General features: G+C 34.1%; 2 protein-coding genes and 1 long non-coding RNA gene across 3 annotated transcripts; 2 read left to right on the forward strand and 1 right to left on the reverse strand.

The window, feature by feature from the left end:
* Positions 1,665-4,691, forward strand: LOC18601706 (receptor-like protein kinase FERONIA). The gene has a single exon (XM_018119571.1). The coding sequence runs from the start codon at positions 1,898-1,900 to the stop codon at positions 4,562-4,564; it is 2,667 nt and encodes an 888-aa protein (XP_017975060.1). The 5' UTR covers positions 1,665-1,897; the 3' UTR covers positions 4,565-4,691.
* On the forward strand, positions 8,944-11,455 carry LOC18601707 (receptor-like protein kinase FERONIA). The gene is made up of 2 exons (XM_018119572.1): positions 8,944-9,160; positions 9,535-11,455. The coding sequence occupies exons 1-2, from the start codon at positions 8,986-8,988 to the stop codon at positions 11,418-11,420; spliced, it is 2,061 nt and encodes a 686-aa protein (XP_017975061.1). The 5' UTR covers positions 8,944-8,985; the 3' UTR covers positions 11,421-11,455.
* Positions 34,223-36,582, reverse strand: LOC108661669. The gene is made up of 2 exons (XR_001927444.1): positions 36,302-36,582; positions 34,223-34,914 (listed from the first exon to the last, which is right to left on the reverse strand). It is a non-coding gene; the product is annotated as an uncharacterized LOC108661669 (long non-coding RNA).

The raw sequence follows: 72,089 nt of genomic DNA on the forward strand, positions 1-72,089 counted from the left end.
GTTCTTTTCATCTTGGGATGTTCTGGAGAGTTTGGCTTGGTGGTCAGATATGGAGATAGTTAAGAGGTATTCCTCTTAACCTTTTTCTGAAATATAAGTATTTCACCCTCCTACCCTCTTCTCTTGTACCTATTCTCGTACAACTTCTTCTCTTGTATCTATTATTGTACATATCTTTTATATTACTTTTTACTTGAGAACAAGTCTTATTACATTTAATTACAGTAACGGTTACTCACAGAAATGTTTTTCATAATAATATCATTCATTAGGTGTATTAAAGCCTATTCTTGAGTAACCGTCACTTTTAACACTATATATAAAGCCTCACAATTCATTTAGAGGGGCTCTTCTCTCTCCCTCTCAGCTAACACATTCTTAGCTTGAGAGCTTCTCTCTCTAATTCTCTTATATTCCCTAATTCTCTTATTGTTCTCTTTCACCTACCACGACACTTAGTGCTACAGGAACTGCTCCAATTTGCCTCTCTACCGCCTTTGACGCATCTTTTTACTTATTTGCAACGCTTCCTCTCCCTATCACAAGAACCCCATTTACAAAATTATACTCATATAATATTTTACGCATTTTATCTGTTATTTTTTATTTCTTTATATCTTTTAGATGAAAAGTCATTGTGTTTAATTTCACCATTTGTAATACTATATTATTTGTTTATAAATGTTTTTGCTTGACTTAATATTCATGAAGTATATTAATTAAGTATACATTGAATGTAATTTTAATTTGTTGCAAAAATAGATAGATTCATGACTTCTATTTAATAAGACTAATTATGCTCATGAACTTGTTTTTGTTAAACAAATATATAGTATAATGGTAATTCATACTTTGGTAATTAGATAATATTTGTATTATCACGATACAAAATATATGTATTAAGTTCAATATTTTGAAAAAAAATGAAAAATACCTCGATAAATTAATTTTTTATTAATTAATATATAAATAAATAAATTATTAATTTATCGATTAAATAATATCTCGATTAATTAATAAATTTTCATAATTACAAAGATATTAATTTATAAAAGTTTTACCGTTTATGTAATGCATACTATTCAATTTATAAAATCTTTCTAAAATCTTTATTTCTTGCAGCAGTTTTGATTGGCATCTTAAAGGAAAAACCAAACAAACAAACAAATTGTCATTCTTCAAAAGAATAACAATCGTGCATGTTGATTCATCTTTGAATAAACTCGATCATTTTAATCAGCAAAATTGATCCGAGTGCTCATTGAAGAACGACCTTGGTAGGGTCCGGGAGGCAAATTACAACTTGCAAATGCAAAGACATTTCAAACCTTTGGACGACTTAGAAGTCATGACAAAGACAGTTAATTATTGAGACATTTTCTCCGTATCACTCTCTGCCATTAACTCTTACCAGTCTCTCGATCATACCCCACTTTCCCACAGAACAAACTTGGGTTAGCCTTTGCCCGTTACCTGTACGCATATGATCTGTCAAATTTCACCGTGATTTTCTCCAGTTTATTTTTCTTTAATTATTTGTTGAAGAAATAAATGTGTAATAATGATTGATGTCTTCAGAAACCAAATTATACGTCTTAGAAGTTGACGACTTAAGCCGGTGGTCCAGTAATTATATAGATTTGATCATTCAAAGTCTTTTTTTTGTTTCTTCTATATGACAGTCACTACAATTTCGATTTCTGAAATCCAGCATTTCGTGAAAGGAAAGTGAAATTTGGAACGGAGATAAGCACGAAATTTCCCAAAAATTTATTTGTTCTTGTCTTTTCTTTGCCACCTGTCTCAATCGTTTTCCTCATCTCTCTCGACTAATAATTGTTTAGAGCAAGCTTCTTCATCTTCTATTTTAATTCCTTTTCTGATATTAATTTTTCTCATGCCCGCCATGAAAAACATGAAAAAAGTGTATGTTTCTTTGCAAAAACTTTCAATCCCAGCCCCTTTCTACTTTATGCTCTTGCTCCAAAACCTGAACATCTCAGCCGCATACACTCCTCCTGATAACATAGCACTCGACTGTGGTTCCGTCAGCAACAACAATGATTCCACTCCGCGGTTGTGGCTTGGAGATGATAAATATTTAGATCAGCCCAAAAATACTGAAGCAGTTATGTCAAATGTTTCAGGTACAAAAACAGACCCCATACCTTATAACACTGCACGCCTCTCTCACTCTCATTTTAGCTACACGTTTAACGTGACACCAGGACAAAAATTCGTTCGCCTTCACTTTTATCCCACTTCTTACGGAGAATTCAACCGCTCAACTGCTTTTTTCGATGTCCATATCGGCCGTTATACCCTCCTAAGCAACTTTAGCGCTGCCCTCACAGCTGATGATTGTAAATCGGAAACCTTTTCTAAAGAATTTTGCGTAAATGTTGAAGATTCTGAGCGAAAGCTGACCATATTGTTCACTGCAAGTCGCAGTATGCCTGATTCATATGCTTTCATCAACGGAATTGAAATTGTGTCCATGCCGGACAATCTTTATTACTCTGCGGACAATGACACGGGGTTTAAGTTTGTTAACCAGGAGAATCCTTACCGCATCGAAAAGAACATGGCTCTTGAGATGGTATACAGAATAAATGTGGGCGGTAGCTTCGTTTCACCTGCAGGAGATACAGGCATGTATAGGAGCTGGTCTGACGACAATAAATACTTGACTGATGCGAGACCTAGTGCTCTTCCCGTTAATCTTAGCAGAGAGCTCAATTTCAGCATGATACCCAATTACACCGCACCAGTCCCAATTTATACAACTGCCAGGACGATGGGAACCAACAAGACAATGAATGAGAACTATAGACTCACTTGGCAATTTCAAGTTGATTCTGGATTCACTTACCTTGTTAGGCTACATTTTTGTGAGTTCCAGAATGAGATAGTAGCCGCGGCAAACAGAGTTTTTCAGATCTACATAAACAATCTGGTGGCTGAATCTCAAGCAGATGTCGTTAGTTGGGCTGAAGGAACCGGGATTCCTGTAATTCACGATTATGCTGTTATGATTGGCAGTGGAGGAAAAGCAGGAAACCAGAAGAGAACAAATCTATCAATTTCACTACATCCCGCCCCAGCTTGGATGACCAACTATTCTGATGCTATATTGAATGGGCTTGAAATATTCAAATTGAGCAATGATGGAAATCTAACCGGACCCAACCCTGACCCAGTTCCAGTTCCAGCCGGTACACCGGGCGGTTTTAAGCCAACAAGAAGGAAAAATAGTGTTCATAAAATAATATTTTCCATAGTTGGTGGTATAGCATTATGCTTCGTTTCTCTTTCTCTTCTATGTTTCTTACGGAAAATGAGAGTCAAGAATTCTGGTTCAACTGACGGGTCGACCTGGTGGAGTCAATTTTCTTCTAAAACCAAGTCCTCAAGATCATCTCTACCATCCGATCTTTGTCGATACTTCTCACTTGCTGAGATCAAAGCAGCTACCAACGACTTTGACAATGTTTTTGTTATTGGTGTTGGAGGGTTTGGTAACGTTTACAAGGGATTCATAGATGGTGGTGCCAAACAAGTGGCAATCAAACGATTGAATCCTGAATCTGAACAAGGTGCCCTTGAGTTCAAGACCGAGATCGAGATGCTTTCCCAACTACGCCATCTCCATTTGGTCTCTTTGATTGGTTATTGCAACGACGCCCGTGAGATGATCCTGGTCTATAATTTCATGGCCCGTGGCAGCCTCCGTGATCATCTCTACAAGACTGATAATCCCCCTCTTCCATGGAAACAAAGGCTGGAGATTTGTATTGGTGCGGCACGTGGGTTGCAATACCTTCACACTGGAGCAAAGCACACAATAATTCATCGTGATGTTAAGACAACAAATATTTTGTTGGATGAGAAGTGGGTGGCCAAGGTTTCAGATTTTGGGTTATCGAAATTAGGCCCTACAAACGTGTCCAAGGCACACGTTACCACGGTTGTAAAGGGTAGCCTTGGGTACTTGGATCCAGAATACTATCGTCGTCAACAATTGACGGAAAAATCGGATGTGTATTCATTTGGTGTAGTGTTGTGTGAAGTATTGTGTGCTAGACCACCAATTAACCGAACGGCAGATAAGGAACAAGCTAGCTTAGCAACATGGGCTCAAGAATGCTACCGCAACGGAACCCTTGATCAGTTCATTGATCCATTTTTAAGGGGTAAGATAGCTTCTCCGTGTTTCAAGAAATTTACTGAGGTGGCGATGAGTTGCTTAGTTGACGAGGGAACCGAGCGGCCATCAATGAGCGATGTTGTGTGGAGCCTTGAGTTTGCTCTACAGTTGCAGCGTAATGCGGAAGGGGAGATAAATTGTGGCAATAATCAAATTGAAGTAGATGTGGAAGACGAGACCCATCTTTTAACAGATGCTAGCGGTGAAGTGTTTAGCAGCATTGGTGAACACGTTCTGATGTCCCGCACCACGTTTAGTATAACAAGTGATGAACAAAGTATTACCAACAAGGATTTCGACGAAGTACTCAGGTCTCGGGCAGTTTTCTCTGAGATTAGGAATCCACAAGGCCGATGATCTCAAGGGTTTAATTTGCTTTCTATGTTTTGTTGGGTCTATGTTGACTGTATTATTTTATCCAAATTTTCTGGGTCTGTTTTTGACACTATTATTTTATCCAAATTTTCTGTTTTTCTTTTATTTCTATTCGGCTTCACATAGAAATTACTAAGATTAAAAATCCTTATTCCTTAGCGGCTATTCAAGGGGAGATATCATCTAGCAACCTACTGGCAATGCATTAAGCATGAGATATTATATAGCAATATATTATGTTAAAATTTGTGGAAGCAGAAAAGAAAAATAAAACCTTAAATAATCATTTTGAACCTGTTAGGAAAAAGACATAATGAATTTCGTCTAAGTTTAAACATTTAAACATTTATAAAAGAATTTGAAAAGTTTTGACATATAGTATATTAATAAAAAAAATATATGACTTAACGTTTACATTCAATAAAAAGAAATTAAAATAACATAAAAATAAATAATTAATAGCAAACTAACATATAACTTTAAAATCTACACAAGGAGACTTGAACCTAAGACCTAAAAGTTTTAAGGCATTCAACTAACCGTTTAATGCCGCATTGACATTGAACAATAATTGATTTATGAAAGATTATAAAACATAATCATTAATGCTTTTTCTTTTCCCTAACTCTTTTTAATTACATTAGGTTTAAATTGACTTTAAGTTGTTTATAGAATCTTATTTCATTTAATAAATTTTAATGAGTAATATATTGATTTCTATATAAAAGATACCTTCTAGACCAAAACTTTATTAAAATTTTAGTGTTTTTCATGAAAATATAATTCTTAAATATTGATTGAATCAGGATCGTAATCATGATCCACAAACTTGATTATCAGGCAACTTATAAATATGTTTTGATAAAAATATTTTTTTAATACTTGTTGCTATGATTGTTATATATCATTAAAACTCAACCAAAAGGGAAAATATACATGATGGATGCATAAACCTAAAAGAAGAAAAATACACTTTTAAAAAATAAATTAAATTCTCCTCTTGCCGAACAAATTGTGTAGCATGAAACTAAAGAAATTAAATTTTGTTTAATTTTTAATGTAATAATTATCTACTCAAAATTAATGTTGTACATAAAAAATTATTTATTATTATTATTTTAATATAATAATTATGATGTTTATATGTTAAATCGTCCATGTGTAACATATGTGTAGCAAAAACTAGAGAAGTAAAAAATCTGTATTAATTTGTTGCATCCATACAATACAACATTTTTGACTTTTTAGTGCATAATTTTAGCTGCATATGTTTTAATGCAACTAAATTCATCACATAGCACTTAATACATTTTCATTTAATTACACTAATTAAGCTCTAATCTCATAAAATAGATTAAAAAAAATTTGTAAGTAAGACAGGATACAAGCCCACAAAATAAAGGAAACCATGATCCATGAAATAGTCTAAGAAAATATCCCTTATCTTTTACATTCAATTCTATTTTCTTGGAAAATCACTCAAAAGATTATCTCTCTCTCAAGCTCAGATAGATTATCTTCTCTTACTCTAATTCTCACCAAATTTTTTTCAGATTTTTTTGACTCTCAAATTTTATTTTAAAAAAAAGTAAATTATCTTTTTTTTTTCTTTTTCTCAATTCATCAATACTATTTTTCTCTCTTAGTGCATTTTTCTTGTTTGGCTACTAAGAACATTCTTGATTGGCATGGTTCTAAAGAAATCTTTAGAAATTTTCTCAACTCTTTTAATGTTATGTTTTTTTTTTGTTAGCCACTAGGGTGGGTTGTATGGTTTTTAAATTTTTTTAAAATCAAATACACGATTAAATATTTTGGTTGATTATAAATTTGACATTCGAATTATAATGAAATTATCCACTTGTTATTTAAAATTTAAAATTTTTTTAAATTTACTTCTTTTAGGCAGTTTACACTTTTTGATTAACATTGTAACTCAAATGAATGAAGTGACCAAATATAGCTAATAAAAATTCCCTACATGTATAAAAATGTCACCTTATTTTTATTTGTAATTTTTTTTGAAATTTTTTATTTTTAAAATTAAAAATTAAAAAAAAATAAAAAATAAAAAAAAGAGCCCAAAATGAGAGAGAGCGAAAAGCGGGGAGAATGGAAAGGAGGAGAATGGGGGAGAAGGGAGGGGAAGGGCCCGCCGTCGCCGATCTGTAAGTGTGTAGATCGACATTAATTTATGATCTGCCTAGTCTGAGGTAGATCGTTGTCACCTACGTCAATGTCAACCAAATTGACAACAACCGCCCTCCCTTATCTCTCGTTCCCCTTTCCCTCCTTCCCTCTCTCTTTCCTCGACACCCCACTTTATTTAATCTTTTTGTTTAATTTTTTATTTATTTCATTTTTCCAAATTCTATTTAAATTTTTAATTTCAAAATTAAAATTTAAGAAAGACAGGTTTTTTATTTTTTATGTTTTGCTCATTTTTCAATTCTTTATATTTTAATTTCAAAAATAATATTTTTATAAATAAAAAGTAAAATAACGTGGCAGTCTTATTGAATTAATGCGTGTGCATTTTTATTGACTTTTTTTGCCATGTCACCAATGGTTATCAAAGATGCTTTTGAGCAACGAATACAGATCTAATTTTACTATATTTAAATACGAACTGTGAAATTAATCTTAATTGTTATGTGTCAATTTCAATTTATGTACAGCTAAACCAAGGGGATCATGTATTAAAGGTCTTTTGCTTGTTTCTTTCTAAAATCTTTATATCTTGCAACAATTTTGATTTGGCATCATAAAGGAAAAACCAAATAAGAAAAAACAATTTATCATGCTTCAAAACAATAAAACAATCGTGCATGTTGATTCATCTCTCAATAAATTAACTCGACCATTTTAATTTTGCTAAAAATATGTTGAATTCAGCAAAATTGGTCCCAAGTGCTCATTGAAGAACGACCTCGGTAAGCTCCGAGAGGCAAACTACAACTTGCAAATGGAAAGACATTTCAAACGTTTGTACGGCTTAGAAGTCATGACAAAGACTATCTGCCATTAATTATTGAACCATTTTCTTCATATCATTATCTGCCATTGGCTCCTACTGGTCTCTCCATGATCATATCCCACTTTTCCACACAACAAACGCGGGTTAGCCTTTTTCCTTCTACCTGTATGCATATAATCAGTCAAATTCTACCGTCATTTTCTCTAGTTTATAATTCCTTTAATTATTTGTTGAAGAAATAAATATCTGATAATGATAAATGTCTTCAGAAACCAAGTTATACGTCTTAGCAGTTGACGACTCAAGTCACTGGTCCAGTAATTATATAGGTTTGATTATTCAAAGTCTTCTTTTTGTTTCTTCTATATGACAGTCACTACAAGTTCGATTTCTGAAATCCAGCATTTCAAGAAGAGAAAGTGAAAGTTGGAAGGGAAATAAGCATGAAATTTCCCGAAAATTTCTTTGTTCTTGACGTTTCTTTGCCACCTGTCTCAATCGTTTTCCTCATCTCTCTCGACTGATAATTGCTTGGAGCAAGCTTCTTCATCTTCAATTTTATTTCCTTTTCTGATATTATTTTTTTCTCATGCTCTCCATGAAGAACACCAAAAAAGGGTATGTTTCCTCGCAAAAACTTTCTATCCCAGCTCCGTTCTACTTCATGCTTTTACTCCAGAACCTGAATATCTAAGCCGCATACACTCCTCCCGATAACATAGCACTCGATTGGCTCAAACAGTAACTACAATGATTCCACTCCGCGGCTGTGGCTTGGAGATGCTAAATATTTAGATCAGCCCAAAAATACGGAACTAGTTGTGTCAAGTGCTTCAAGTACACAAATAGACATACCTTATAAAACTGCACGCCTCACTCTCTCTCTCTCTCTCAATTTGGCTACACGTTTAGCGTGACACCAGGACAAAAATTTGTTCGCCTTCACTTTTATCCCACTTCATACTGAGAATTCAACCGCTCAACCGCCTTTTTCGATGTCCATATCGGCCGTTATACCCTCCTAAGCAACTTTAGCGCTGCCCTCACAGCTGATGATTTTAAATTAAAAGCCTTTTCTAAAGAATTATGCATAAATGTTGATGTCTCATTGAACTTTATCTTTAACTTTTCTTAGTGTATTAAGTTTTCGATTTCTGAAATCCAGCATTCGACGAAGAGAAAGTGAAAGTTGGAAGGGAGATCAGAATGAAATTTCCCAGAAATTTCTTGGTTCTTGACTTCTCTTTGCCACCTGTCTCAATCGTTTTCTTCATCTCTCTCGACTGATAATTGTTTAGAGCAAGCTTCTTCATCTTCAATTTTAATTCCTTTTCTGATATTAATTTTTCTCAGGCCCGCCATGAAGAACACCAGAAAAGGGTATGTTTCTTTGCAAAAACTTTCAATCCCAGCCCCTTTCTACTTCATGCTCCTACTCCAGAACCTGAACATCTCAGTCGCATACACTCCTCCTGATAACATAGCACTCGACTGTGGTTCCACCAACAACAACACTGATATCACTGGGCGGTTATGGCTTGGAGATACTAAATATTTAGATCAGCCCAATAACATTGAATCAGTTGTGTTAAGTGTTTCAGGTACGGATACAGACCTCATACGTTATAACACTGTACGCCTCTCACGCTCTCGTTTTAGCTACACGTTTAACGTGACACCAGGACAAAAATTCGTTCGCCTTCACTTTTATCCCACTTCATACAAGAATTTAACCGTTCAACTGCTTTTTTCGATGTCCATATCGACCGTTATACCCTCCTAAGCAACTTTAGCGCTGCCCTTACAGCTGATAATCTTAAATTAAAAGCCTTTTCTAAAGAATTTTGCATAAATGTTGAAGATAATCAAAAGCTGAAGATATCGTTCACTTCGAATCACAGTATGCCTGATTCATATGCTTTCATCAACGGAATTGAAATTGTGTCCATGCCCGACAATCTTTATTATTCTGCAGACAATGACACGGGGTTTTTGTTTGTTAACGAGTTGACTTTTACCCGCATCGAAAAGAACATGGCTCTTGAGATGTTATACCGAACAAATGTGGGCGGTAAATTCCTTTCACCTTCAGAAGATACAGGCATGTGTAGGAGTTGGTCTACAGACGATGATTACTTGACTGATGCTAGACCTAGTGCTCTTCCTTTTAATACTATCATAAAGCTCAATTTCAGCAAGATACGCTATTACATGGCACCAGTCCCAATTTATGTATGTGGCAGGTCGATGGGGAACGACAAGACTATGAATGGGAACTATAGACTCACTTGGCAATTTCAAGTTGATCCTGGATTCACTTATTTAGTCAGGCTACACTTTTGTGAGTTCCAGAGTGAGATAACAGCCGTGGGAGACAGAGTACTTCAGATCTATATACACGATCTGGTGGCTGAAAATGAAGCAGATGTTGTTAGTTGGGCTGGAGGATCAAGGATTCCTGTGTATCGCGATTATGCTGTTATGATTGCCGAAGCAGGAAACCAAAAGAAAACAAATCTATCGATTGCGCTACATCCTGGTCCAGTTCAGGATACTTTGTATTCTGATGCTATATTGAATGGGCTTGAAATCTTCAAATTGAGCAATGATGGAAATCTCACAGGATCTAATCCTGACCCAGATCTGAACCTGCAGATGAGTCCGCCAAGCGGTGCATCACCGAGTCAATTAGTGAAGCCCAAGAACGACAAGGCAACAATAATTACCGCCGTCGGTGGTGTAGTAGCTGGGCTTTTTACAATTTCTCTTTTATGTTTCATGATTTCACGGTTTGGCTCTGTTCATTGCAATTCATGGTGTGCACTGTCTTTTTGTTCCAAGACCGAGCCTACGTCTACGTATGGCCCTGTTCTACCATCTAATATGTGTCGTCACTTCTCACTAGGCGAGATCAAAACAGCTACCAATAACTTTGAAAATACTTCCGTTATTGGTGCAGGAGGGTTCGGTAATGTATACAAAGCGTTCATTGATGGTGGGTCAAAAGCAGTCGCAATCAAACGGCTGAATCCAGGGTCTCAGAAGGGGGCACATGAGTTCAGGACTGAAATTGAGATGCTCTCCCAGCTCCGACACCATAATCTAGTTTCTCTAATTGGTTATTGCGAGGACAATAACGAGATGATCCTCGTGTATGACTACATGGTTCATGGGGCCCTGCGAGACCATCTCTACAAGACCAACAAACCTCCGTTAGATTGGGAACAGAGGCTCAGGATATGCATTGGGGCTGCACATGGGCTCCATTATCTCCACAGGGGTCCCAACCACACCATCATTCACCGAGATGTTATACTGTTGGGTGAGAAATGGGTAGCCAAAGTATCTGATTTTGGGTTGTCTAAGATGAATAACCTATCCAAGACCCATATCAGCACTGTCGTCAAAGGGGGTTTTGGCTATTTAGACCCTGAATACTATCGACTGCTGCGGCTAACTGAGAAATCTGATGTGTACTCTTTTGGTGTGGTGTTGTGTGAAGTATTATGCGCCAGAGCACCACTGGATCCAACGGTGGATCATATGCAAATAAGTTTAGTCGAGTGGGCACAACATTGCTATAACAATGGAACCCTTGATCAGATAATTGATCCCTATTTACAGGGTAAGATCAACCCTGCAAGTCTGAAAAAATTTGACGAAGTAGCTATAAATTGCTTGGCTTCCGAGGGGATTAAACGGCCGGTAATGAGTGAAGTGGTGTGCGGACTTGAGCTTGCATTGCAGCTGCAGGAGAGTGAGATGAATGCAAAGGCTGAGAATCATTTAAATGATTCAACAGTCATTGATTATCATGTCTTGTTTACTAGTGGTAGCGGATCAATGAACACTGGTGGCTAGGATCGATGCTTTAATTGTGTGCCATATAATAAATCTTTCCAACTTTTCATGAACAAGAAACTGTTTTATATAGTATAAATGTTAGTTTAGCTACAAGTATTTTTTATTTTATTTTTTTGATAAGCAAAGAATTTATATATCTAATGGGGGTTACCATAAAGCATAACGCACCATCCAAAAAAGTACATAAGTAATCTGTAGTCTATACCACACCTTTCCTATGAAGAAAAAACAAACTTTATCAAGCCTGCCAATCTGTACACAAAATAATTTTTTTTGCTAAGCCATGAACTATTTCATTGATTCAATAATTCAATGGGGTTACATAAGTTTGTAGCCATATATAGGAAACACAGAGTTTGACCCATATAAACCATCCACCCTATACAACCATTGCATAAACCCTCGCTTACAAAATGAAAGCTCACCCTGTGCAGTTCCAATCTATACCAGAAACATTTCACCGAAAAGATTTACTTAGCCAAAAAGAATTCTTAAATCATCAACAGGTAATTCACTAAGAAAAAGTATATCCCAACAAAACCACACAAATCATTAACCATGCCTCAGACTTTGATCTGCAACCCAAAAAATGGCAGTAGCCTGTAAATCCACCCAACAACTATTTTACCAGCATCCATTGCATAAATGACAACCTCATCAACCATAAAAAAGCAACAAGTCCGTGTTGTGAAACCAACCATAAATTAAAGTAGACACGCTAAAGAGACAACCTACTATTGTTTGCAAGGTTTCAAAGAAGGCAGGACCCATCAAATCCACACCACCAGCAACTTTTGTCTTATGATACCTGTCTTCATCAAATGATCCGCACAATCATTTGCTGTCGTTTTTTTTTTTTGAAAAGTGGAGTTTATTAGCCGTTAACCATATACCAGTGATAGTCTCGAACTGAATCTGCAGAGACTCTCATTGGTATGAAATGAAAACCAGCTTGGCAAGAAATGCATGAACAAAAAAGTTCATCACTGCTTACATAAATCAGCAGTATGCCCTCATCAATCAGTAACTTCACAAAATAGTCTCAATCCTGCTTAAGATCAAAAACAAACAGCAGGAAACAAAGAAGCTAAACAACAAAGACATAATTTCTAAAAATTAACCTCAAACAGCGACAGCAATACCCTAAGACCACAAAACAAAAATGATCCAAAAACAGAGTAGAGCCTTCAACATCCCTTGAAGCACTTCATCATCAAAGCCAAGATCCAATCAGACTCGAAAAAGTTGACATCACATTGACAGATCCGAGCGAAGAAGGATCAACATAACAAATTCGAAACACACCACAGGCAAAGGACCCGAGACACGACTGCGTCGACCTGGAGAACATGACCTTGAAGAGGAAACAACATCAAGCACACAACTCAAGCAAGACAGTCCTTTAAAAAGTTGAAGCAAGAAAGAAGCAAAGCCCCATCCAAAAAGAGGACACAAGAACACATCAACTCCCAGAGAAAAAGTGAAAAACCAGGCTGTAAGAAAGAAGCCAACGGAGTGGAAAGCAAAACTTGCTCAGAGTCTATTCCCCTAAGGCAAACACAGAACCTGGACCAACATCGGAAGAGGGCATGGCCAACTCAAGGAGCAGCACCTTCACTTTCACGAATCGGCAGAAGAAGAACCTATGCCCTCCACAAACGAACTCAAACCAGCCACCAAGGAAAGACAACCAAACACAAGGACACTCGACAACCACCTGAAGCAAAATGCCATTCCCTCACAAACCCGGTCACTCAACCTCGAAGCACTCTCTCCCTCCCTTCTCGTAATGCAAAAACTCACCCCCTCCCCCCGCCCCTCCAATCCCCCCTTCTCCCCTTATTTCTACCTTTTTCGTTCAGGGTAAACGCGCTCTTCTCACTGAATAGCTTCCTACCCCCGACTAGAGCCTTGTAACAACAATCAAGACACTCTCACCCCAACCCTACGTATCAAAAGACAAGAAAGGCTCAGAACAAAAAGCCAAGCACTGGAGCCTTAGCCAAGCACCCTGCATCAAAGCATGAAATGACCAGAAACATAATAAACAAAAATCCTTGTTGTTGTCTCTCTCTTCTTTTTTTTTTAATTTATTTGTTTTTAATTTTTTTCTTTCTTTTTTTTTTTTCATTCTTTTGCTTTTTTTGCTTTTTTTAACTTTTTCTTCTTTTTTTTTTAAATTTTGCCTTTTTAATTTTTATTTTTCTTTCGTTTTTTTAAGAGAAAAAATATTATACTATCTTCAACTTTCCTGTACCCTATTCAAACCATTGTCACAAACACATTAACCACTAAGAGAAAGCCCCTCGAACATTGAAAACCCCTCCACCTTAAGCACAAGAAAAAGAAGTTGAAAAAACTCTCCCTCCCAACATCTCTTGATAACCATCATCTGTTCCCCCACTTCATGGTCAACAACAAAGCAGTTTTCCGAAGGAGCTGTTGCAAGAAGATCACCCCGAGATTTCTTAAAAAAAATAATACTAATAATAAAAAGAAACAAAAAATCACCCCCGCTCTCCTATCATTAAAAAGGGAAACCCAATTCAACAGGAAAAAGGGAACTGAGAGAAAGGCACCAACAAACACTATTACACAAAGATTCACTAAAGGCAATAGAAAATCCATACCTTTTCACTCCCCATCAATCCACCCAAAAAGGAAAAACTCAGGACAACATAGGGCAACCCATCAAAAATTTGACTAGCCCTCACAATACCCTTTGTAGAAGATCCATCAATGATCAATCCCTCTCCCTTACTCCATCATGCTCTACTGTCATATGAAAAGAACAAGTGAACTTTTGAACTTTTTTTTATTTTTCTTTTCTCTTTTTTCTTTTATTTTATTTTTTCTTCTTTTTTTGTCTCTCGCTCTTTTTTGCTTCTTTTTCCTGACACAATCATTAGTAGCCTCGAAAAACCTTATCAAAAGACTCGTTAGAAAAAACAACAATTCACAACTCCTAGCTGACTTGCATAAACCTTGATTGAAAAACATAAGACATCAAAATCTTGAAGTGCACAGGAAACTAAAGCATCTGGAAAAGATTAACTCAACAAGAAAAACAAAAAACTATGCTTCTCAAAGGAAAAACAAAATAGTAATAAAATAAAAAATAAAGGAAAAATCATTCATATACAATAAGCAAGTCAGTCCCTCGTAAAGCCTCTGTCTTGGCTAGTTCATCAACCATGCTATTTGCTTCCCTGGGAATCTTCCTAACCTCCCATTCCCTAATCTTACTCTTTATGCTTCCAATGCTAAGAATTTCCCTTCTTAATTTCTAGGGAGCCTTATTGGGATTAAGGACCCAAGAGACAGCATTAACTGAATGACTTTTAACAATTAATGAAGTGCTCATTGACCATTTAGATGCTCCAAACAATTTAAAAGCTTCCTTAATCGCCTGCCACTCAAGTGTATTGATTTATGCAACCTCGACTTGCTTCAAAAATAAAATTCTGACTGTACCCCTTTCATCTCTCAAGACTCCTCCAATGGCAGCGTGCCCGTATTTCCCCTTAATGCTCCATGTTGGCTCCATTAGTTTTTAATGATAATAAAATATTCCCATTTATTTGTGTCTAACAGCTTACTTGAGTGTGCAGGAAATTAATATATGAAATTAATTTATTAACTCTTCAAAGAGTATTTTTGATAGAAAAAGAGGCATAAAATCAATAAGATGTAACTGAATAATATGGAGGAAGCTTATTGGTGAAACAAGGAAGAACATTGGTTGACCAAATTTCAAATTGGAGAAATGACGGGCTGAAGAGTTTGAGAAACAGAATCTATTTAGTCAACAAAGTCAGTCGACTAAGTGTTATATGCTAGAATCTGCAAACCAGAAACAAAACCAACTTAGTCAACCAAGTCTGTCGACTAAGAAGTCTTTGTCTGCAATTTGAACAAGAGCACTACAAGACAGATTAACGGCTAGAACTCATCCTCAACTGTTTTCAATGGCCATTAACTGTCAAACTACCATCAGAATTGCATCTCCAAGTATAAAAGGGTTTTTCAACCATGAAAAACAAGTTTTTTGAAGCCTTGAATGAGAATTAAGCTATAGAAAGTAGAAAAACTAGAAAAACTTCATTGCACTTGTCTGCACTTAAACGCTTGTTCTTTGCATTTGTATTTAGCACTCAATCTTGTACCACTTAGATCAACTAGTGATCGTAGGTACTTTCTTATATTTTTATAGTGAGGAAGTCATTTTAAGGGGTTATTCAAGCTTGGGATAACTTGATTGTTGTAGGTTGTGGTTGAGCCTTGGAAAACTACATTGGGTTTTAGTTGAGCCCGTGAAAAACTAGTGTAAAAGGTTTTTGGCTAAGCCTGGTAAAAGTCATTGCAAAGCTTGGTGAAAGCTTGTGAATTTCATTGGTCCATAGTGGATTTGTGGGAAAATCCTTGGTTGGATAATCAAGATAGTGGATGTAGGTCTTGGACTGAACCACTCTAAATTACTGTGCATTTTATACTCTATTTTTGTTTTCTTAAGTTCTGAAAATTAGTTTCCAATCTTGTCAAGAGCCAAATTGTGCTATTCACCCCCCTTAGCATATATTATCGGGACCAACAATTGGTATCAGAGCTGGTTCCCTGTTGTTAAGGCTTAACATCCTTTGGGAAGATCCAAATGGCTCAACAAAAAACCATAGTTGCTGAGGGACAATAAACAAATAGACCACCTCTGTTTGATGGCTCTAATTACCCTTATTGGAGCACTAGAATGTCAATTTATATTACGGCTATAGATTATGAAATGTGAAACGTCATAACTGATGGACCCTTTATGCCCTCAATCGTGAATGTAGTGACAAATGAGTTGATGCCTAAGCCAAGGTCTGAATAGACTGAGGCTGAAACTAAAAAAGTTCAAATAAACTTTAAAGCCATCAACACATTACATTATGCCTTGACTCCCACTGAATTTAACAAAGTCTCAAGTTGTACAACAACTAAACAAGTGTGAAAAAAATTTAGAATAATCCATGAAGGGACTTCTCAAGGTAAAGGAGTCCAAAATTGGTCTCTTAACACATAGTTATGAAATGTTCAAAATGAAGCCTAGTGAAGACATCACCAGCATGTTTGATAGGTTTACGAACATCACAAATAAATTAAGTAAGCTAGGCAAGCCTATCCCTGAACATGAATTAGTCAAGAGACTGCTTAAATGCCTACCAAAATCCTGAAAACCAAAAGTGACTGTGATTAAAAAGGCTAAAGATCTGAACATCATCACTCTCGATGAGATTTGTGGTTCTCTTTTCACTCATAAGCTGGAGTTTAAGGAAGAAGAAGAAGAAGACCGAAGAAAAGCAAAGGAAAAGAAAAAGAGCATTGCACTTAAAGCTAGCATCCTTGAAGAAGAGCTGAAAGAGCTTTCCTGTGATGATGATGAAGAATTAGCTCTAGTTGCAAGAAAATTCAGAAAGGTAATGAGCAGAAGAAATCGAAGGCTAACTAGAAGAGGTTTCAGGAAAGACTAAGGTGCTTCATGGAGAATAAGGAACAAAAATAACTCCAACAAAAAGGAGGAGATTGTCTGCTACTAATGTAAGAAACCTGGTCACTTCAAGTCCCAATGTCCATTGTTGAAAGATGAAACCCCCAAGAAAAATAAGAAATCCAAGAAAGCAATGGTGGCTGCTGCATGGTCGGACAGTAATACTTCAAGCTCTAAAACTGATGATGAAAATCTGAGAAAAGAGCAAACATCTGTTTAATGGCACAAAAGGATAAAACAGAGGTACTCTCATCCCCCTGCATTAATTCTTATGATGATCTACAGGATAAGTATGAGTGCCTTTATGTTGAATTTGAAATTTTTTTTTCAAAATACAAATCATTAAAGAAAAAGGCTGCATTTCTTGAAAAAGATTTGGAACAAATCAAACAAGAGTTTACGTCTATTTTTTAGCAAAGAAATATTTTGTAAATCGAGTTAGAACACTCAAAAACAGACTTTGAGGTTTTAAAACAAGAGCTGAAAAATAAGTCTGAAGCTTTTTAAATAACTCTTGATGAAAATATAGCTCTTAAATGTTTGAAAAATGAATCCTTAAAAAGATATGTATACCATAATAATAATTCAGCTAAAGCATTACCTAGATGTTATAATTGTGGTAAACATGGTCATTTATCATATGAGTGTTTTAAGAAAAGAACAATATAGAAAGTTAAGAAAATCTGGATTCCTAAGGGATCCTTTGTTGCAATTAACACTCAAGGACCCATCAAAGTATGGGTACCTATAAAGAAAAACTGAAATTCTGTTTTATAGGTTGAGCTGGACTTAAATGAGACATGTTCAAAAGCTCAACTCAAGAAGAAACAGCCTTGGTACTTGGACAGTGGCTGTTCATGGCACATAACAGGACATGAAATGTTGTTTGCTCAGTTGGATAAGAGAAAAGGAGGAACCATATCCTTTGGATATGATTCAAAAGGAAGAATTCATGGTATAGGTACGGTTGGTAAGAATTCCCAAACTCAAATTAGTCATGTGGTGCTAGTTAAAGGCTTAAAGCATAATTTACTAAGTATTAGTCAATTATGTGATAAAGGATTTAGAGTGTGCTTTGATTCAACTAAGTGTGAAGTGATAGATATGAGTACAAATAAAATCTCATTTATGGGAAATAGATTGAAGAATATGTAAGTAATTTTTCTTGAAGATCTTGAAGTTAATAGTGAAGTATGTCTTGTTATAAATGCTGAAAATGATAGTTGGCTATGGCATAGGAGATTAGAACATGTGAGCATGCATACTATGTCAAAATTAATTAAGAAGAATCTTGTTGCTGGACTGCTTGAGTTAAACTTCGAAAATGATAGAATATGTGATGCTTGCCAACTAGGAAAACAAGTTAGGATATCCTTCAAGTCCAAGAAAATTGTGTCAACATCTAGATCTCTTGAATTACTTCATATTGATCTATTTGGTTCAATAAGCACAACTATCTTAGGAGGAAAATCTTATGGCTTTGTTATAGTTGATGACTATACTAGATATACTTGGGTGTATTTTCTTGCTCATAAGAATGATGCTCTACAAGTATTCTTAAGTCATTGTAAGAAAGTACAAAATGAAAAAGGACTAGCCATAGTTAGCATAAGGAGTGATCATGGAGGAGAATTTGAAAATGATGAGTTTGAAAAGTTTTGCAATGAAAAGGGGTTGGATCACAATGTTTCTTCACCTAGAACACCCCAGCAAAATGGAGTTGTAGAAAGAAAAAATCGAACCTTGAAAGAAATGGCTAGGACCATGCTATGTGAGAACAACCTATCTAAATATCTTTGGGCTGAGGCAGTAAATATAGTAGCTTATATTCTTAATAGAGTCTCTATAAGACCCTTGATTTCAAAGACTCCATATGAACTTTATAAAGATAGAAAATCAAATATTTCTCACCTTAGGAGCTTTAGCTGTAAATGCTTTGTATTGAACAATGGAAAACAGCCCTTAGGGAAGTTTGATGCAAAGAGTGATGAAGCAATATTTTTAGGATATTCTTTGAACTCAAAGGCCTATAGAGTTTTTAACAAAAGGATCTTGACTGTTGAAGAATCAATTCATGTAGTTTTTGATGAGTCAAATGCATTGCAAAAGAAGTTCATGATCATGATGATGATGTAGAAAACAATAAAAAATAATGAAAAAAGCTCACTTAGAAGAGAAGATGAAACTACACCTCTAGAAAATCTGCAAAGAGTAGAAAATCAGCATGATGATCTACCAAGGAGTTGGAGATTTGTGAGAGATCACCCAAAAGACCAAATAATTAGTGAAATTTCTCAAGGAGTTAAAACTAAGAAAGCAACTAGAGAAACTTGTAAGTTTTCAGCTTTTATATCTCAAATTGAACTTAAAAACTTTGAAGAAGCTAAAAAAGAGGAAAGTTGGATAATGGCCATGCAAGAATAACTTTATCAATTCACAAGGAGTCATGTATGGTCATTGGTACCTAGACCTTCAAATCACCCTATTGTTGGTACAAAATGGGTGTTTAGAAATAAGGTAGATGAGTAAGGAAATGTAGTTAGAAATAAAGCTAGGTTGGTAGCAAAAGGATACAACCAAGAAGAAGGAATAGATTATGATGAAACTTTTGCTCTGGTTGCTAGGATTGAAGCTATAAGGTTGTTGCTAGCTTTTGCATGTTTCATGAATTTTAAATTGTTCCAAATGGATGTCAAAAGTGCATTCTTAAATGGATTAATTCAAGAGGAAGTATATGTAGAACAACCACCTGGTTTTGAAGACTTTGAAAAATCTGATCATGTTTTCAAACTTCATAAAGCCTTGTATGGATTGAAACAAGCTCCTAGAGCTTGGTATGAAAGGCTTTCAAAATTTCTAGTTGAGAAAGGGTATGATAGAGGCAGCATCGATACTACATTGTTCATTAAGACATATCTAAATGATTTAATTGTTGTGCAAATATATGTGGATGATATCGTATTTGGTGCAATTAATGAGGCTTTATGCAAGAACTTTGCAAAGGAAATGTAGAGTGAATTTGAAATGAGCATGATGGGAGAGTTGAAGTACTTCCTTGGTCTTCAAATCAAACAAAGTGAGGAAGAAATCTTCACTAACCAAGAAAGATACACTCATGATATGCTCAAGAAATTTGATATGCTGAAGCTGAAATCAATTTCTACACCAATGAGTCCATCTACCAAACTCGACTTAGATGAAAAAGGTAAGGATGTGGATCAAAAGCTATATAGAGGTATGATCGGCTCTCTTCTTTACTTAACAACAAGTAAACCAGATATTCAGTTTAGCGTGTGCTTGTGTGCTAGATTTCAGTCACAGCTTAAAGAATCACACCTAATAACTGTTAAGAGAATTTTTAGATACCTCATTGACACTCAAGAACTAGGAATATGGTACTCTAAAGACTCAACTCTTAGCTTAGTTGGATATTCGGATGCTGACTTTGCTGACAGCCAAACTGATAGGAAAAGCACTAATGGAACATGCCAATTTTTATGAAGGATGCTTGTGTCTTGGTCTAGTAAAAAGCAAAACTTAGTGGCACTGTATACAACAGAGGCTGAATATGTATCATTAGGTAGCTGTTGTGCACAAATCCTTTGGATCAAGCAACAATTAAAAGACTATGGAATAATTATGCATAATGTTCTAATATACAGTGATAACACAAGTGCAATCAATATATAAAAAAATCCTGTGCAACACTCTAGGACAAAGCACATTGAAATTAGACACCATTTTATTAGAGACCATGTGGTGAAACATGATATTAAGATAGAATTTGTGAATACTTTATATCAATTAGCAGACATTTTTATAAAACCTCTGAGTGAAGATAAATTCTATGAAATTAAAAAAAATTTAGGGATGATTAGTGTGAAGGAATTATAAGAAAACCTTAAGCTCTCACATAGAAAGCAGATTGCTTTCAGTCGACTAAAGATTTCTCAATCAACTAAGAGTGGTCTGACACCTTTAAATAATAAGACTTAGTGAGTTTTAGAGAAAAAAGAGTAAAATGTGGTAAAAATTTGAGTTTACTAGGTGTAAAAGGAATGAAGGAAAAACTGTCAAAGGTAAATAACCAAATTTTAGAGGGAAGTTTGAAATTATAAAAAAATAAAATAGGGTAGCACTTAAAAGGAAGGTGAGGAGTTTTTTTTAATAACTGCTGATTACCTTTCCTCTTCTCTCCCCTGAAACTCGTTGCTCTCAAAACAAAAACTTGAATCTCTCTATTTGCCTCTGAAACTGACTCAAACCCTCAGAAATTTCTATAACCAACATGGCTAGAACATCTCAGAGCAAAGAGATATCAGAAAAGAAGAAAGGGAAAAGGCCAATGGTGGAAGAAACAAGAACTGATAGTGTGAAGAAGAAACTGAAAATCATGCCTGGTTCAGTGAAAGATATATTCGAGAAACTTAGAGAAAAGAAGTAGAAAATTGGCAAGAAGAAAGAAACAGAGCCCTCACTCCACAAAGGTACCAGTTCTTCTTCTTCGAAATTTAGGAATAAGTTACATGAGTATAGATTCAAAAATATTGAGAATGCACCAATCTCTTGTGGAAAATTCATTGACTGAAAGAGTTTTAAGAAAAATGTAGAAATCCAGACCAGTCTATTTGAATACTTTGATGAACTAAAACTAAAAGGCTACAGCACCTTTAAGAATATATCTTACAGTCCAAGTCTGGTAAAAGAGTTTTATTCTGGAATTGCTTTGAAAAGAAAGGAATTAATAGATTCTGATGATTATGTAGAAGATGGTTTGAATGTTTATCTAAATGGAAAAGAGTTTGTTATGACTGCTGAGGATTTAAGGAACCTGCTGAAAATAGAGTATGAAGAAGGTGAATTTGAATTGCCTGAAAAATATGATCCGTCCTCATTGTGGGAGATAATCATTGGAAAGAAAGAAAAATATTCTTCGAAAAGTAATTTTGGTTTGATAACCAGCCCTTAGATCAGAATTATACACCATTTCATAGCAACAAATATACAAGGCAACAGTGGAAGCCTTAGCTACATCAGCCTCCAGGACCTTTGGTTGATGGAGCATGCTTTCAATGGAGTGTCTCTGAATTTGAAAAGATTTATGATTGAGAAGATGATAAGTGCTTGCAGACTTGATAAGGTAAATTTACCGTATGGGAATGTGATTACATCCCTTGTGCAGAATAAGGGAATATGGGCAAAGAGGTATGATATGAACTTGGTAAAAACCAGAAATCAAGCTATTCAGCATGGCAGCTTGGTTAATATGGGATATGTACTTGATGGAGAAAGGTTCATTAAAACCTCTAAGATTGGTCCAAGAAAAGAACATAGCCTACTTGCTTAACCTGAAGAAGCTCCTTGTAGATTTTCAAATGAAGTGATTTTTAATTTTCTCATGAAGATTGATGGTAAGCTGATTGACTAAGGAATGAAGCTACAAAAAATGGAAGATAAAATCACTGAATTGGAAAATAAGTTGAAGGAAAAAGAAAATATGCCATCTGAACCTGTGGTTGCAGACAGTTCTGCCACATCCAAAACTACACCTGTACATCAAGGTGTTGAAAGTTCAGCTAAGTCAGTAGAAAAATCAACTCCTCATGTTGGAAGCTCTAGCATTCAGGCTGAAGGTTCCACTTACAAATCTGCCAATCCTGCTCTGTAGGCTGAAGACTCACCTCGAGGGGTTGATCAACCAGCCAAGACAACCTCCCCTGAACCTTAAAGCAAAAATGATTGAGAGACAGAGAAACACCAAGCTTCTCCTCTAAACTCAGAAGAAGTCTCCATCATGGATATCTTCTACCAAATGGTTAAGGAGGGAGAAACTGAAAAGGACACTACTAGGACATAAACTCAAAAGGCTGGTGAAGGTGTAGGAAAAGGAAAGAAATCTGCATCAACTGCTAGAGTAAAGATAAAAGCAGGGAAAGCCAAAGCCACTGCAGCACCACCAATTGAGGCAAAACTACCAACCAAAGGCAGGAAGACTATGGCCACTAAGACAGCTTTTCTCAGAAGAAGAAAGTCTTCCAAGTTTGCAAAGAAATCCAGACCAGTTTCAACCTCTTCTCAAATTCCTGTCTCAGACAAGTCCTCCCCAGAGCCTTCCTCAAGATAGTGATCACCTCTCCGAGAGCCCTCTCTTTTTCCTCTAAACTCTTTCTACAACATTAAATCTTCACCCTCTGACACATCAGACGAATATAAGCCCCTCCCTTTGATGCTGACAAAAAGGGGGAGTAGAATAGAATAGGTGCAAGAACCAGGAACCAGAAGAATAAATTTTTTTAAAAAAAATTGTTAGGGTACAGGAACCAGGAAGGAACCTAGGAAAGGAAAGAAGACAGAATCAAAGATGAATGAACTTAAAAAAATAAGAGATAAGAAACAAAAATAGTCCAGGGGCAATTTCGAAATACTTGTTGGATTAACTGTTATTTGTGCCATGATGGCACTTGAACACTTGGTTTTAATCTTGTTATCTATATGGTTGTTTAACAAATGGATGTTGATATGATTATGATGTTTGACTGCTGGAAATTGAAGTCTGCTGATATTTTACTATCCTTGATATTTTTACTGCTGTTGACAAAATCTGCTACTGCATTAATATTGAATTATATGCTGATAATTGATTTTTGTTGTGGCATTGTGAATAATTTCTATTTGAAAATAGATATAGATAGTGTATATAATATATCAATTGAAACATGAATAATGTATACAAAATCTGAAATTAATAAGCTGGTTGACAGCTACTGGAATAATGATGAAAATCTGTCAACACTTAAAGCTTAAAGTTTAATGATGATCTGCTAATAACTTACATGTTGCAAATTACTCCATGTTGCTGAACATATGTATACTCTAAATGTACAATATCATTTTCTATATGAAGAGAATAAAATTGGATGAAATAAAATAAGCAAAATATGCACACACTAAGGGGGAGCTTATACTTAGGGGGAGCAATCCTCATTTTCTACAGAAAACTAAAAAGAATTAAAATGACACTATGCTGTTAATCAAGGAATGTTTTGTCATCATCAAAAAGGGGGAGATTGTTGGCTCCATTAGTTTTAATGATAATAAAACATTCCCATTTATTTGTGTCTAACACCTTACTTGAATGTGCAGGAAATTAATATATGAAATTAATTTATTAACTTTTCAAAGAGTATTTTTTTATAGAAATAAAGAGATAAAATCAACAAGATGTAACTGAATAACATGGAGGAAGCTTATTGGTGAAACAAGGAAGAACATTGGTTGACCAAATTTCAAATTAGAGAAATGACGGGCTGAAGAGTTTGAGAAATATAATTTATTTGGTCAACCAAGTCAGTCGACTAAGTGCTCTATGCTAGAATCTGCAAACTAGAAACAAAACCAACTTAGTCAATCAAGTTAGTCGACTAAGAAGTCTCTGTTTGCAATTTGAACCAAAGCACTACAAGACAGATTAACGGCTAGAACTTATCCTCAACTGTTTTCAACGACCATAAACTATCAAACTGCCATCAGAGTTGTATCTCCAAGTATAAAAGGGTCTTCCAACCATGAGAAACAAGTTTTTTGAAGTCTTGAATGAGATTTGAGCTATAAAAAGTAGAAAAACCAGAAAAGCTTCACTGCACTTGTCTGCACTTAAACGCCTGCTCTTTGCATTTGTATCTAACACTCAACTTGTACCACTCAGATCAACCAGTGATCATAGGTACTTTCTTTTACTACCTTTTTTATATTCTTAGAGTGAGAAAGTCATTCTAAGGGGTTATTCAAGCTTGGGATAGCTTGATTGTTGTAGGTTGTGGTTGAGCCTTGAAAAACCACATTGGGTTTTAATTGAGCCCGTGAAAAACTAGTGTAAGAGGTTTTTGGCTGAGCCTGGTAAAAGTCATTTTAAAGCTTGGTGAAAGCTTGTGAATTTCACCGGTCTATAGTGGATTTATGAAAAAATCCTTGGTTGGATAATCAAGGTAGTGGATGTAGGTCTTGGACCAAACCACTCTAAATTGCTGTGCATTTTATACTCTGTTTTTGTTTTCTTAAGTTCTGAAAATTAGTTTCCAATCTTGTTAAGAGCCAAATTGTGCTATTCACCCCCCTCTAGCACATATTATCGGGACCAACACTCCATCCACATTGAATTTAAACCACCCATTTTGGGGTGCTTCCCAACCCCTACTACTCTCAACAGCTTTCAAGTTTCGAATTCTACTTGCAATTGGACATCTAATTGTTTCTCCTAATAGTTGAAAATCCTCTGGCCATTTGGCTTTTTCCCACCACGCGACTCTAGATCTTACTATGTCAAAGCATTATTGGCTATCCCATACCTTTCCCTAAAAAACCACTTTATTCCTCATTAGCCAAATAGACCACGTTATGCCAAAAAAGCCAATCGTCATAATCTCCTATCGCCTTTATGCACCAATTCATTTCAATCAAGAAAAAACTTAACCGCTAAGGCGTGAGATGCCCAACTAAGTGCCCATTGGTTAGTCCATCCAGTCCACATCTTCTAACTCTCCTTGCACTCGAAGAATAAGTGATCCACTGTTTTTTCCTGAATTTTACATAGAGAGCAAGTTGCTGCTTCTACTTTGAGTAAACCCCTCTTAACTAATTCTGCTCTCACCACTACCCTTCCTTTAAGGATTCTCCAACAAAAAATTTCCACCTTTATCGATGCTATTCCTTGCCATAACTTGTGCCAATGAGCGTTCTTGTTCCTGCTTCTACCTACTATCGTTCTATAGTAATAGCTCACTGAATAGATGCCACTTGGTCTCCACTTCCAAATGACCGTGTCTTCATAGTTTTTCATTACTGGGTGTTCGTTAATGGTTCTAATCATATGTCTCCATTGGTCTTCTTCCCATCCAAACAAGTTATGCCTTAGATCCACTCTCCTTTGCCACTCTTCTCTAATCCACTGTCTGTATTCTTTCATTCTCCCACTCTTATTGCTAGCAAAGGCGTACATTCTCAAGTATTCATGCCTTAGAACAAGTCCTTCAATCCATTCGTCGTTCTAAAAATCGAGGTGTTCTTCATTGCCCAAAATAAAACCTAACCCATCTTGAACGACCAAACTCCTTTCACTGACATCACTGATAGGCTTGGCAATGTTCTTCCATATAAAAGAGCGACGATTAAACCTTTCTGAGCCCGAGATGAGGTTATTGGGATCACATCCCTTTTTTTCTGCCACTACTTTCCTCCACAAACTCTCTCATTTTCGTATGTGCAGATCTATTTATTGAGTAAGGTAGAGTTTTTGGTTTGAAGGTCCACCCAACCTAATCCACCATATTCCTTGTAGGTACAAATTGATCCCTAGTCAACAAAATGGATTTTTCTTTCATCCAACCCTCCACACCAAAAAAATTTCCTCTGAATTTTTTCTAATTCTTGACTCACATCGACCGACACCCTAAACAATGACATAAAGAAAACTGGAAGACTAGCAAGGACTGGTCTAATAAGGGTCACTCTTCCCCCCAAAGACAACATTTTACCTTTCCATCCAGCCAGCCTATTTTTGAACTTCTCGATAACCGGACGCAACATCTCCTTTGAGTTACTTCGAGCCCCTAAAGGCATTCCTAAGTACTTTGAGGGTAACTTTTTCATCTTTCATCCAATCTTTTGTGCCCAGTCAACCTCTTTCTCCTCCTCCATGCTTACCCCAAAAAGACTACTATTTTGAAAATTTATTCACAGTCCTGAAATCAATTGGAAACATCTAAGGATTCTCCTCACATTCCTAATGGATTCCCACTCTAGCTTACTTACAATGGCAGTATCATCCGTGAATTGAAGATAGGAAAGGACAAGACCTGCACTCCCAATCTCAATGCCCTTGCAAATCCCTTGTTCAACCGCTTCACTCATTAACACACTAAAAGCTTCAGCAACACAATTGAACAGAAAAGGTGAAAGCGAACAACCTTGTCTCAATCCTCTCCTCATTTTGAATTGCCTAGTGGGGACACCATTGACCAAAACTGAGATCTTAGCTGTTGAAATATACGCCTTTATCCAATTCCTCCACTTCTTTCTAAACCCCATTTTGTCAAACACAAAGTGGAAAAACTCCCAACTTACCATATCATAGTCTTTTTCAAAGTCAACCTTGAAGAATAAACCCCCATCTTTATCTCTCCTCATGACATCCACCACTTCATTCGCAATAAGAAAATAGTTAACCAACTGTCTCCCTTTAATGAAAGCAAATTGTTGATTACCTATGACCTCTCCGATGACAGACCTCATCCTATTTGCTAAAACCTTGGCAATAATCTTGTAAATACTACCCACTAAACTGATTGGTCTGTAATCTCTAATGTTATCTGGAGAGGAACACTTTGGTATGAGAGTGATGAATGTTGCATTAACATAACCATTTATGTTCCTAGTTTCGATGAACTGCCTAATGAAGCTCTTGAGTTCTCCCTTAATCACTGGTCATTGTTTTTGAAAAAGTTGAGATTAAACCCATCCGGTCCTAGGGCTTTGTTCCTATCACAAGATTCAACAACTTCCCAAACTTCCTGTTTTGAAATCTCTCTTTCCAAATCCTCTGCCCTTTCTCTTTGAAGAACTTTAAAGTTTCCTTTTAATTCCTTAACTACTACTACCTTATCTTCTCTGTAAATCATCTCAAAGTAGTCAGTAATACTCTCTTTTATTAAGGACAATTCCACCAGCGTCTGGTTTTCCATTTTGATACAAGGAATAAAGTTTGCTATTCTTCTCGAGGAAGCTATCGAGTGAAAGAATCGGGTATTTCTATCTCCCTTTACATACCATTTTATTCTCGACTTCTGATGCCATTCTCTTCCCTCATCTTTATGAAGCTTCCATAACTGCCCTCTTTCCCTCATCACTAAAATTTTTAAATCTTGGGTTCTATCCCCTTTAATCATCTATTCTTCTGTTGTTTGGATGGTTTTTTCAATCACCTTTATTTTTCTCTGTGAATCACCCAATTCTTTTTGTTGCCATTCCCTAATCCTTGGCTTAACCTTCTTCCATCTCCCCCAAATACCCCTATTATTAGAACCACTAGCTCCGATTTCTTCCCAAGCCTTCCTAAACATAGGTGCAAATGACTTATCATCCAACCAATGATTAAAAAACTTGAATGGTTTTAGGCCCTAATCCATTCTTATGACTCCTAACTTTACCGGTTTATGATTAGATAATGAAGCTGGTAACCTTATTTGGACTAGCTCTCCATATAATCGTAGGATTTCAACTCCCACCAGGAACCTATCAAGTTTGCTAAAAGCTTCTTCCTCCCTAAAATTCCTATATGTGAACTTTCTTCCTAACATTGGTAAGTCAATCAGTTCACTTTATTCTATGAAATTCCTAAATTGGTCACAGGCATTGCTATTGAAACTACACCCTATTCTCTTCTCTTTACTGACTGTGACATTGAAATCCCCTCCTAAACACCATTCTCCTTGTATAGACCCCATAATTCTTTGTAGTTCTTCCCATATAGCTTGCCTTTCATTATCATCATTTGGCGCATAAATATTTTCGGACCCATATATGAAGTTGTATTTCTTTATAACTCCCACAAGTAAAATATACTTCCTAGATTCAATGTTGTGCTCAATCTCGAAAAAATCCTCACTCCACAGTGAGATAAGTCCTTTTGATGCTCCTACTAAAGGACTCACTCTGATCTGATTGTTTTTTGAAACTCCAGTGGATTTGATAACTTTGCCCTCCACGTTGTCTAACTTAGACTCTTGAATTAATAGCATGTTCAGCTTCTCTCTTTGCACTAACTGCCGTACCACTATTTTTTTCTCTCCCACTCAACCCTCTAACATTCTAAGATATTAGTTTCATAATGAAAAAAAAAATACACTTAATGCACAAACACTGACCTTATTACTTTAGACTAACCTTGGTGCTGAGCTGATTTGGTCGTTTTGTTTGGTGCCTTTTAATTGCACAATTCGCTGAATCACTGACTCCTTATCCTCTTGAAACACAAGCCCTAACTTTTTGGATAGCTCCTAAATTTCCTCAACTTCACTCCTAATAAATGAGTTCCTTTTGCAAAAGTCAAAATCTGTCAGTATCCCTTCCTTTTAGTCAACATGTGCTGCCTCACTATCACATTCTTCCCTTTTGACTTTTCATTAATTTTTCTCCCCCTCTTATTGGAATTGCTTGCCTTGGGAGATACAATTCTGACACTATTTACCTTTTTCTCTTTTCTTGACCCTTTACTCCTTTTACTTGAGCTCCCATGACCGCTCAGAGGTTTAGGTGAGAATCTTTTTGTGGTTCTTTTGCCTCTTCTACTGTTTCTCACAATAACTTTGCTCCATTTTTCATCCTCTAAATTGAAACAAAAATCACTGTCTGCCCCTTGCATTTCCTCTTCTTTGCCTTTGGAGGGAATATATAAGCTATGCCGAACCATTCCTTTAGGTTCTGACTGGTCATCCAGCTCATTCTCCTTGTCCCTTATTTGATCTGTGAATTCACTTTTTTTTGTCTTGGGTGTTACCGTTTCTTCCTCCCTATAGACCGTATCCCCCATGTTGGTCCTCTGACTATTAAAATTCATCTTTTCTCTCTCATCCACTACATCATTTTGTATTTCATCCAACGACGTAGAGTGGCCCCAAAAAGAATTCATTTTTAGTCTTTTGATTGACCCTTCATAGAGTTTTAAGGGATTTTGGATTGAAGAAGCAGGGTTTGGGCTCAAACTACCTTTTGGAAAGCTTTTAGAATTTTTCAATTCTCCCACCTTACCTAACAAATCCCATTTGTTTTTAAAATCCCTCTTTTTGTCTTGCCTCACTCCTTTTAACAAAGATCCTTGGTCAACTTTGCTACCCAAATATGGTCCATAATTTATCTCTGCATCCGGCCCACTTAACGTGTTCCCCCCATCTTCTTTCTCTCCATTATGGCCCAACCAAGATCTCCTGTCTACCCTAGCCTTTTTGTCATCAAATTTGTCTCTAATTTCACCCAGCTTACTACTTAATTTCATCTTGTCATTCTGATACCTAGTTAGATCTTCCTTACTTTTGTCAGTCAAATCCATTCTGTAGTGATCTTTCTCTCCTTTTTCCTTCTACCTAAATCTTTTTTCTTTTGTTTTTCTAGAACATTCCCCAATAAAGTTTTGTTGTAATTTGAATTTTATCGACTCACAAATAGGATCCGTACCAGCACTATTCCCCAAAAATTTAGGTTCACTGGATGTACCTAGTGTCTCCACCATGGCTGTTTTGTCAATGACGGTGATCTGTCCACCTTTGCCATTTTCAGTCAACGTTTCTTCCTCCCATAATAACTCTTTCCCCGGTTCATACATAGCCATTTCCTCATTTGATTCACCACCGACAATACTCACAGTGATGAAATGGATTCGGCCCGCTACTTCGAGCATGACCTTTGGTGGAATCATTAACTTGCTTCTAACTCGAACCCAGACCATTGCTCGATCAAGTTGTCTCTTTTGTATGTGCTCTGATCTACCCCAATGAATTCACCCCAACAGTACACCACTGCCTTGAATGTGTTGATGTGCTAGAGTTTGAGTGGGATCTCCTCAAGTTTAATCCATAAGAAAACCTTTCTTTCGCTCCCTGCAATGTCCATAGGGATGAGATTCTCAAACCATTGCTCAAATTCTTCCCAATAATTCTCTAACAAAATCACCATTTCATCATAACTTTTGAACGTGACCAGTGACAGCAGTACCTCCACTTCTCTTATTCGTACTGTGATGCCCTTCTCAATTAAGCTTTCCTAAATGAAGTCCAAGTTCGTCTTCCTACAAAGTCATTCTGCAGCACTAAACGTAACCCAATCCATATCCTCATCAAGGATATTGGTATGAACAATAATAGTTTTCGTGCCCTAGTGAACTGATTGTGCTGTCTCTACTCTGTTCTCTATTTTATCATGTATTGTTTCTGTTATCCTATTGTCGAGTTGGTTAGGTTTCACTTGCTGGGTTTTTGGCTTCCTCGGTGACATGTCTGAACTTTTTCTTTTCCTTAATACCACCTCTCTGTAGGTTCTTTCATCGTGGTCCCCCTAGTTAACTTTGTCATGAGCTACTTCCTTTAACAGATCCTTCTTAGCATTTTCAATCTTACCCTTCCTCCATGGTTCAGCGTTTCTTACCGAGATTCTTCTACCATCAATCCATTGGTGACCTCCCCATTTCAATGCTCGCTCCATTTCTTTTTTGTGCTTGAATTTGACAAAAGCAAAATTTATGCCTCTTGCCTTGTCTTCCATGCTCTTTCGAGGAATGAAGACATCAAGCACCCTCCCAAATTTCTCAAAAGCTCCTTTGATAGCACACCATGTAATCCGTTTGCTGAGGTTGTCAACAAACACAAAGTGCAAACTCTCTAGCCACTGTCTTCCTTGGTGATCCTGCTTTTGGAAGCCTTTGATGATTCTCCCCTGTTTTTGGTTCTTTCTCTTGTTCTCTCTCATGTTCTCTCTCTTGCCAGATAGTTAATCATTTGTTGTCGTTAATGTGTTTTTCACATGAATCGATCCTATCAACTCCTTTAGCTTATCAAGCATTTGAAAGTCCCTCCACCATCTCCATGGTCTTACCCGTACATTACCAAACCAAGTGGTAGTAATTAGAGAATTAGTTTCAATAATCAAAGATTTACTATCTAACCATTTTGACTAATAAAAACTTGTCAAGGCAGTACAAATTGCACTCAACTCTGTGTAGTTCAAGTCTAACACCTCTATAGGACCAAAGAATAATGCTAACAACACGCCCTCCTTATTCCTTAATACCCTTCCATGCCTATTGGTCCTAGTTTCCCTTTTGAAGATCTATCCATATTGAACTTCAGAAAATTCCTATTTAGAGGTTTCCACACTTCTTTCTTCCTTTTTTTCCTCTTTCTCTTTTTTAAACACAATCCCCTCTTTTGGATTTTGCCACCATGCCGACTCTGTAATGGGTACATCCCTCTCTAAAGCCCTAACCCAATGGAAAGTTCTCATATTCACTAATCTTACTAACTTTTCCACTTTCAACTCTTTTTTATCAAAGACTGCCTCGTCTCTTGCCCCCTAAATAGATCACATTGTCTCATCCCATATATATGGTCATTCCTCTCTTTCTTTCATGTTCACCTTTTCCCATCTCCTCACATTATCCTGTATAAATAATTAAATTTATTTTTTCAAATCAAAGTACTTGACTAGAAAAGACAACCTTGATTGATATTGTATTCGTTGGGTTAGGCTAGAATATTACACTCTTATAAAGGTTTGAATCATTTATATGTATTAGCAACTTGAATTTCAATTTTTAAGACTTGAGGATTTAAACTCCTTGGTCCTGTGAGGCATTACAATTTGTATAAAATCATGTGTTATCTCAATGTAAAACTCACATTCTACTTATGTGATATTGGTGTTTATATATGAATGTGAATCTTCAAGGGGACTGAGATTTGAACATTTAGGATTTGAGGAATGAATTATATACTAGGAATGGCATGATTAGAGTATCAATGCAGCGAAATAACAAAAATTGAAATAAAATAAAAATCATACTTCCTATCTTTGGATAATTTTTGTTGTTTAATACAAAGTTAAATAGCATAGAAAATAAAAAAAAAGTTTTTACCTTTCCAAATGATATCGTAATCAAATAGATTTCTTTTAGGTTGAAAAACGTGATCACCTTCTTGTGTGAAAGAATTCTAGCCACTCAAATGTTTGGCCTTCAATGTTGCACACACGATTGCAACAGATCTTTCTTAAGAAGAGAACTTTATGTCATGGGCTTGTACTAGCAAGTGGACAATGATTTGTTCTCTTTCCTTTTTTGATTTCCAACAAAGAATCAATGGAGAAGTTTTTTTGAAAAACCCTTTCAAGAGTGGCGACACTCAAGAGAATAAATAATAGTTTTTTTTCTTTTGTTGCCTTAGAAAAGAGTGCCTATAATGTGATATTTATATCTAGGTTTAATTTTATTATGAGACTTATTAAAATTTACAAAATAAGTCTTTAATATTATAACAATTATAATATTTAACTAATGCCTAATTAAAACTCTTTTAATTAGGTCCTTAGTAGTTAAAACCTAGAATTTGATTTAAATCTAACTTAAATAATCACATTCTCAAATTAACCCAAATTGCAGCCTTTGTGTGTGATCCATTAGGTTTCAAACATGTTGGCAATGGAATTGAATTATAATGTTATTAATTAATTAATTTAAATGAATCGTATTCAATTTTAAATTAACTAATTTAATTCCATAAACCAAAATTGGTATCTACCAATGCATCATGACCACCAAATTGTTAAGAGAGTCAAAGAATTCTATGACAACCTTTCAGTGTACAATTTAACAGTGTAATTCATTCCCTCATCATATATCCCAGATATGATAAGTGCTTATTGGCTTCCATATTTGTTCTTGCAATTAGATCATTAGCTTTTATGGAGACTTATGAAACTCATTTCATAATCTCTTAATCACCTTGGATAAGGATTTGATTAAGCTAATGTCAACCAAGAACTAATGAGATATTTTCTTTTGAAACACTTGGGGTGATAATTCCTATCTTGACCACTCATTTGCCTTCATATGCTTCATACTATACTAAAAAACATCATGTTTTGGCATTCTTGGTTAGGCACCCATAGGGATGAAATCAAAGCATAATACTCCACATACAAAACAATTTGATATCTCAAGTCTAGGAAGTAGTTACACAAATAAAATTAGAAGTATTGCATAGACACTTGAGTAAAATATCAAATGCACTTCTCATGGCGGGTCATGTTCAGTCAACTCGCTCTCTCATGACAAATACCCACATGCTAGTTCAAAGTATCTTTATACTTTAACCTATGAGAACGGTTGCTTACTTTATAAGGAACATAGCATGTGGCGATCTTTGTGTATTATTGATGTCCTATCTCAATAATACAATGATCAGGAACTTTTAGGAACAATGCTTTGATGCATAAGGATCTCATAATTGTATTCCAATACAATTCCTTGGCAAGACATATATAGTTCCATAAGCTTTATCTATATAAGTACAAAAAGTAATTAAATCATAAACTTTTGGATGAAAAACTACCTCATAATTATTTTAAATTAATAAAATATCATACATGAATAACTCAAAATGTAATTTTTATACGACTAGAGATTGGCTTGTAGGTCTCATTCTAACATTATAATATTTTAGCTCACATCAAAATATGAATACAATATAAAAGTTTAAATAAAAAATTTAATCTTTTTAGGAGTTGATGGCATGGACTGGAAAAGTTACTGAGTTAATGATACTTAGGCCCCGGAATCCATATGATGCAGAAGGCATAATGATGAAAACTACATTACTCAGTTATTTGATAAGCCTTAAAATAATAATATACTATATGCATATTGAACTGGACCAAAAGAAAATAAGAAAACAAAAAGAAGTTAGGCAGAGAGCATAGGAGAAAACATGGTCTTGCATTAGGCTTGCGACATCCTCGCTTATAGGTGCCGCATGTATCTGGCACGGGTGTCGGGTTAGGACGAGGGAGGCAGCTGCCATAGGGTTTTCCCCCATCACACGTTTTCAGAACAGCTTCATCAGCGATGAGGGCACCAAAAGTCACAAAGGACTCATCATCATCAACAAGCATCCTTCCCATTTTAGAGCTATTTAAGAACTCCAACTCCATGTTGTCAGCGATGGTTGCATAGAGGCCATGGAAATCCTTCAGTACTGAAGCACTTGTTGCTCCGGATGGGCTTGTTTTGAGCAGAATCATAAGGGTGATTAACAGGATTCCAAGAGAGAAACCCTTCCTCTTTGAAACTTCCGTGTTTCTTTGATTCTCCGTTTCCAGTTTACTGCCAATCCTTTCACAAAGTGAAGCTCATTTCCCATGGAAAAGGACCTAAAGAAAAAAAATAGTGGTTGGAGTTGGCGTGAACAGAAGAACAATTGATTTTTCTTCCTCCAAGTTATGCTCCGTTGTCCTTAAATGCTTGCCACTCTATCTGTCAAGCTAATTTTCAATTGTATAAATAAAATACGGTATTAAGCACTATTTTTTAAAATCCTTATTTATTGAGCCAAATGTTCAGACCGGCAAAGCAAAAAAGTATTCACTTTGATGGGTCATGATTGAAGAGGATGAGCGAAAACATTAGCTTGGGGTTTATCTTCGCAAATTCCTATTGTTTCACTAGTTACATTTGATAAATTACAACCACTTTCTATATATGTTTTTCAACTTTAATGAGGCTAAAAACCAAAATTTCACTATAAAAAGATTGAGTTTTATCACACTTGTTTAGACGACATATTTTTTTATATAGTAAAATTTTAAAAAGTGTGACTATTTAAATTTTTAGTTTCACTTTTTTTACATTTAGCAGTAATATAAAAAAATATAACTTTTACTAATGTATGTAATTTTTATCGTTATATTTTATTCATAATATATTTAAAAATTTATATAGTAAAGTTAAATATACAAAAATGTTCTAAAAAATATAAAAAAATGTTATTAAAAATATTTTTTATAACACATTTTTAAAATGTGTTATCTTAAGTCAAATTTGTTGGTTTTGAGTTGTTACTAATGCACCTTTTTTTTTTTTTGGATTCTAGTGGGGGAAGCTGCTCTGTCTAACAAGAGATGGGTTCTTAAGAATTGATGGCCGATAACAATGCCCAATTTAAGTCATTTGATTGACATTGGGAAATGAAAGGGTAATACCTTTAAGTGTGTATGCATGTTAGTGAAGGCCCTTTGTTCAGCAAGCCAATTAAATGTTTCTCCACTCAGATAGCGCCTATTAGTGATCGGGAGTAGGTAACAGTAATAACTCATAAAAAATTTCGTTTTCATTCTTATTTTACTTATTAGGAGTCATTACTCTTTATATATCAAGTGATAAGATTGGTATTTACTAGAGATCATTTTTTTTTGTACAACCATGATATATGATAGGAAGCAAATTCATTGAAGTTTGAGATAAAAAAAAAACGGAATTTCATTGGGACTATCATCCTGTATACTAGGATATACTGGTTGTACTTAAAAACAGAAAAACTCCACAAACAACTGCAGATGGGTGTCAAGTGTCAATTTTAACTAAATATATTATTCAAGATTGACTTCCCTTTTCTTAAAAAAAAAAATTATTCTATTCAAGAAATCTCAACGAAAAGGATTTAGAAGGTTGGCGAGTATCTTATACGTAGAATTAAAAAATGCCATCTTTATGGACAATTTAAAATGCTGTAAGAACTTTGGAAATGGCGAAAAAGGTTACCATCGGCAGTTTTTTGATCGCTGGATGACCGCCTGTTAGGTGAGTTCCCGTGATTTCTAGCACTTCGACTATCAAACGCCAGTATGGTGATTTGTTTTACCGGCAGAGGCTTGCCACTTTAAAGTGCCTATCAACGACACTTTAAACTAGGGTTCTTTTAAAAAATACTGCTAATATATAAAGTGGTTTTGAAAATAGTTTTCTCATATAAGTTTAGCTATTTTTAGTCAAAAAAATTAATTTCGGACAAAATTACTTTTAATGAAACTGACCCATATGTTTAGATCCGCTCCTCAAACTAACTCATATCTTTTGAGCTCTCCTCGTCAGACCGTTCATATATGGAGTATTTCTTACCAGAAAGAAAAAACATTTAAGCATTTTGAACATTTTGAAGTGGTTTTTGATATATAAAAAAAATTTTTGGAGCATTTTTAGGTATTTTGGAGTGATTTTTTATATATGAAGAAAAACCTTTGAGCATTTTGAGTCAAGTAGGTATATTTGTTAATTATATTGTTAAAAGAAATATGGTGTGTTGTTTAAAGTTGTCGATTTTGTTAAATGGAATTCAGTAGTTTTGGTGGTTTTTAAGTATTGTATAACCAGTTTTTAGGCATTGTATGACTAGTTTTCAAGCATTGCATTACTAATTTTTAAGCATTACATGATTGATTTTTAGGTATTGCATGATTGGTTGATTTCACATTGTTTGACTAGTTGATAGGCATTGCGTGACTTGTTTTTAGGCATTGTGTGACTTAGGTATCACCTAAATATCAGTCGCGCAATGCTTAAAAACTGATCACATAATGCCTAAATCCAATCACTTCATGCCTAAAAATCAGAGATATAATGATTAAGTCACGTAATGCCTAAAAACTAATCTCGCAATACCTAAAACTAGTGACACAATATCTAAAACCTAGTAATGTAATACCTAATAACTAATTGATTTGCCTACTCCTAGTCAAGTTTAGTTGCCCAAGTCATATAGTGTTCTAATTTGCAGATATGTCTAATTAATTTAAACTCCTTAACTTTGGGATTCTATAAATAAACCAATAAGCCCAAGAACGTAAAACACATACCTTGATATCATCTTTGCTATTTGAGATGGCAAGAAAAAGTTGAATGACGAGATAGACAGTACTTGCGTAGACAAAGAAATCGAGATTTAATTTTGAAATTTTTGTCTAGATGGTGGGAAGGAGAAAACTGAAACTATTTTAATTTGTCTGAAATTATTTAAAGGGCATTATTGTTAAGTCATGCCAAAAATTGACTAAAAATAGTTAAAATTATAATGAAGGATATTTTTGAATTGGACTTATAAAAAGGGTTATTTTTCATAATTTTCTTTTTAAGCTACCCTCAAAAGAAGTAAATGGCAAGCATTTAAAAGTGCCCTTAAAAGGTATTCTACTTTATTTTTTATTTTTTGATATAATACTCGTAAAAGTTATTGCACAAATTAAGAAAATTCAAATAAACCGCTATTCTTTTATTGCGTTCAATCAAATTTTTATATTTTTATTTTAGATAAAAAAACCCTTATGGTTAATGATTAACTAATTTTCATCAGTAAAAATACTACTTATCATTTTATATTCACATGGCACTGATGTGGAAGTAAAAAATGCCAAATGATCACATCACCATATCATATTAGCATGCCATGTCATCATTAATTATGATATATGAACATGCCATGTCATAATCAATTATGACATTTCAACATGTCACATCAACACCCTGTGATATATAATGACAAGTGATATTTTGATTAAGTTATCTATTAATCATAATGGTTAATTTGGCTTAAAATAAAGGTATAACGGCTTATTTGGCTTAAAATAAAATTATAGAGGTTTGATTGAACACAATAAAAGTATAAATGCTTATTTGAATTTTCTTAAATAGTTTAGGGTCTTTTTTAGATGTTATGCCATTTTTTTTTTGAAAAATAGAAATAGGGTGTGAGATTTATAAAGCAAGATATAAACTACACACCCATTTGTACATCACTAGAAAAATTAAATATATTAATAATAACCATATTTCATTGTAAGCATCCACAACTACCCTCAAAGAGCAAAAAAAATAGTCTCTACTCATTATCCCCACTTACAATTAGTGGTGGAGTTAGGATTTATGTTTGGGGGCGCAAAAAATCGAAAACAATGTTTATAAATTAAACAATCGTACTAGAAATTCAATTTTTCACAATAATATAAAACACTTTAGACAAAAAAAGTTCATATGAAAATTATACAAGAAAATCCTGAAAATTATTCAAATGAATCAATTTTAATAATTTACTTAAAGGAATTAACTAGTGTAATCATAAATAATTTAATAATGACAATAATACCAATTTCTAGATAAACTTAACAACAAACAAAAATAACAAAAACAATAATAAAAATCTCAATGGAAACAATTCCTTAAAAAATATTAAGAACTATCAGTAAACAATTCAATGGAGAAGCAATTCTCTAAAATTAATCACAAAAATTAAATACAATATTAATAAACAATTAAATGAGGAAGCAATCCTCGAATAAAAAACTTAATTGTTTACAAGAATCTAAGTAAAAAAAAAACACAACTAATTTGTAGGATAACAATCAAGCAATCTCTAAATAAATAAGTAATAACTAACCTTAGGTGCTTAATCAAATTGCTTTCAACAACAAATAGATAAGACGGTAAATTCTAAATCAAAATCATCAAGTAAAAATTATTAAATAAAGAAACAACTTTAAAGTTGAAAATGTTAAAAATAAAATAAGTAAATAAATCAATCTTACCAATTATCATGACATGAAAATTGATTTACTAACTAAACATTTTCTACACAGAGAGTGCTGACAAGCAAAAGAGTGTAAGAAATTTTTTTTTTTGTTTCTACAGTATTTGGTAAAAGAAAAGAGAGCAAGTGGTAGTTGAGGTTTTAGAGAAGTGAAGTTTGAAAATAATTCTATACAATTGGTTTTCCCTCTTTTTTTTTTTTTGGAAAATGCAATTGGTTTTGTTTTAGTCTTATTAAAATTAGTTGTTGACTAATTGTTGTGTAACATTTCACAACAAAACATTATTGTAGGGTAAAATTATAAAAAAAATAAAAATATGTTAAAACAATTTTAAAATTTTTGTAGTGGCGAAATTATAAAATTTCTAAAAGTAAAGACAAGTTATAAAAATTTAAAAATTGTTGGAGGGGCGAAATTATAAAAATTTTTTAAAAAATACAGATAAATTATAAAAATTTAAAAATTGTTGGGGGGCGGGGGGCCCCACTAGCCCCCGTTCCCCGATGCCTTTGCTTACAAGTGATCACAAAAATGGTTTAAATACTAAAAAAAACCACAAATTATGTAAATCATACAACTAATCTTTTGTTCTTTTATTGTGCTCATTTAAGTTTTTCGTTTTTGATTTGTATCCACATATAAGTTCTAAATTTTAACAAAAATTAACAATTATTAAATCTATTATTAGCTGACCTTTTCTATCCATATGACATATGATGTGGTTACGTTGTCCATTCTACATCAGTTGTGATGTGACCACATCCACTGTCACATAATCACATCATATGCTATATGAATAGAATAATGTAAAAGTAGAGACTATTTTAAGGAGAGACATGATGATCCAAATATGGTAGGACATTTTGTCAGAAAATGCTTGTTTTGGTAACCTAGAAAATCCAAAGAAAATAGTAAGAGACTTGAAATTTTGATTTAGGAGTATTTCAGGAAAGAGGCAACAAGAAAAGAGGGATTTTGTACGAGGGAAGAGAGAAAAATCGCGGAGAGTGTTTTCTTTTTCAATTTTAATTTTATTTTGAAAATTAGAAAATGAGTGTAAGCAAATTTGGATCATATTTATTTTGGGTCATGACCCATAGTGCCTTAAAATCCCCTCATTGTTCCAGTGAGTTAATTAAGACTTAGGCCAATACTAATTAAAGAACCGTGGGTAGTTCTTCTAACCCTCACCAAAACAATATCGGTAAAACTATCATTTTTTTTATGTAGGTACATTATGAAAATTGTTCAATAAATTAATTATTAAATGAACATTTATCAATTCCTTACTAAGCAACACACTCTTACCACAGCTGCAACCGAATGCCACTCAACATGGTAGCTGAAAATCAAATCGCAAGGCCTTATCTTGATCAGCCTACAAGTGTCTAACAGAGTAAGGATTAAGACCATCCAGTGGAGTTGCCTAGGAATTGACTGCAAAATGTAATACATCTTAGCTGATAGGATAATTGAGAAGTTTAAAATGTAGATAAGCTTATCCAATTTATGTAACTTTTATATAAATTTGTGTACTTTACCCAGATTAATCAAGTCAGTTTTCCATATTCTTATCCAAGTGTTATTTGTTTTTATAAAGTACTTAACAACCCGCTTGATCCTTCCTTCAATGGCCTCCTTAATAGATTCTGCTATAATAATAGCTACTAACTCTCCAATGTAGTAGGTCTCTATGCTAATTTCTATGGATGTTGCAGCTCAACTTCCACTCAAACTCAATTCGATTAATTTTCCTCTTGGCAGTTTAGATTTAACTCTCATTGCAAGTTATGAGTTGACAAGATATTTAATTGGCTCAGTTCCTTGTCTAGATCCCATGATCAAAGTCAAAGGTTCATCAACCTTCAATTCAGCCTACAACCACTGGTTCAAATAAGACCAGTTCATATTGAATGCCATAGTTGCATCATGTTCTAAATTCATATTTCCTCTAATTAGTGCTGCCAAGATGCATGATAGAAGCTTTAACACATGCTTGACGGTAAAATCATCTCAAAAGTCATGCCTCTGAAGAGGATTTTCAATATCAACACTTAAGACAACATACAAATTGTTGAATGTACATGAAATACATGGAAAGGTATTATTGAAGAATCGAATAGTCATAAACTCCGGTAGTTGTTGACGACCTTGTTATCTTGATTCTGAATGGATTGGTGGCTGAATATATCTACTAGCATAAAAGTAAAGAGTAACTTACATTTTACATTTGAAGAGCTGCATGAAGGTTCACAATTTTTGGGAATGTTATCAAGTAAGATGATGTAATTTCGATCCTTGTAGCAACCAATTATTTCCTGTTGTGAAAATCACCCAAGATATAATAAAGATAAAATTAAAAAAATCAAGCAAACAAAAAATTCAAAAATTTATGTGATTAGGCCTTTTGCCTACCTCCACAGAGTGAAACTATTATTTTACTATTTTTTTTGAAAGATTGAAGCTTCATAGCTAATGAGGATGGAAAAATCCTCTTCAAAAGAACATCATAAAAGACCCGATGGTTTGTGGGCTATACCTGAAACTATTATTTTACTATTGCGAAATTAAAATACAATAAATTAACTTTTATGGTTCCTCAAACTAGACCAAGATCTCTTGCACACCTTTTCTCAATAGCTTTTAAAGAACACTCATCCAAACCACTTTAACTCCACCTAGAGCAAAAGATAGAGTTACAAGGTGTTCATTTTCTAGAGCTCTTAGAGCACTACTCACTCTTCTAAAACTTAGAGATCCACTTTTATAATATAAAATTTCAAGTAGAATAAGATTAGGACTTGATGTGGAATAAGAAGTTTAAAATCATACAACTACTCAATGTTATATACAAACAAGAATCCTAGTCAAATAAGATTTAGAATTCTAGGCAACCTAAAACTCAATAAATCTCTACCTTTGACTTGAATTCAGACTTCTTAAACCTCTTCCACCAACCACACCCAATTGCAACTACCTAACTCAACCTACTTTCCAACACTTTGAACAGCTCTTCAAGTACAAGACTTTTCAAACCATTGGCCTTCAAAATTAGCATGACTACACATTTTGAATCAAGCATGGTCCAACACTCGATTCCATAAACGACCAATGCATTTGTGTAGCTGTCAAGTCAATGGAACTAATTGACTTCGGAAAGGGACCTTGATGACCTTTCCAATTCACCTTTGGTAAGATTATGTGTCCTTTCACCATTGTTTACACCATGGGAACCTTTCATCACTTCCTTGATAAAAGAAATTTCACTTTGGTAACTAGCATTTCCTGTGCACTGTTTTCATCCCTTCGAGGCCTTACATTCTAGACAATACAAACCATTATGCGAATTCCCCTTTATCAAGACCTTGTCACCTTGTGTGACTTTTAGCACTCCATCACAATAGAAAATTTGAACCCTTGAGAGTCAAATAAGCTTAATGATATTAGATTCTTGGGCATCTTTAGGACATAGGTCACATCACTTAAAAAGAGCACAACCCTATCAAACATTTTGATTCTCAACACTTCAAGACCTATGACTTTCACCATTAACTTATCACCCAAAACCAAATTCTTGACCATCTTTTCGTGAAGCAAATCAAAATAAACCTTTTGATGGTAGATATGAATGACACAAGCAGAACCTAAATACCAACTAGAGTTTGTATCCATATCTTCTATGTTTGCTAGGACTGCACAATTATCATCATCAATAACAACAGCACACTCACTTTTATTCCTGTTACTTTCATCCCTTTTTGTAAGACAACCTTTTTGAATATGTCCATACCCTTTTCATCAAAAGCATTAAACACCGCTGGATCTAAACTTGCCACTTTTAAATCCCATGTCCTTTGGCTTACTCTTCCGAACCTTGACCACCAATGCTGAGTCAACTGAATCTCTACCTATTTCATGAGACATTAACGTTGCTTGTGCTTGATTTAACATTATTATACCCTTCTTGTACATTGGAGATTCCATAACCAGAAGAGATGCGAGGAATAATAGTGCCTTCGCCTATTCCTCCACCTTCACATCAACCTCCTTCAACTAATCAATGATCTTGTTGAATTTGTTCATATGCTTTATGAGGCATCTATTCTCTTTAATCTTTAAGTGATAAAATTTTGGCCTAAGCTAGAACTTGTTGGAAAAACTTTTGCCAAATAAATCTTCGCCAACTTTGACCACAACCTTAGAGCAGATACCTCACTAATAGCATGGTTAAATGCATTATCCTCGATGCAAAGCCAAGTAGTTCTCACACACACCTTTCCTCCAACTTTGTCCATTCAACATCCTTCATGTCATCTAGTTGCCCTTTCTCCTACTATAGAAAAGGACGCATCAAAAAAAATTACACAAGGAGATCTTTCATCATTCTCTGCCATTGCATGAAACTAGTTTTCCCATCAAACTTTTCAATTGAATAATTTATAGAACTAGTAACTCTAGACATCCTTGTTAAATCTTGATTTACCAAAATCCAAAGCTCTGATACTAGTTTGTTGTGAAAATTGCCTAAGAAATAACAAAGATAAAACCCAGAGAAAACAAGTAAATAAAAAACACAAGAATTTATATGGTTCGGCCGCTTGCTTACGTCCATGGAGTATAAATTGCTCTCCTACTATTGAGAAATTAAAGTACAATAAATTGACCTTTATAGCTTTTCAAACCATCCCAAGATCCCTTGCACACCCTCTCTTAATAGCCTCTTAAGAACACTCACCCAAACCACTCCAACTCCAGCTAGAGCAAAAGATAGAGAGGTGTTCCCTCTCTAGAGCTCCCAAAGCACTACTCACTCTTTTAAAACCTAGAGATCTACTTTTATAATATAAAAGCCCAAAGTAGAATGAAATTAGGACTTAATGTGGAACAAAAAGTTTAAAACCATACAACTACTCAATGTTGTATACAAATAAGAATCCTAGTCAACCAAGATTTAGAATTCTAGTTAACTAGAAACTCAACATGTTAGGTAAACTTATTTTCATTCTAGGAGAGGTAATACCAAAGGTAATTTCTCTAACATAAAAATTTGAATTATCAAATTAAAAAATTTATTCCTAGTTATCATAAACTTGCAAACCAGTTTACTAGTTCTATGATAAAGGAAGACATATTGCCAAGACCTGCTACAACATTAGAGGAATGACCAAACAACCAATTGCCAACATAAACCATCTTCCAAGCCAACTGATGAGCAAAGTTAGATTCTAGACTCTAGAGCCTCACACCATGTCAAATCTAATCTAAACAATCTCACTCTACACAAACTTGATAGTATCGTTGTATGCCCTACAAACCAATTAGCTGGTTATATAGAAAAACAAATTTTAATTAAGCATTTATTATTTATAAAAGGCATTCTTTATTTTTAAAAGACCTATAAATTCTGATTAGTTAAAATAAAATGCATCAAATGATATATGCTTTGCAAAATATATTATAAAGGTTTATAATTATAAGAATTTTATTACATCAAAGCATTATTCCTAAATGATTCCGAGTTAAAAGTTTTATAAAGAAAAACAAATATTGATAAAACATAAAGATTGGCACATGGTTATGTTCTTCACTTATGAAGTGAGCAATTGATCTCATAGATTGAACTATGAGGATACTTGAAATAACATGTGGGTGTTTGTTACAAGAACAAGTTAATTGAACATTAATCACCATGAGAATATCATTTGGTATATTACTCGAGCATATATGGAAAAATTCTCATATGACAGTTGAGTAAGCGATTCGTAGACTTGAGATCCTTTGATTACCTTACATATGGAGTGCTATGTTTTGATATTATTTTAAGTGGTCATAGCTAAGGATCTTAAAAAAGGATGAATATTAGATATAGCATGAAAGACATGGAGGTCAATCAATGATCAATAAAGGATTCATCACCGTAATGGAATATATAAGGAATATCCATTATATCTTGATAACTAATAACTCTCATAAGTCTTAAGCTTAGGCAATTAGAGGTGTCGACAAAAGAGTTTGTTTACATTCTTATGATGAGTTTGATTACTATAATCAAATGCTAAAATGGAAAAGAAAAAATTAGAGTAGACACTACGCCATCCTTTATGTTTTGTCGGGAAAGTAGATGATGAAGGAATAATAATTACACTGCAAGACTATGCATCAAAAGGTTGAGTCAAGCCACTATGACTTTTCTTAATATTTGGATAGTTATGATGCGTTACTAGATGTAAATCTTGACTTATAAATATGAAGTAATCAGTTGGGAATTGATTTTGAATGTAAAAGAGTTTGATTAATCTAATCTTAGTTTAACTTGGATTATAGTTAATATATTCTTTTTGCTCAGTCAGTCAAATGGATCTTGTTAAAATCGAACATAGTTACATAGCCTGGACAAGCGAATACATTAGCTTGAAAGGCCTTACAAAGACCCCACACCTTGCATACCCAATATTAGGCATCCAACACTAAGAGTCAATACAATAATGATAACTACGCAAATTTCAGCTGAAAACAAATAATATTACAATCATACACAACAAGCTATCAACAATGCCTAAAACAGAGGTTAGGAATAACCTTAGATTTATCTAGCAAATCTTCTAAAACTAGGACGGTCAAATAGCTTCTTCCAATTAAGGCACGGTTCACCACAGTCTAATACATATTCTTCCATAAAGATAGAAAGATAAAATCCCAAGAACATACCTAATAATATGGCTACCACCATGCATAGAACTTGTCACTATGTTCTACCCAAACCTTGCCAAAGAATCAGTCAATATCTTGTCTTCTCGGAATATGTGAAAGAAAGAAATATCACCAATATCCGTACATATGTTGTCCAATTCACTAAAGGTTCTCCATAAGTTCAATGGGCAAAGTTTGGTCTCTTTCACCCAAGAAAGTGTAATTCTTGAATCGAACTCAACAATGAGTCTATTGGCACTCACCCATGATATGGTAGCAAATAATTTAATTACATCGAAAATAGTCATTACCTTAGCATTTGCGTGGGTTATGCTATATGCCCAAGGAACCATAACACACTCCATTTGCATGCTCGTTTGAGTCTCAAAGGACCCTGACATATCCAACCAAACCTGGTTTACCACGTGCAAAGTCATCCACGTTGAACTTAAGCTTTGAAGGTTTTGGAGGAACCCAAGTAATACCCAACCTAAGTACCTTGCCCACTACCATCGGGTTTTGCTTGCATGGTTCCATCCATCACCCATTCTCCTCACTTCTCCATTACCGTCGCTAACTTTAATCCACAACATCAACCGCATTTTGATAAAGAAGATAATTTCATCACCATTTCATTTCTTCACATTAAAAGTAGTCCCGTTATGACCCAACCATAAAGACTAGAAAGTTGAACCGCACACTATTACCCCATGGGATTTTATGCCCCCACCAAACCCATAATTATCCCATGACTGAATAATACCCTCCACCTGTTTGTGGAAGTATCCAAGCAAAGCTTCAGCATTTTAGTATTACACTTTGTACTCACCAGCTATAGTAGCATGTATAAAGAAGGTCGTCACAAGTCTCTTCCATTAAACCACACCAACAACATTTACAACTTTCCATTTTAAAGGGTATCCTAGGACCAACAACATTTACAACTTTTCATTTTAAAGGGCACCCTAGGCAATCGAAGAAAGCTCCTTGTAGGTATTCCTTGAAGGATTGGTAACCATAAGAAGCCTTGTAACTTAAGATAAGTAGATAACCTCTAAATGTCTTTAAACCATACCTCTTGTTCAGCTTGCTCATGGAAATTGTTAATAGCCATAAAGAAACGCTTAATAGAGAACTTCCCTTTCTTATCAAGAACCCATACCAATCGATCATTAATATCATTCTGTAGTACCACCTCTGAAGCATTCTAAGGAGGTTTGAAAGAGGACTTCCACCTTCCCATAGTGAACACATCACATACTCTGCACTCCTTATCCGTGGCTATAAAGAACAACCGTGGGAAACATAAATTAAGTGGATCATCTGATAGCCATTTATTTAGCCAAAAAAACACTCCTTTACCATTTCCAATCACCCATCTACACCCTTTCATGACAAGGAAATTCTTCACCCTTTCTTCTTTCGCAAGTTTAACTATTTGTTGTCACACCGCAGACATATTAACCATATTTGAAGAAGAAGAAATACATAGAAATTTTTCATCCTCATATTTTTTTACAAGGATTATAGTTAATATTTATTACCAATATGTCAAGAATCTAATGGATCTTACACATAATGTCAATTGAGAATATGAAAAGTGAGAATGTGAAAATGGATTACTTAAATTGGACTTAATTGAAAGAAGTTGAAAAATTTAGGAGCTTAACTGAAAGAAGAAAAATTGAATCTCTAAAAAAAATCCAAAAAAACCCGAAAAACCCCTTCCTTTTATTGATTATTTCTTATGTTTTTGTGTGTTGATTATGTGGTTGAAAGGAGTTTTTATACCCTTGAATTTGTAGATTTTGATAGAAAACTTATCAAGATTAGGGATTTGTTGCAAGGGAGTTGAGGATCGGATATCCGATCCTAATCCCTTTTTTTTTTTTAATTTCTGGTAACTTTCCTAATCTTTTGTATCATGTATTTTTTTATATGTTTATTTTAATTCACAAATTTGGTAAAACACCCGAACAGAATTAGGGTCTTCATCATGTATCCTCATGGGCACACTTAGATTAGTAAAAAATATGATGCATTGCATTCTTTTGTTATACTATTAATTGATCTACTTCATTATTTTGTTATTAATGGGAACTCGAACTTCATTACTCTATTCATAAGTTTTTTAACACTAAAAGCAATAAAAATATAATAAAGTAATTAATACCCAAAAAAGAAGCTGACTATAAGTTACTTTAGAAGAGATCAATGTCCATAAGTCTATAACTATTTCTTTTTCTACATATGACAATATTGATCAAACCTATTGTATTCATCTAAAGAAATTGTAATAAATCTTATTTTTCTGTGTGTTTCAGCCATTCATGCTCCTCTTGCTCACAAGCAATACTTGATGACTTGGAGGACATAATAAATCTTTTTAATATAGAGTATTGTTGTATAATGCTTATAAAAAACAAATTAGAAAAGTATGCACAGAGAGTAATAAGTATTATAGTGGAAAATTTAAAATATCGATTATAAAGCAAACAAAAGCAAAAGGTATTAAGATTGTGCTTTCTTCACAAAAATGAACTTCTAAAAAGTAGAAGTTTTTGGAAGAAAGAATTTTTTTGAAAAATTCATATTTTTATTGTTTACATGATACTGTGAAAAATATTTTTTTTATTTGAATGAAGTTATAAATGAAACAGAATTTGTTTCCATAACTAAAATATTTTTAATTTATCTCAACACCGATAAATCTAAAATTCTTGTAGAACACTAAATGTTACTATCTTGGATTAAAAAATATTTTGTGATGTTTAGATAACACCAAAAAAAAGTTTTTTTTGGGGCAAGGAATATATTCAAATTTTCTCAACGCTAGAATTTGTCAATATTTTTATGTCAAATAAGAGCAGCATTTCAACCTCAACGATGAGACATTACCATCAACTATCTGCAAGGCTATTCCATCTTACTACAAACAAAAATGCAAAGGTGAAGAATTGCATGAAATTAAGAAGATATGCCTCGAAACCCCAAGTGGCAGGTTGAGTATTAAGGAGAATTGCAAGATTGGGAAAAGAAATACTTGAGCGACTGTTGACCCGTCTTAATGGGGTAAGCTTAAGGTTGAATATTAATGTGATTTGTTGGATTTGAGGGGATGACAAGATCTTAATGGGGAGATTGTAACACTCTCCTTGGGATGTCAACTGGTACCCTATTATAGGGTACCTACGGGTATCCTACCTTGTTACATCGATTTAGGGTACTCTATTAATGGCTTCAGGTACCACCCTTTGGGCATCCGTTACCAGAACCCGATTACTATTTGTAAATATTTTATTATTATTTTAATAATTAAATTAAAAATTTACAATTTTTACCAACTTTACAAGCAATTTTTTTGGTTAAAAACTAACAAATATATGAAAGCTATGGTTACTCTAATTATTAATATGATAACATTAATATATTTAAATTAAAAAATTATTAGATTATTAATTATGTTTAAATAATTTGAATATTATATCATGTTATAAAGGAATATAATTACTATTATATATATACTTTTAATATAAATATATTTACTTTCTATTTTGTGTTAACATTACAAAAATTATGACCTATAAAATTATTAATTATAATATATATACCATTAATTATATAATCTTATAATATATATACTTAAAGAAAGTTTTGAGATTAGAATAGTTTTGGAACCTAAATGTTTTTTTTAATTTCATGAAATTAAGAACAAATCCTTATAATTAATTAAATTAATTCATGAAACTATTATTATTAATTAACTTGTAATGTCTTTTAATCTATATAGTTTATATATTGTGTTAATTTATAAGGAATATAGTTAGTATTTTATATATTAAAATATTTTTTATGTATGTGTGTGTATATACATATATATGTACTTTAAATATAAATATATTTACTTTTTATTTTGTATTAATATTGCAAAAATTATAACTTATAAAATTATTAATTACAATATATATACATTTATTTATATAAACTTATAACATATAAATCTAAAGAGAAGTTATGAGATTATAAAAGTTAATTGGGTAATTGGGTAGCCATGAAGAAGATTTTAATAATTTTTTATTTAATCGGGTATTTAAACGAGTTAGGGTAATTATAGGATAGTGGGAATGTATTAGAGTTAGGGTTAGTGTAGTAATTTTCAAATTATTAGAGTAGTTAATAGGATTATGGTATTTTATTTTTAATAGGGTTAGGGTTCGGGTATCTCAAAACTAACGGGTACCCTACCCGTTGACATCCCTACTCAATCCCATATTAAAAATTTTTTAGGATACACTATCGTATATGTAAGATTTAAACTCATACTTTTGAGATACATTTTGTGAATAAAATCATAAGATTCATTAAGTTAAAGTTGATAATGCCTTGCAAGTTACTTCAGGGGTGGCTCAATACCTTTAAAAGCCTTAAGCAATTAAATGAGACCTTTACTGAACAAAAAAAAAAATTTAAATGAGGTCCTTTTTATTGAAAATAAAAAAAATTACTATTAGCTGGAGATCATTAAAAACATATTACGTTCATTGAAAATAGGAAAAATAATTAAGAATTATTAGTATTATGGGAATTGAGAAATGACAAAAAATAGAAATTTATTGGACACATAATTGAGAAAGTGATAAAATATGTAATTATTAATTATTTTGACTTTTACATAAGTGAGGAAGTGAGATAAATAGTTGAGAATTAATAAGAGGTAGGAAGTGAAAGAAAACAAATATTTAATAGACACTTAATTTAAAAAATATTTTATTAATTATTTTAATTTTTATATATATTTAATATAATTAATTATATTATATAAAATTATGAAACTTAAAGTAAAGGCTTTGGTGGCTTTATGCTAAAACCGACCCTGAGTTACATACAAGTCTCCGTAATTATACTGCTGAATATGAGTTAAACACGGTTTTTATAGTGCAGTGTATAATATAGCATCAAGTAATAGGCCAAATTAATAACCTTCAAGGGCACTTTTTTATAAATCTGATATAGAAAATAAAAGAAAGCAGTGCGCATTCTACATACAAAATACCCTTACCATTGACATTGGCAACACGCTCGTGCATTAATTATGTTTAGCAGTTTCGGTTATAGGGTCCTAATGGTTGTGTGGGTGGTCTAGGACTCCTGTTTTCATGGGGGAGGCAGCTTTTATAGGAAGTGCCTGGCCTGCCGCAGTTCGCAGTGGGTTTCTTAGGATTAAGGGCAGCAAGAGACACAAAGGATTCATCCACAAGCATTCTGGCAATAACAGAGTGTAGGAAAATTAATTCCAGCTTCATGTTGTCAGCGATGGTGGCATTGTTCTGGACATAGAACTCCTTCGGTGAAGTACTTGTTGCTCGACATGGGTTTGTATCTGGCAGAATAAGAAGCTCGGTTAGGATTCCAGTTAAGTGAGAAAGCCCTTACAACAGAAACTTCCATGTTTCCTTTCGCGCGTCTCATTTTAGAATTCATTTTAAACTAAGTTTTAAACTTTTAATTATTCTAAAAATCATTGCTCAAGCATATGATCCACAGCAAATCTCATTAATTATTACTCTTTACTATATTATCATACGTAATTATAATCGTACATGTAATGAAAAGATTAAAGTTAAGATGGGTTCATGAGAAATGGACAAAATAATGATATTGAATTTGACTGGCAGTGGAAACGGAAATCATTCCTTCAGTTGGACAACTGATCGGGAAGAGAATTTTGTCTATTATGAAGTTAAGTGAATGCCAATTGTTCAGGACACAAGTAACAAATTTTCTATTCTCCCCCTCACATAGATAATGGTGGTGGTAAGTGCACCGGAGATGGTGCGTTAAGCAATAACTTTAGGTTGTTTATGAATTTGTTTTATTTTTAGTAATTTTTTATCTCTTGAATTCAATAATTATTTTATATATGTGAAGAATTGTTTGATTGTAATTTTAATTTTTTTATGTGTAACCTTATCAAAATAAATTTCAACTTAAACTTTTTTTAATCAAATTCTACATTTAAAATTCCTATGTAATATTGATTTTCGGGAATTTGGACATTTGATTTTGGGCGCCGGTGGCTAAAAGTCGCCATGCTTGGGCTGTTGGCAGGCCTGCATCCAGAACGCACCGCCTCCAAAACTCAAATAAATTTTGGGGAGAAAATGGGAGGTCACCGTTTTGACATTGGCCTTTGTTGGAGTTAGGCTTTGTTGGCTCCATTAGTTTTTTATGATAATAAAACATTCTCATTTATTTGTGTCTAGTATCTCTACTTGAGTGTGTAGGACAAAAATTTTATGCCAAGAATAAATCAATCATTCAAAGGCACATATCAAAAATCATATGAATAAAAAGCTACAATTGATCAACAAAACAGAAGCCTGTTAGTTGGATAATGAAGGGTATTAGTCAGCTAAAATTCAAATACGAAGTTGGCGAGCTTAAGAGGTTTGAGAGACAGATAAGACTTAGTCGACCAAGAAGTAAGTTAGTCGACTGAGAGCTTACTACTAGAAATCTGGACTTCAAGACAGAAATAACTTAATCGACTAAGAAGTAAGTTAGTCGATTATGTGCTCACTGTCAGAAACTGGGATCAGAAGACAGAAACGATTTAGTCGACTAAGAGTGCAATTAGTCAACTAAGATCATTCTGTCAAAAAATTTGAATTGAGTACTAGAAGACGGATTAACGGCCAGAATTGCCACCAAACTGTTTCCAACGGTCAAAAACTGTCTAACACCTATCAGAGCCGATTTTTCAAGTATTTAAGAGGCTCCCAACGACTAGAAAATGTAATTAAGGCTTCCAAGTTCAAAAAGAGCTCACAAATAGTAAAAACTCTCTGCACTCTTACTGCACTTCACTTCTATCTTTGTATTTGAGATAAGCACTTGACTTTGTACCACTTAGATCAAGTCAATGATCATAGGCACACTTTTATTTCTCTTCTCCTTGTATACTTAGAGTGTGCGATACACTCTAAGGGAATTTGTTCAAGCTTGGATTGCTTGATTAGGTGTGTAGGTTCTAACTTAGCCTAAAAAAGTTAGTTTGGGTTTTGGTTGATCCCGGTAAAAATCATTGTGAAAAGTTTTGGCTGAACCTGGTAAAACCATTGTAAAAGCTTGTGAATTTCACCGTTCATAGTGGATTGCTTTGGAAAATCCTTGGTTGAACAATCAAGGTAGTGGATGTAGGTTTTGGACCAAACCACTATAAATTCTAATGTGATTGTCTGCTCTATTTTTAGTTTTACATTCATCTTTAAATCTTTCTTTTATCTTGCATTTGTCGCCAATTAGAAGTTAATTTGAGTAAGAGCCAAAAAGTGCTATTCACCCCCCCTCTATCACATTTACTTGGGACCAACAAGTGGTATCAGAGCAGGTCCCTCTTTATCAAGGGTTAACATCTTAAGGGAGATCCAAATGGTTTTTCAAAAGTTAGTAGTTACTGAGGGACAGTCCACAAATAGACCACCTCTGTTTGATGGCTCAAATTTCCCATATTGGAGTACTAGGATGTCAATATACATTAGGGTAATAGATATGAGATGTGGGATGTCATCATTGATGGTCCTTTTATTGCTTCGACCTTAAATGTTGTAACCAACGAGATGATTCCTAAGTCAAGGTCTGAATAGATTGAAGCTGAAACCAAAAGAGTCCAAACAAATTTTAAGGCAATTAATACACTACATTGTGCTTTAACTCCCACTGAATTCAACAAAGTGTCAAGCTATACAACAGCTAAACAAGTGTGGGACAAAATTAGGATTATTTATGAAAGGACTTCACAAGTCAAGGAGTCTAAAATAGCTCTCTTAACCAACAATTATGAGATGTTTAAGATGAAACCTGGTGAAGATATCACCAGCATGCTAGATAAATTCACAAACATCACAAATAAATTAAGTCAGCTAGGCAAAGTAATTCTCCAACATAAAATTGTTAAAAGACTTCTTAGAAGCCTACCCAAAAATTGAAAGCCAAAGGTGACTGCCATTCGAGAAGCCAAGGACTTCAATGTTATAACTCTAAATGAAATTTGTGGTTCTCTCCTCACTCACGAGCTGAAACTTAAGGAAGAGGAAGAGGAAGACAAAAGAGAAGCAAAGGAAAAGAAGAAAAGTATTGCCTTAAAAGCAAGCATCCTAGAAGAAGAATTGGATATTTTATCCTATGATTATGATGAGGAACTAGCTATGGTTGCAAGAAGGTTCAGAAAACTTATGGGCTAAATAAACCGGAGATTAGCTAAGAGAGGTTATAGAAGAGATCAAGACTCTTTATGGAAAACCAAAAATAAAAATGAGTTCAACAAGTAGGAAGAGCTTATATGCTTTGAATGCAAGAAGCTAGAACACTTCAGGTCAAAATGCCCTTTGCTAAAAGAAGAAACTCCCAAGAAAGACAGAAAAACAAAGAAAGCAATGGTGGCTGCCACCTAGTTAGATAATGATACTTCAAGTTCTGATGATGAAGAAAAAAAAGTTGAAGAAAGAGCAAATTTATGTCTGATGGCAAAGGATGATGTGTCCGAGGTATCTTCATTCTCTTGTGATATTTCAATTAATGAACTAAAAGAGGAATATGAATGTCTTTATGATGAGTTTGAGAAACTTGCATCAAAATATAAAACTTTGAAAAGAAAAACTACATCTCTTGAGACTGATTTGCAAAAGATAAAACATGACTTCAATTCTGTTTTTGAGCAAAGAAATTTTCTACAAAATTGAATTAGAGCATTCAAAAACAAATTTGAAACTCTAAAATTGGAATTGGAAAACAGAACAGAAGCTTTACAAAAGGCAGTTAAAGAAAATGCTAATATTAAAAGTTTGAGGAAAGAAACATCAAGGAGGAACACATATTTTAAGAAAAATTATGATAATGCTTTATCTAGATGTTATAACTATGAAAAACTTGGACATTTATCCTATGACTGTTATAGAAATAGAAGCATGCAGAAAACAAGAAAAATTTGGGTTCCAAAAGGATCCTATATTGTAGCTAACCTTCAAGGACCCATCAAAGTATAGGTACCTATTAAGAAAAACTAAAACTTTGTTTTGCAGGTTGAGTTGAACCTAAATGACACATGTTCAAGAGCTCAACTAAGGGAAAAGCAGCCTTGGTACATGGACAATGGCTGCTCAAGGCACATGACTGGAAATGAAATGTTGTTTGCTTAGATGGACAAGAAAAAAAATGGTACTGTTTCCTTTGGTGATGATTCAAAAGATAGAATTTATGGTATAAAAACCATTAGTAAGAACTCTTAAGCTTGAATTAGTCATCTGTTGCTGGTTAAAAGTTTGAAACATAATTTTTTAAGTATTAGCCAATTGTGTGATAAAGGATTCAAGGTATGCTTTGACCCAAATAAGTGTGAAGTGATAGATATAAGTACTAACAAAGTTTCATTTGTAGGAAAAAAAATTAAGAGTATGTATGTTATATTTCTTGAAGATCTTAAGGTGAATTGTGAAATATGTCTTATGGCAAATGTTGAAAATGATGGCTGGTTATGGCATAGGAGACTTGGACATGTGAGCATGCATACCATTTCAAAATTGATAAGAAAAGATCTGGTTATAGGATTGCCTAAGCTTAAATTTGAATATGATCAAATTTGTGATGCATGTCAACTAGGAAAACAAGTTAAAACATTTTTCAAAAGCAAGAAGAATGTGTCAACCTTTAGACCACTTGAATTACTACACATTGATCTATTTAGGCCAATTAGCACAACTAGTCTAGGAGGAAAATCATATGGCTTTGTGATAGTTGATAACTACTCTAGGTATACTTGGGTCTACTTCCTTGCTCATAAGAATGATGCACTACTAGCATTTATAAATCATTGTAGGAAGGTTGAAAATGAAAAAGAACTTGTCATAGTTAGGATTAAAAGTGATCATGGAGGTAAGTTTGAGGGAGATGAGTTTAAAAACTTTTGTAATGAAAAGGGGTTGGATCATAATTTTTTTGCACCTAGAACACCCCAGCAAAATGGAGTTGTAGAAAGGAAAAACCAAACCTTGAAAGAGATGGCTCGAATTATGCTTTGTGAAAACAATTTACCAAAGTACTTTTGAGCAGAAGCTGTAAACACAACAGCTTATATCGTTAATAGAGTTTTAATAGGAGCCATGATATCAAAGACCCCTTATGAACTATACAAAGGTAGAAACCAAATATCTCTCAACTTAGAAGCTTTGGCTGTAAATGTTTTGTATTGAACAATGGAAAACATCCTCTAGGGAAGTTTGATACTAAGAATGACGAAGCTATATTTTTAGGATATGCATTGAACTCAAAAGCTTATAGAGTCTTTAACAAAATATCTTTAACCGTTGAGGAGTCAATTCATGTAGTTTTTGATGAATCAAATACCTTGCAAAAGGAAATTCCTGCTGATGAAGATAATACGGATGATCTTGAAAGACAAATGGAAGAAATGAATTTAGATGACAAGAAAAATAGTGAAGAAAGGTCTATAGGAAGAGAAACAGAACCTCCATCCTTAGAAACCTTGCAAAGGACAAGAAATCTACACAATGATCTTCCAAAAAGCTGGAGGTATATCAAGGATCATCCATAAGAGCAAATCATAAGAGATATATCTTAAGGAGTCAAGACTAGGAGAGGAACTAGAGAAACATGTGAGTTCACAGCTTTCATTTCAGAAATTGAACCTAAAAGTTTTGAAGAAACAGAAAAAGAAGAAAGCTGGATATTGTCCATGTAAGAAGAGCTTGATCAATTTGAGAGAAACCGAGTATGGATTCTAGTTTCTAGGCCATTAAATCATCCCATTGTTGGCATAAAATGGGACTTTAGAAATAAGGTAGATAAGCAAGGAAATGTTGTTAGAAACAAAGCTAGGTTAGTGGCTCAAGGGTATAATCAAAAGGAAAGAATTGACTATGATGAAATCTTTGCACCTATTGCTAGGATAGAAGCTATAAGATTGTTGCTTGCATTTTCTTGTTTCATGAACTTTAAATTATTTCAAATGGATGTAAAAAGTGCATTTTTAAATAGTTTCATTCAAGAGGAAGTCTATGTTGAACAACCCCCCGGATTTGAGGACACTGAAAAACCAGATTATGTGTTTAAATTTCGTAAGACATTGTATGGACTAAAACAAGCTCCAAGAGCTTGGTATGAAAGACTCTCTAGGTTTTTAGTTGAAAAATGATATAGTAGAGGAAGCATTGATGCAACACTATTTGTCAAAAAGTGCTTAAATGATTTAATTATTGTTCAAATCTATGTGGATGATATTGTGTTTGGTGCAACTAATGAGGCTTTATGCAAGAATTTTGCTGAAGAGATGCAAGGTGAATTTGAAATGAGCATGATGGGTGAGTTGAAATTCTTTCTTGGCCTTCAAATCAAACAAAGTAAGGAAGGAATCTTCATCAGCCAAGAAAGATACATTCAAGACATACTGAAAAAGTTTGATATGTTGAAGCTGAAATCAATTAGCACACCAATGAGTCCATCCACCAAACTTGATGCTGATGAAAAAGGGAAAAACGTTTATCAAAAACTCTATAGAGGTATGATTGAATCATTACTTTATTTAACTACTAGTAGGCCTGATATTCAGTTTAGTGTATGTTTGTGTGCACGGTTTCAATCACAACTCAAAGAATCCTACTTGACTACTGTTAAAAGAATTTTTAGATACCTTTTAGATACACAAACTTTAGGAATATGGTATTCTAGAGGAACATCCTTCAATCTTATTGGATATTCAGATGCAGACTTTGCTGGAAGCAAAATAGATAGAAAGAGCACTAGAAGAACATGTTAGTTTTTAGGAGATAAGCTTGTATCTTGGTCAAGTAAAAAACAAAACTCAGTTGCACTCTTCATAGGTGAAGTTGAATATATTTCTTTAGGTAGTTGCTGTGCTCAGATTTTGTAGATTAAACAACAATTAAAAGACTTTGGCATAACCTTGCATAATGTACTAATATTTTGTAATAACACTAGTGCCATTAATATATCAAAGAATCCTGTCCAACACTCTAGGACCAAACATATCAAAATTAGACATCACTTTATTAGAGATCATGTAATTAAAGGAGACATTAAAATTGAGTTTCTAGCACCATGAAACAATTAGCTGATATATTCACCAAACCCCTAAATGAGGAAAGATTTTGTGAAATTAGGAGAAATTTAGGGATGGTCAATGTGTAAGAGCTGTTAGAAAATTTTTTGAGTTTTCCATTCACAAAACAGAAGGGACTCAGTCGATTAAGAATTTCTTAGTCAACTAAGAGTGTTCTGTCTCTTTAAATAATAAGACTCAGTCAGTTAAAGAGAGAATGAGTAAAATAGTGAAAAGGAACAATCTATTGGGTAAAGAAAATGGGCAACTGCCTAACTGAAAAATAAAAATGAGAGGCAAAGTTTTAAATTTTGAAAAGGAGAAAAACTGACAGCATTTAAGGGGGAGTCAGACAGTTTCTCATAACTCTTCATCCACATCCTCCATTTTCTCCTGCCAAAAACCTCTACTCTGAAAAATCGAAACGCCATTTCTTTTTAATTCTCAAACCCTAAGTCAGAAACATCTCAAAATCAAATGGCAAAATCCCCTCTGTCGAAAGAAATTCTAGAATAGAAGAAAGGCAAACGGCTAATGGAGGAGAGTCCATAAGCAGAAATTCAAAAAAAGAAGAAGAAGATTATGTCTGCCTTTGAGGTTAAGAAAATTAAGAAAAGGTAGACAGAGAAGGAACACAGAGCAGAGAAAAAGAAAGAGAAAGAAAAATCTTCCAAGAAAAGTAAGGTTCTATCTTCAAAGTTTAGAAATAAACCTATGAGGATAAGTTCAAGAAAATTGAAAATGCTCCGATTACATGTGGAAAATTATTGACTGGAAGAGCTTCGATGAAAATCCTGAAATTCAAATAGTTCTGTCATATTACTTTGAGGAAATGAAACTGAAAAAATTTAGCACTTTCAAGAACCAAACCTATAGTCCTAGCCTTGTAAAAGAATTTTATGCTAGCATAGCTTTAGAAGAAAATGAACTGGAGGATCCTAAATATTTCGTTAAGGATGGTTTGAATGTTTTCATAAATGGAAAAGAATTTGTTGTGACTACTGCAGACTTAGGAAGCTTGCTTAAAATCGAATGTGAAGAGGGAGATTTTGAAATGCTTGAGAATTACGATCCATTATCTCTATGAGAGATTATAACAGGAAAGAAAGAAAAATACTCTTCCAAAAGCAATGCTGGTCTCATTACAAGCCCTCAAATCAGAATTTTTCATTACTTTATTGCAGCAAACATTCATGGAAGAAGTGGGAACTTTAGCTACGTTAGCCTTCAGGACTTATGGCTGATGGAGCATGCTTTTAATGATACTCCATTTAATCTAGCCCGATTCATGATAGAGAGAATGAGGGGAGCCTGTAGAGTTGACAAAGTAAATCTACCATATGGAAATGTAATCACCTCACTGGTTAGGAAGAAGGGAATATGGAATTTCAAGTATGAAATGGATTTAGTGAAAAGTAGGGACCAAACTATATATCTTGGCAGTCTGCCTAAGATGGGTTATAAAATGGATGGAGAAAAATTTGTTAAAACCCCCAAGGTCACTCCAGGAAAATAATCTTCACTCCCTACTCAATCTGAGATAGCCCTGTAGTACCCCATACCTTGATATGGTGGCTAACAATGCTAGTTTTATGTTATTTATATTTATTTTATGTTTTTATAGGAGTAGGATCAAAAATAATTTCAATTGGTGAAGAAAGGTGCACAATGGACTGTTGCTCTATTTGCATATATTTCGTTTTTTCAAGTATATCTCCCACTACACAAGTCCAAATGACATGATTTTTGGATCATTAGAAAGCTAAGAGGCAGGGATACAACTTTGATGTTTACAACTTTGCCCATTTCTAACTGTAAGGTGGTCAAAATCTTTGTCAAAGTGAAAGTACTGCACCAGAAGAATAAAATTAGACAAAACCTTGAGCCCCATAGCGGTGGAAACTTAGTGCCTCGGCCCTGGCTGTAATTTCCACCAATAACAAGTTTATGGGACTTTGGAAGCTAGGGCTTTTTGGAGGCTATTCAAGGGACCTTTTTAGAGGATTTTGGACCTTTTCTCAGTGTCAAAAGAATAAAAAGATTACACAAAGGATAGGAGTAAGATAAGCCACCTTGTTAAAGGCATTATTGTAATTGCATGAAAAATTGGATAAGCTTTGGCTATAAATATCATTTTTCAGCAGCTTCTTCTCATTTTTCTAGTAGCTTCCACCAGCCTCCAGCAACTTCTTTTTTCTTCCTCCCCACCCAACGCCATATTCACCTTTACCACCATGAAAATGGAGTTTTTCAATTTCTTTTCCTTGTTTTCTTCTTATTTCCTTTCTTTTCTTACTTTTTTCTTCTCCAAACTTCTTGGGCACCAAACCTAAAGTTTTAAATCCCAATTTCTAACACATATAAACCCTAGGAGGAGAAGAAAGAAAAAAAGAGAAAAAGAAAGAAAAGCTTGGTTTTGTAATTAAAGCAAGCTAAGGTAAGGATTTTGTGTTGCTTATGGTTGGTTAAATTCTTGGAAAAATGATGTGTGAATCATTTTGTGGCAGTTATGGTGACCATGGGTGTGAGGAAATTATGAATTTTGTTGGGTGAAATTCAAGCTAAAACCAAGTTGTAAGCTTAATGCTACAATTTGAATCTTATGATTGGTCTAGTATGGTGAGAATGATTACGTGCATATGTAGTGTTATTGTGATGTCATGGATATGGTTGGAAGGCAATTATATTGATTGGAAGTTTGGTGTGTAGATATGTGTTGTTAGGAAAGGTTTAAAAGGCTATGCATGTTGGTGTGCACGAATGAATATTAATGTTATGCTTAGTAGCTACATGTAAATGAGGATGGTGGTACATGTAGCCTTAGAAAATGTTGATGGAAGTAAATTTATAGTTGTTGCCATATGTTAGGTAATTGTTGTGGAAATGATGGACAAACTTGATAAATATCCTTAGACAAGATTTACATATGTGTTAGAGTCATAAATAAGTTACCGATATCCATAATCTAAAGAATTACGCAAGTAAAGATAAAGGCCACCTTGGTAAAGAATGTGTCAAGATATAAGTTAGTTGGATGAGGATTCATGATTGAAGGAAAAAGAGAAGTAGAAATGAAGTATACTAAAGATATTGAATTTGGATTGTTGCTAGGAAGTACAAAAGTAAAGATAGTGCATGGTGGTGGTGTGCCGGAGGGAATAACGAGCGATCGACAAGTATAATAGCTAGATACGCCTCCGAACAAATAGCGATGTAATATCCTGCTATCATAAGATGAGTGAACTTGCATTTCAAAATGTTTTGGGGAAATATTTACGTGTTTCAATGAATCATTTGGAAATTTCATTGGTTTTTGCTTTAAAATTTCTTGGGAACAATCCCTTGATAAAATGTTTGATGTTGTGAAAAGTGAAATGTGTAAAAGGATGAATCATATGTTTTTGTATAATGTTGATATATATATATATACTATGTCATAAATGGTACCATTGTGTGACAAATGCAACCGTGCATGTGCGGGGTGAGTGTGCACTTACCGGTGATGACAGTGGTGAGAGAGATGAATGGGATGTCCGGCTATGTGCACGATGTGGTGGGATGCGCATGAGCTGGGTGAGATGGGATGTCCGGCTATGTGCACGATGTGGTGGGATGCACATGAACTAGGTGAGATGCACATAATGAATCTTGAAAATTTATCGTTTATTTGCAAATTGATTTTATTACAACGAGAAACATTCTTTTTATGCTGCCTTGCTTGGATAATTGTTGTAAAATTCCTTTCTTTCTAATTTCATACTAAATATGGTTCCTTCATCATTAAATGATTTAATAACCAGGGGTGTAAAGCTTGATCATATAAAATACTTGTCATGACATACATGTGGTGATAGCATGATTGCATGCTAGGAGAGTCCCGAAAAATTTTACAAAAATAGGTACTGTACCTAGAGGTACAACAAAGTTGATTTAGGCCTCGAACTAGATCCAATAGGAATTTTAAGGTGAAATTAAGAGCGTCACAATCCAAGGATGACTCAAAATGGTAATTCGGAGTTTGAGGATCAATTTGGAGTCAAATCGAAATTTTCACTATTCAGGAGCAAAATGGTCATTTGCCACTTGGGGACAAAATGAGAATTTTTAGAAAAGATTTTTTGTCCCCTTTTGACTTATTGGAGTATGATTTGAGTATTGGAGTATGATTTGAGTATTGGAGTATGATTTGAGGTTAATAAATGAAAAAAAATTGTAATCCCGGTATTTTTCAAAGCATAGGGCTAAAATGATAATTTTGCCACCTTAGGGGCAAAACAGTAATTTTACACCACCATGAAATTTTGTCAAGCTCCGGAATTATACCTATTATTATTTTATGCTATGGATAAATATTAGAGCATTTGTGGTGGTGAGAAAAGGCTTAAAAATTAAGTTAAAACAAGTGAACCAATGAAAAGGTGACATGTGTCAAAATTAAATATTTTTATATTACAATTTAAAATCTGGCCCACACTCTTCCACTCAGCATTTCAAGGCCAAACAACACCTGCAAAAAAGAGAAGAAAAGAAAAGAAAAACCCTGGGGAGGAAAAACTAAGGAAAAATTATTGAATTTTCAAGAAATTGGTGACTAAAGGTAAGATTTTTAATATTAAGCTTGAAATTCATCTTGCCCATGCATTCTTTTCCATTTTCCATGAATTAAATTCAAGTTTTCATGAGGGGAAATATGCTGGCCAGATTTGGAGAGAGAAAGTTGGTGATGAATTTAATTAAATTTCAAGGTAACTTAGTGTTTTTAAGTGTTTAGTAACATTTAATATGAAAATTAAGCAAGAAATCCACATGCCCATTATAGAACCTATCTTGGCCGAATTTTATGGGTGAGGATTGATGATGAATTTGCTTGTTTTTCATGCCATTTAGATGTATTTGGTGCTTAGGAATACCGAAAATCGAAAATGGGTACCGAAAAATTTTACTCCCGTTAGTTGGCAATTTGCACCATAATGAGGGATATTTTGGTAATTGCACTTAGAATAGACTTTTAGTGAAGTGTGTGGAATTTTAGGGAGTACTGAAAGTGTAATAAATTAATTGGAATCAAATTGGATGTTTAGACTGATTAAATAGTGTATAGTGCGCAATAGGCCGAACACCTCCCATTTCATTTCATGCATTCATATAGAATATAGAATAGTTTTGTGACAATTTAGCATAAGTATATTAAATTTTCTGTTGCACATTATGTATAGGTGGTGAGCCCTCGGATAAGGGCAAAGGTATTACACCCGAGGATTGAGACTAGGAGTGTTGTAAATTCTCGTCAAAGTGAGTAACCGCTGTTCATCTTATCTATATAAAGTACTTTTACAATCGTTTTTATGATTTTAAGAATATTGAACCTAAATGAATTTTATGTTCTATGACTAGTAATCGATTTAAGGAATAACGTTTATGACTTATTTTATAATTCAATAATGTTTTTGAAAACGAGAGTATGTGGAGATCAACCTTTGATGTTGCTTATATATTTAAGTTTACGTACCTATGTTTGGAATTGACGATTATGAATTGTTACGTGATGACATATGTGGCTAGGTTTTTGAGTTGTGAAATATATAAACTGTTGTTTTCCTTTGACAGGTTGGGTAGTATTATGTTAGCCATGTTATGCTATCAAAATTTTATTGATTGGTGGGTTATTTAATTAGCCACTGCAGTAGGCGGGTTTTCGTGGACCAGCCTATTAGAGGGGCATGGTAAACCCCGTTATATTTACTTTAGTATGAGAGGTGCGGAGGATATCTCCTAAGGTACGATAGAGTTCACTTCACGTTGAACCACCACTTGAGGATGAACTCTGCCAACGCCAAGGGATGGCTAAATTATGTTTTTATGAGTAGTTGTTAACTTAATAACCTTGGTGGACCTGGTTGAATGCCTCGGCCAAGGTATCACTGAGTATGATTTTTGGCACGAGCCAAGTTTTTGAGAAAATTATAAGTCGAGATGTGTATTATAATGAAATGTGTTGTTTTATATATATGATTTGAAACAAGTATAAAATGTTGTGGATTATGGTATGATGAAAAGTTAACTGTCTCCATTTACTCGGCTTTAGAAGTTAATGACGAACTTTGTTTACTCACTGAGTTTATGAAAACTCACCCTTTCTTTTGAACCATTTCAGGTTCAGGATAGTCTGTAGGCAGTCGATTTCATCAAGGATTTCTTTTGGACTTACTTCCTTGAAAATCGTAGGTCTACCTTCTTGCACACTTTTGGTTATCTTAGGGCCCATATGCCACTGTAGGATAATTTTGAATACTTGGTTTACTGTATCATTATGTGTATGAATTTATTTTGTTCTCACGCTACGAAAATTATTTATGCATAGTTCTATAAAAATTGTTTTATAAGAAAATAGAATATATTATCGAATATTTTTATTTAGTCTAATTAGCCAACTTTTCACTCCAAATGGATGATTTAGATTACAAAAATTTATTTTTAATCGGAAATGGATATCTTTCTACCATACGTTGTATTTTTATTAGGCTTCGAAATTTTTAAGTAAAAATGACCAAAATACCCTTGTGTAGCAAAAATTTTATTTTGATTGTTTTCGATCTAAAATAGTTTATATTCTCTTAAAACTCGATATTTAGTAACTATTACTCACAGGGAAAGTGGAAAACTGATGCAAGAGCCTTGCGAGATTTTGGTTGACATACCAGGTAATGAATGATTACCGAGACTTCGCGGTGGTTGTCATGGGCTCGAAGGGAGTGCCGGGTCGTGACAAGGGGTTTAATGGAGGGATTTTAATAAGAACTTGAACTAAGTTGCATTGTTTTCAAAAAAGTGCATCATGATTATCAACTTTTCTTATCGTTGCTTGTTCCCTTCCTATGTTCACTCATTGGGTTTATACTCACTATTTTTAAACTTCATATTTTCAAATTCGGAGGCAGTTGGGACCTAGATTGAGTGTCCACGTATGCTCATCTTCTTGGTAGGTACTATGGCATCTCAGTAGCGGTACCTTCACTTAAAGTCACTCCGCTGACAATTGAGAGTCTTTTGTTCGTGCACACGCATATGTAATGTAAACTACTAAGAGTCATGTTATAAATGAAGTATGTATATGTTGGATTGATAATGATGCCCTTATGAGATGGTAATGAATGATAGTACTTTGAGGTAATACAAATATGAATATTCTATTGCTATAAAATATTACTGAAACATTCATCGTCGAAAATTACAACACATAGGTTTAAATATGATGGATGGAATGAGGAACAGGATCTCATAAAGAGGCTTGCTTGGGCCTAATGGGCTATGCCTATTGGATCCATGTGTCGGTCATGGCCCGAGATTTGGGTCATGACAAGCCCCCTCTCAATTCTCAAATGAATTGGTTCTAAATTTGCTCATGAGAATTGATAGAAAACTTATTGTCCAAATTGTGAGGATGCAAAAAATAAAAGAAAAGTTGGAAGAACTTGAAAATATGATGAAAGGAAAAGGGAAATCGACTTTTGAACCTGCTGCTGCAGATACCTCAACACCAGCAGGATAGGCTGCTGAAGGCCCTGCCTTCCAAGTAGAAGGTTTAACTTTTTAGGTTGCAAATTTTGTCTTTCATACCGAGGGTTTTGAACCAGAAGTTGATCAACCAAGAAAATCTCCAAATTTTGAGCCTCAGAGTAAAGATGAATCAGATCAAGGCACTGAAGTGTTAGGCTCATTTGAAAAGTCCCCATCTCATCATGAACCGTAGCAAGATTAGCCATCTTCCCCCAGTTTAGAGGAAGTCTCAATAATGATGTTTTTCGCCAAATGGTCCAAGAAGAACAAGTTAAAAAGGAAGCAGCTAAAGGGAAAGCACAAAAATCAGTATCTCCAAGAGAATCCCTTAAACCAGCTTATGCTACAGAGGAACAATATGGGAAAGGAAAAGAAAAAGCTGCTACAGCTCCAAAGGCCAAGCCTACACCATCTGGTAAAGGCAAGAAGGCAATGGCAACCAAGGCCAAATTCCTCAAGAGAAGGAAATCCTCCAGAATAGCTGAAAAGGCTAGACCATCGACCATCTCTTCTCCTCAAGACCCTCTTGAAATTTCTGACAAATCATCCCCTGAACTCTCACCACATAAATCACCTCCAGAACCATCTTTTGAACCCCTTAATATTTTATATGGCACTGATGAATCTACCCATACAGCCTCTTCAGAAACTGATTGAACAACCTTCAGTTTGATGATGACAAAAATAGGGAGAATTATAGAAAACTTAAGAGAGATAGAAGGTAGAAATGATCTAGGGGCAATTTAGGAACACTGTCTATTGTTTTTGTTTTTTTGCTTTTTTGTTTTTTGTTCTGTTGACAGTTGAACATCTGAATTTAACTCTGTTGTTTATATTTTGGGATGTTGTTAAGCTGCTTATATTATTTTGTTGCTAATGGTTAAACATTTAAATCTATTATCGATGTTTATGGTATTTTGATTGCTATTGTCTAAAGATTTGGTGTTGACATTTGACTGTTATGCTGATAATTAATTTTTGCTGTTGACATTGGACTGTTATGTTGATAATTAATTTTTGCTATGATATTGTGAATGCAAATTGGTTAAAAATGTATATGGATGATGATTATATTATATTTGTTGGATGATCAATGGTATAGACAAAATCTGATAACAATATGCTGATGGCAGACAGTTAAGCAGAAATATTGATGATATTCTGTCAACCAGTCACCCATTGTTGATCATTCTATATGCCTGCATAAATACATTCTGAATATATAATGTCATTATCTGTATGACATAAATAAAAACTTGTTGAAAAGAATAATAAAATATGCACACACTAAGGGGGAAGAAAACCTCCATTTTCTGCAGAACAAAAAGGAACCAATAGACACTATGCTGTTAATTAAGGAATGTTTTGTCATCATCAAAAAGAGGGAGATTGCTGGTTCCATTAGTTTTTGATGATAATAAAACATTCCTATTCATTTGTGTCTAATATCTCTACTTGAGTGTGCAGGACAAAAATTGTATGCCAAGAATAAATCAATCATTCAAAGGCACGTATCAAAAATCATATGAATAAGAAGCCACAATTGATCAACAAAAGAGAAGCTTCTTAGTTGGATAATGAAGGGTATTAGCTAGCTAAAATTCAAATAAGAAGTTGGCGAGCTTAAGAGGATTGAGAGACAGAGAAGACTTAATCGACCAAGAAGTAAGTTAGTCGACTGAGAGCTTACTACTAGAAATATGGACTTCAAGACAAAAACAACTTAATTGACTAAGAAGTAAGTTAGTCGACTAAGTGCTCACTGTCAAAAATTGGGATCAGAAGACAGAAACGACTTAGTTGACTAAAAGCGCAGTTAGTCAACTAAGATCATTTTGTCAGAAAATTTAAATTGAGCACTAGAAGACGGATTAACTGCCAAAACTATCACTAAACTGTTTCCAACGGTCAAAAACTGCCTAACACATATCAGAGCTAATTTTTTAAGTATTTAAAAGGCTCCAAACGACTAGAAAATGTAATTAAGGCTTTCAAGTCCAAAAAGAGCTCAAAAATAGCAAAAACTCTCTACACTCTTACTGCACTTCACTCCTATCTTTGTATTTGAGATAAGCACTTCACTTTGTACCACTTAGATTAAATCAGTGATCATAGGTACACTTTTATTTCTCTTCTCCTTGTATACTTAGAGTGTGCGATACACTCTAAGGGAATTTGCTCAAGCTTGGATTGCTTGATTAGGTGTATAGGTTCTAACTTAACCCAAAAAAGTTAGTTTGGGTTTTGGTTGATCTCGCTAAAAATCATTATGAAAGGTTTTGGCTGAGCCTGGTAAAAGCCATTGTTAAAACTTGATGAAAGCTTGTGAAATTCACCGTTCATAGTGGATTGGTTTAGAAAATCCTTGGTTAAACAATCAAAGTAGTGGATGTAGGTCTTGGACCAAACCACTATAAATTCTGGTGTGATTGTCTGCTCTATTTTTAGTTTTTCATTCATCTTTAAGTCTTTCTTTTATCTTGCATTTGTCCTCAATTAAAAGTCAATTTGAGTAAGAGCCAAAAAGTTCTATTCACCCCCCTTTTAGTACGTTTACTTGGGACCAATAGGCTCTACTTGCAACACTCCTTAATGTGAAAAGTTAGTTTTTAATATGGAAAAGTAGTGTTGTGTGCTAGTTACATGTCTTTGTGGTTATTTAGTTCCTTTCATTTGGTGGTTATTTTATTTTATGATTATTTGGTTTTTCATATTAGCCATGTTTTGGCAGTTAAAGCAAATGTAAGGAACAATTCACAAACTTAGTGGTGTGGCAATCCCAAGTAGTGCTATTTATTTTGTTTTAATTTTATTATTTATTTTTTAACATTATCTTTTGTAAGGCTATAAAAGTTATGATCCTTATTAATGAAACTGTGTGTAATTATCTTCTTCCTTTTTGTTTTTTAACACTCAATAATCTCTTAAGTTTCTCAAAATTTTAACAGTTTTTTTTAAATATATATATTTTTACATTTTTTTTCATTTTCTTTTGGACTGAGCTTTTTGAGTTCTGGATCAAATGAAAGGCTCCAATGTGAATTGTTGGATTTGAAGTTAATTTCATGCATTTTAAACCAAAGTCAAATTGTATTTGATTTGCTTTAAACTAACTAAATAAAAATACATGACACCAATTTAATAAAATAAATAATATATTTATCAATAGCTAAAATTATCCATTCAAAAAAAGGTGATTATATATATATATAGAAAGGCACCAATTACCCCATACCTCGATGGTATACCATTTTGAAAGCTGAGAGAGAGTTTAGAAATTGGGGAACTAGGAGAAGCTTGATGGGCATTTTATGTTTTGAAATAAATTCTGTCAGTATGTAGAAGGAGAAAAATTATGAGCCAATTACGTGTAGTCACATAGATTTAATAATGTCATAACCATGTAATTAATTATAAAATAATTAATTTATTGGTTGAATTATTTTAGAGACATATAGTTGAACCAATTCACCTATTGATATATATTCGTCCTTTGAGATAATTTGAAGATAATATTTAAATTGGATCAATTAAAAATTAGTTATTGGTCATCCAATTTGTCTTTAAATAAATCAAGGTAATTTAGAGATAATTTTCATATTTTTGACCAATCAAAATTTAGTTATTGGTCATCCAATTTATCTCTAAATAAATCAAGATAATTTAGAGATAATATTCATATTTTTGACCAATTAAAATTTAATCATTGGTAATTTAATTTATCTATAATAATTATACTAATTTAGAGATAAAAATCAAATTTAATTATTTAATTTATATATAAATAAATTAAGATAATTTAGAAATAATACCTAACTTCGGTCAATCAAAATTCAAGGACTCAAGGTCCCGCCACTCAAAAGACTTTTAATGAGTCATCATAATTTATCTCTAAATAAATTAAAATAATTTAAAGATAATTCAAAGAGACTACATTCTCATCAAAGTCTCCTACCTAACATTATAAACAGGGGGCTCCTCCAAGCCATTTTGATTCATTTGGAAGCATTCAGAGATTGAGGAGGCATTTGAAGATTTGGAGGCATTCGAAGATTGATAGCATTTCAGAGATCAAGAAAAATAGAAGATTTCTAAAGTGAAGATCAAGCAACAGCGAAGTTCGTGATCAAGCAGCAACGAAGTTCGTGATCAAGCAGCAGCAAAGTTCGTGATCAAGATTAAGTCGTCAAGACCCTTGAAGCGAAGATCAAGTGTTCGTGATCAAGATTAAGTCATAAAGATCCTTGAAGCGAATATCAAGCAAGTTCGTGATCAAGACTAAGTCCAAGTTTGCGACTCTTGAAGACGAATTGAAGAAATTAATCAAAGGAATTTTCAGAGATCATCACTCACATCATCAAATATTTGTATTTGTCTCATAATTTTCAAGTCAAGAAATTTTGACAAGAAATTGTTGTGTACACAGTATTATTAAAAAGGATCAACAATTTTTATTGACGAAAATATTTGTTGGGAATTTCGTTGATAATAAATTTCTCACTGAATGCAATGTTTCATGCCAAAGAACATTTCGATGAGTTTTTGGCTATTTAAAATCTATTGGTAAATTTTATCGAAATAGATCAAAATTTATTGATGTTACAGACTTTGTCACTTTTTTGACACTCTAGTAATATTTACTGACAAAATTTTAACGACGAAAAAAAATATTAATTTTAAGAACATTTAAAAGTTTAAGGATGAATTATGATATTTCTTTCCACGTTAAATAGAATGCGATTAATAAAAATTTATACTCACGTTCAAATCACAATTTTAAGCCATTTTAGAGCTAGTGGATTGGGCTTGAAAAGTTCGGGATCCGTATGAAACCGAAGTCATAATGCTGAATACTGCATTACTTAATTATTTAATGATTGCTAAGCCAAACACTAATACTATATATACTACATGCATATTGAACTGAACAAAAAGAAAAATAAGAAAACGAAAAGAAGTTAGGCAGAGAGCATAGATGAAACCATGGTCATGCGTTAGGCTTGGGGCATCGACCTCGTTTATAGATTCCACATGTATCCGGCACTGGTATCGGGTTAGTAGGAGGAGGGAGGCAGCTGCCATAGGATCTTCCCCTACCACACGTTTTCAGAACAGCTTCTCCAGCGATGAGGGCGCCAGAAGTCACAAAGGACTCCTCATCATCAGCAAGCATCCTTCCAATATTGGACCTATGTAAGAACTCCAACTCCATGTTGTCAGCGATGGTGGCATAGAGGTCATGGAAATCCTTCAATAGTGAAGCGCTTGTTGCTCCGGATGGGCTTGTGTTGAGCAGAATTATAAGGGTGATTAATAGGATTCCAAGAGAGAAACCCTTCCTCATTGAAACAACCATGTTATTTTGATACTGCACTTTTAATTTACTGCCAATTCTTTCACATAGTGAAGCTCAATTCCCATGTGCAAAGGTCTTATAAGGAAAAAATGGTAGTGGATGGGGTTGGTGTGAACAGAAAGACAATTAAATTTTCTGCCTCCAAGTTATGCCACCTTGTCCCTATCTCAAATGTTTGACAAGTAGCAAGTTCACCCTTCTAATTGACCTTAATTTAATTGAGTTTTTTGGTTAAGCTAATTTCCAAATGTTTAGGTAAAAGATTTAGACTTAAGCACTATCTTTTAGATTTATTTATATAGTCAAATGTTCATACCTGCAAGGAAAAAAGTACGACAGATCAAGATTGAAGAGGGATCCGAGAAAATTTTAGCTTGAGTTTTATCTTCGCAAATAATTACTCATATTCCACTATTTACATTTGATAAATGATAACCAATTTCTATAGTTTATCTTTTCTTTTTCCTATCATTAATCTTGTAGTCTTTTCTTTTCTTTTTTTATTCCCTTATAATATATATATATATATATATATATATATATATATATATATATATATATATATATAAAAGATTCCGCAGTAGTGTAAAAGAGCATTTTGTTTCAACTTTTTTACTTTCTTACAATTTCAAACTTCCAAACCCATGTCAAAAGAAGTTATTAACAAGCAAAGAATTATTTTACATTTACATTTTGAACTCCATTAGTCCATCATATTGCTCAATGATCCTTTTTTTTTTGTTAATATATTAATTTTAGTTATGCTAAAAACCAAAATTCACTAAACTTTTTGGACTGTTAATAATACTTCCATTTAATTTTTGGATTCCAGTGGGGGAAGCTGCTCTGCCCCCGTGTGGACCAATTTTCCCCGCAAGAGATGGGCTCTTAAGAATTGATGGTCGATAACGATGCCCAATTTGAGTCATTTGGTTGGACAGCAGGAAATGAAAGGGGTAAGACTTTTACGTGTGTATTTGTTTTAGTGAAGGCTCTTTGTTCAGCAAGCCAATTAAATGCTTCTCCACTCAGATAATGGCCATTAGTGCACGGGAGTAGGTGATTAAAGCAATAAGAAAAGAAATATGACAGTAATAATTCATAAAAGATTTCGTTTTCATTCTTAATTAATTTATTAAGAGTCATTACTCTTTATATATCAAGTGATAACATTGGTATTTACTAAAGATCATTTTTTTAGTACGACCATGATTCCATGAAACATAATGGGAAGCA

The sequence above is a fragment of the Theobroma cacao genome, chromosome 4 (assembly GCF_000208745.1).
Source record: "Theobroma cacao cultivar B97-61/B2 chromosome 4, Criollo_cocoa_genome_V2, whole genome shotgun sequence".
In the NCBI taxonomy this organism is placed as follows: Eukaryota; Viridiplantae; Streptophyta; class Magnoliopsida; order Malvales; family Malvaceae; genus Theobroma; species Theobroma cacao.

Bases quoted from the DNA above. Each gene is read 5' to 3' on its own strand.
- LOC18601706 (XM_018119571.1), top strand. From the start codon at position 1,898: ATGCCCGCCATGAAAAACATGAAAAAAGTGTATGTTTCTTTGCAAAAA.
- LOC18601707 (XM_018119572.1), top strand. From the start codon at position 8,986: ATGCTCCTACTCCAGAACCTGAACATCTCAGTCGCATACACTCCTCCT. The intron at 9,161-9,534 runs GTACGGATACAG...ATTATTCTGCAG, and splicing joins AGTTGTGTTAAGTGTTTCAG to ACAATGACACGGGGTTTTTG.